Source organism: Columba livia, chromosome 1, assembly GCF_036013475.1.
Source record: "Columba livia isolate bColLiv1 breed racing homer chromosome 1, bColLiv1.pat.W.v2, whole genome shotgun sequence".
NCBI lineage: Eukaryota > Metazoa > Chordata > Aves > Columbiformes > Columbidae > Columba > Columba livia.
Genome location: NC_088602.1, coordinates 83,090,819 through 83,162,907, shown reverse-complemented (window position 1 = coordinate 83,162,907; position 72,089 = coordinate 83,090,819).

Sequence of the window (72,089 nt, the reverse complement as noted above, 5' to 3'; positions counted from 1 at the left end):
TCCACATTCACAATTGGACAATTCTGTCCATAAATTCAAGTTTTTAAATCTTGCCCTACTGCAGAACTCTCCAAGGATTTTCCACTAATAAGGCTGACTTGCCAGCAAACTGCTTGCATCTCAGCACAGCATGGCCTGAGTCAATTTTTAGTTTCTCATCTGGGTAAGAGTGAAAACCTGTCGTGCATCCAGGAAAGGAGCTTTCTGGGGTCTGAGAAGACTGGCTAGCAAAGAATCCTTACAGAAATCCTGTAAAACAAACTTGAAAGAAATCTTAAAGAAGTCACATTTCACTTTCAGCCCCAAGGCAGAATCAGTTCTTCCTGTGTTATTCCTGATGCATATTTATCTAGCTTGTTCTAAATATAATAAAGGAAATTCTGCTGCCTCCACAGGCAATCTCTTCCAATACTTAGCCATCTGTAGTGCTATATGGTTCACCTGAAAGTCCCTTGTTGCTATTAAACCCTCTACTGCTTCCCTTATCTTCACTGGGTATGAAGCAGAATTTATTCTCTACTACTTAATACTTTAATGCATAGAAGATAGAAAAGCTGTTATCACATCTTCCTTCAGTCTTTGTTAGACCAAAAAATATAATTTCCTTTCAACCTTGATCACGCTTGTTACTCTTCTTAAAATTTCCTTCACACACAATCCTGACTGCTCCATACTTCTCTTGAATCGCATTGCCCAAAAAATTGAACAGTGCTTGCTTTGAAGCTTTACCAGTACCTAATGCCACTGAGGAATTTCTTCATGCATTTTGCAGCCTATTACTGCACTTTATATTTTCTAGCACAGCGATGGAAAAAGGAGACTTGATCACCTTGGATTTACAAGTAGTAAACTTTCAGATTTATTTTCTGGAACATCATTCAGACAACATAACAGGGAAGATTTTATTTCTGATTAATTTGTCAGAGTCAGAGCACTTTCTGAAACATAGACTCTTTCAGATTGTTTTTAAATTTGTACATAGACTAAATTGTGTTTGGAAAACTGTGATCAACAGAAAGTACCTGTTTCATTTACGATGCTTCCAATATGTTGTTCAATCCATCTTGAGCAAAAAACATACATTTTAATAGATGCCACATAACAGTCCTAGAAATGTCTTTATTCAAGGGGTTTGCGGGTTAGGCTGAACTATCATATCTTTGAAAGACATGGATGGGTACTTCACAAATTGACATCTTGACTGTGCCCCTCCTATGTCCTCTTCTTGCGTGTTGTATTGGTCTCTTGAGTTGGTCATTCAAAAGATGAAAGGAGGAAAAAAGAAATGGGGTAAGGGGAGTAAAAGCTCTCCACAGTAATTCAGTTGCATAAGATACACACCGCTTTGTATTAGAAACAGATATTCCGCTTTTGTGGGCAGCATCTCAAAGTAAAAAGCTTACATTTTTCTCTCCTTCCCTTTTACCTTTCTTTCTCCTCCTCACCCCTTCTAATGGGATGACAGAAATAATGACTTGATGTTTGGCTTATGTGAGTCACGGCCTTCGTAGCGGAAGCGCCATAATTATCTCATTTCTACTATCACAGCATTGTAAATATTAAATGCAAGAAACAATGTTTCAATAGCTTTGAGGTTTTGACACTTGCTAAGAAAATCCAAGGGAGTTCATAGTTAATGTTTTCTCTCTTGAAGTTAATTTCCTTGGTATTTTTAGTACACTTTTGCCTTATAAACCACAGATTCTTATCATTAGTAGAATAAGCCTCTGGAAGTCCATCTCTGTACTGCTGATTTCAGTCTATTGTCAACCATAACACAGGTTACACCTAGTGGAAAGGATTTGATTAACTTTCACTGTGTGCCACGTATGTAATCAGACTTCTAAGAACTAGAATAAGCTTTCACATCTGCTTGTGTAATAAGGTGAGGTGCATATGTACCCTAGCTTCAGCAGCAATGGAAGGAAATATGAGATTATTGTTAAGCTCCTATAGTTCATTTATTGGAAAGGTGTATGTCCATAGCTCTTTTAATATAAGTGTACTAGAAAATAAAGTGAGGAGAAGTGGAGAAAGGAGAACTTTGCAGGTTTGTCTGAATTTATTCTATCAACGTTTTGAAAAAAAGTGATATTTGTAATCATCTTAGAACAACTTGGCTCTACTGCTATTTGGGGATTTACTACTGTTGTGAACTTAGTTACAGGGCTTTGTTTCTGGTTTGAAAAAAAGCACCTAATCTATGCCACTTTTTTTTGCCTGATTTCAGTGGCCTGTGTGACTGTTCTAGGGTAGATGTTTATTTTTAAATGTGATGAAATCCATTCAGAAATATTCACTGTGATGCCTACAGAGACATCTGTGGTAGCCCAAGAGGAGAGTATATTAGGAACCACTTTTTAAACTTAAGGCTTTCAGGGTATAATTCTCTGCTTGCTGTACTGTTTTTATACTGAAGCATGGGGGCTACTCCTTGGCACACTTTTATACAGAAAAGCTTGAAATTGGAGGCATCTTGGAGTCTAAACAACTAAATTAAATGAATTAAATGAAAAACTACAAAGAAACATCCTTAGGCAAGGAAAATGAGCTGTGGAGAAACTAGTCCTTTTCTGCTGTAAGTACTTGTATTTAGTCAAAGGTTAATTCTGAAGGATTGTGTCGTCTTTGTGTATTTATTAAGAATAAGAGTAAGAAAAATGTTTAGTTTATTATTAAAATGTTCTACACAGAATTTTCCAAAGTATGCTGCATACTTGACCTACTAAATTTTTGTAAACAAAATGCTTCTTCTGACTGAGGCAGAATTGCTAAAATTAACTGTAATATAAGTTTCCAAAATATGTTTATTGGTCTACCAAAATGTTTTCATCTGTGGTATTTTGATATTTGCAGTTAGTCTTAGTCATAAACTACATTTTCTATTCCAAAATAACCAAATGATTATTTGTATTTTTGCAGTTCAGCATAGTAGAAATAACTTTTTTAATGGATATTCCATCTTCCTTTTGTATTGCACGCATTTATTAACTTTTTGCTGTTACTTCTGGTCTCTGAAATGTAGCACACACCTACCCAGACATGTCCTGTAATACCAGTCTTTACAGCATACAATAGAAAAAGAATTTCATTGAAGAATCTAGATGACAGCAACAAACCCTTGTGTAACGTATTTTTGCAGGACATCTTTCAAAAAAATGGATCGATTAAAAAGGAGATGTATAATTGTCAGTGATTTTTACAGACAAAACCCCCAAAATATGTGCTCATGATTTTATATAATCTAAAGCATTTGCAGTTTTTGGAAGAAGAACATTTTTACTGCTTTCTTGGGGGTGGTTCTGTTTTCCGTACCAGAGATTCTATTTTTTGTTCTTTCCCTGTATTTTCTTGGTTGTAGCTTGTTAAAATTGTTTTCACTATGTGGCCTTAGTTGCCTAAGAAAATGACAAATGTCATCAGTATGTGGGCAGGGGTAGTGGAGGGAAACACCAGACCAAGTACATCAAACACTTCTTTAGCATTTAATGACAGACTTGTGGTTTAGGGAAAAAAAAAAAAAAAAAAGAAAAGTGACTCAGGCTTATTAACTTGCTTGAAGCAGAGGGCAAGAAAGAACAGCAAAGGAAGCTATAATAACTTATCTATTTGAGATATATGAAACTTCTGTTTAGAGCTAAACTAAGGGGGTGGTTTGAGAATAAACCTGTTAAGCTTGTTGTAGAATCATAAGGTGGTACATTTTGAAGATTAATTTTCAAAAATTTAGGCTCATTAAAGAATCTTTTTTTAGTTCTTTCAGGATAACTCTGCAGAATAACAGAGGAGTAAACAATTAAATATAAAATAGAGGACAAGTGTGTAAGCCATTTCAGATTATGGAGTTTGGGAATGCTTCATTTGAAGTGGGTTATCCATATATCTTGAAACATAGAAGTAAAATACTATTTCTGTTTAATTTGAATTTGCATGGCTGTACTACTTCTTGAAAAGAAATTGAAGTGCCATTTAGAAATACTGCCTGATATTTATAATTGAAAAAAAAATCTAACCAACTCTTCTAAAGTATATCAGAACTGCCTATGTGACTGTGAGAGGTAATGAATTCCACATTTTCCTTCCATTGTGTTCAGTGTGGCAGCAGCAGCTACTGTAGGGTAACTCTTTGTGGGTCTGAGATGATAACCCCATGGATGAGGCTGAAGTGTGGGAGTCTAACAGCCACCAGGGCTGTTTGCCCTTACTGGTGGTTGCACAAGAACTTCCTGAATTGAACATGTAAATGTGGATGTGTTACTTCTCTCATTGAATAGGTAATACAAATTGGAGCTGTCAGTGTGCTGAGGTTTTTGAGAGCAGGCATGCAAGAATCTGCCAGTAAAACCTCAATGGCCAACAGGCTCTGGCTAAATTTCCTGTCCTCACTGTTCCCTCCTCACCCCTTCACTACCAGCTGCTTCTTCAAATTAATTGGCTATAATTGCTATTGTAGGAACTTCAGATTTGTTGGCATTGAATATAAGTGGTTTTGGTAACAGCTGAGAATTTGCCCCAAGTTTGTGAGTTATATCATGAAGTTTGGAGGGGAATCTGCAGAAGAATCATGGGAAGTGCCACAAGAAGAAGGGGGTCTTGCTCCTCTTTACTCTCCACAGGCTATTAGTGCAAGAGAAGTTTTTGTCTAACCTGCATTTTCAGTTTAGCTGCTCTTAAAATAGAATCTTGTTTCTGTTTTTACTATATTTAGTCTGATTATTTTTTTCTTTGAGAAACCAATATGTATAAGTCCATTTGCAGCTTACTCCCACTTTCTTCCCTTGCATACAAACCACAAATACAGTATCACAGAATCACAGAATGTTTGGGATTGGAAGGGACCTTAAAAGATCATCTAGTCCAATCCCCCTGCCAGAGCAGGAACACCTAGGTGAGGCTACACAGGAATGTGTCCAGGTGGGTTTTGAATGTCTCCAGAGAAGAAGACTCCACAACCTCCCCGGGCAGCCTGTTCCAGTGTTCAGTTACCCTTACTGAGAAGAAGTTTCTTCTCAAATTTAAGTGGAACCTCTTGTGTTCCAGTTTGTACCCATTATCCCTTGTGTTGCCATTAGTTGTCACCAAGAAGAGCCTGTCTCCATCCTCGTGACACTCACCCTTTACATATTTATAAACATTAATGAGGTCATTGATGAGTATGTGGAAATCATCCTTCCTGAAGGCTTCTGTTGTTTTATTATCCCATGAAGATAATAATGCTTCTACTTCAGAAGGCCCTCTGTTGCCAGAACTGCTGTACTACTGACTTATAAAGTCTCATAAGAGCTGCTCCTGTACTTGCATTTTATAAAACTCAGATCTAGTTTGATATTCACTTTCTACTAACACTAGATACGACACTACGAAGTTCCACGATGGATGTAATAGGATTTTACAAGGAAGCAAGATCATTTGGATAAAGCACCCTTAGTTCTTCTTAGGCTCACACATTTGTAATTCCTAGTTGACTGTATTTAAGCTTAAAAAAATTATTCTTTGCTTTGTGGTATAAAATGCTCTGCTGTCTAAGAATTTCAGTGGAATAAAGATTCTACTTCTAAAACTTAATCCTATAGAATTTTATTTATGTGAGTGTTTAGTCAGTGGAAACAATCCCAGAAGAGATCGTATTAAAATTTTATTAACCTAAAGTTCTCTGAAACTGAACGACACGATAATTTCTTGCAATACCCTAACAGTTACTTTGCAGAGTTCCTAGCTTAATTTTGTTATTTTAGGATAAATATTAACAACCCACCTGATTAAAATAATTTGTATTTATTTTTTCCCTATTTTTATCTGCTCTGATGAATCTTGGTTCTTTACCCTCTTTCCAAGATTTAAAAAATGAAGTATCTTAGGGCTGGGATTTTTTTTTAGCTCTGTTGCCATAAAGAAAACACTCTTCTACAAGATGGTCACATTCTGTCCTGCATTCTCTTACATCTCATTCAACTTGCTGCAGGTAGTAAAGGGGAAATTAAGATATATTTAAGTCATTCACCAAGAGCCTAGACAGGCATGAACTCAATAACACATACTTAGAAAAATCAGAATTTTAGTATGTTGGAGGCTGAAAACAGCTTCCAAAATGAGGATAAATATGTATGACTAATGTCACGGTACATTGCTAGTTCTCACAATGATATCCTTTGAGTAGATCTACAAGTAAATTTGCTGTTTGGAACTAGTTTTATTTTTCCTTTTGCAAGTTGGATTTTTTTTTTTTTAATTAGAGTTTCTTTAAATAGTGAATCTGTGTAACTGACTGTAAAACCATGAGACACTTGACTGAGAATCTGTGGAGCCTTGTGTGCTACTCAGAAGAAATGCCAAATCTGTGTCCAGCTTTGGCAACCTGTTCACCTCAGGTCACTAGATGCTGCTTTTTCCTCTCCCTCTCTGTTGATGCCACCTTTCCATCTAGCCTGTTTAACCCAAATGGGACACCCCTGACGTCCTCCTACAATATTTTTCCTGTGACATGCTCTGTCTATTAAAGAGCCACCCAGTTTGGTGGACCTTTTATAATCAGTTGCATGTAGATTAAGTCTATCTGGCCAGTGGAGGAAAAATTTCTCCCTAAAACTCATTCTTCCTCTTCCTCCTTACCCTTGGGCTGGCTCAGTAGTGCTTAATTTTTTTAACATGCATGAATCCACTTCTTGCAAGATACAACTGTCATCTTTGTAGATCTGCACATAAATATTATTTATACTGCTTGCCTCAGGTAAGGAGAGAGGCTTTTTTCCTTATCTTTTGACAAATCAGTGGTGTGTTTCAGTGTAAAATATCTCACACTGGGTTTAGAGGTATTGGTCTTTGCAGTGAGCAGCCTCCATTTTGTGAACATTTTGTGACTCTAGAGGAAAAGCAAGATTTCTGTATCACAGATGCCTCTTCTTTCTTCTCCCTGATTAGTAGTTATATAAAAATGTCTGTTTTCTTTAATGGAAAAAAAAAGCTCTGTAATTCATACTGGGAGTAGAGGTGTTTCATTAAGGGCAACCTATCTTTTTGTATTTATAAAATTGGGGTAGTCAGACAAGCATGTATGACAGTACTATTGACAGTTGTCCTCTGATGGGAACAATAGGTGTTTTCATATAATAGAATCATAGAATAATTTCAGTTGGAAGAGACCCTCAGGATCATCGAGTCCAACCATAACATAAGTCTAGCACTAAACCATGTCCCTGGGAACCTAATTTAAACACCTCTCAAACCTCTCTAGGGATGGTGACTCCACCACTTCCCTGGACAGCCTGTTCCAATTCCTGACAACCCTTTCTGTGAAGAATTTTTTCCTAATATTCAATATTTTTTTTCCTAATATCCAACCTAAACCTCCCTCTGGTACAACTTAAGGCCATCTCCTCTTGTCCTATCACTTGTTACTTGGGAGAAGAGAGTGACTTATTTTGTTGGCATCAGGACCCCAAGCATGTTGCCTTCTTCTGGGGGGACCCCAAGGTCAGCTCCTTCCCTTATGAGCACTCTGATGAGGAGCTCAGGCAGCTGAGACCTCTCTCCCTGCCTGGGGTTGCCATTCAGCCCCTGACTGGCCCTGGGTTCTACTGAGCTGGACCTGACCCCATTCCAGACCGAGGGCTGCCTTCTGGGCTGGACTGAGGCCTGTAGTAGCACTCGAGGGTGGCTAGGCTGTGGCTGAGCTCAGTCACTGTCCCCAGTCTCACTGGGGCAGCAGGATGTGGCTGTTTGGGAAGGGAGGGCGCTGGGCTCCCTGTGCCTCTCTGGAGCGGACCAGCCCATGCCCTGCCCTGGGAGGTGGCTTTCTGATCCCTATTTGAAAAGAAGCTGAATAGCCAGACTCAAAAAGGCAAGAGCATACATTTGTACATGCTATCTTTCATCAAATCACTGCAACAGAATGGGAAATTAGAGCCCCAAATAGGAGTCCTAAAATATTAGGAATAGGCCTGATACTGAGCTCTCGATGGCTGTTTTGCAAGAGGAAGAAAGTGACCTGCGTCCTGCCTGTCTGTATTCCCAGTGATAACGGTTCTCCCTTGATGTGTGATAACCACTGAAGTGCAGGCTTTCACATACCTGCCCTGAATCAGACATACCATGGGCTCCCTGGCAGCACTGGGTATGGGGTGTATTTCTTCCTCTTCTCCCAGTGGATGTATTTTCTGTCTCAAAGATGGTGGCATGCTTCTGTCATGCAGCAGGTAGAGCGCTCAAGTGAGGAGCTGGCATACTCAGGCTCATGTCTCTTCAAGCTCACTTTCACAAAATGGAGCTACTGAAAGCAGAGAGAATGAGCCAGGACGTACAATGGGCCGTAGGCCAGTAAGTGAGGCACTTACCCACTCAGCCAGAGTTAATCAAACTGTCATTTTCTGCAGTAAAAGGACAATTTTAGGTGAATTGGATGCCTCTGTGTGTGCTTGCAGGAAAATGTGGGATGTCTGCAGTAAACTGCAGCTTGTGGTTAAATGTGCATAACTTTCGGTCCTGGTGTTTGACTCCATAGCTACTTTTTTGCTGTGTTTATTGGTTTGGGGAAACTTGTCACTGAGTCATATTTTCTACATTTTACTCAACACTGGCTTATTTATGTCCCTTAATCTCTTTGTTGCAGAAGACTTCTTGCAAGTGATAAACAAGTAGGGCAGGGGGTAACTCCAGTTACTTTGTGGTGATGTACAATAAGCTTATAACTGAAGTGTGTTTTTGTAAGCTGAATGTGATTAGCCTTCATATTTAATAGAAAAAAAAAAAAAACAAAACAAAACACCAAAACTCCTAGGTAGGAGATCAAGAAAATGAGCAGAGAAGCAAGAATTATCTGATCATAGAACATGGAACGACTCTTTATTCCTTTCAAGCAAAGGGAGATGACAAAGACGTAGGCAGAACCTACAGAACTAAAATAGGGATCTGATCACTCACCCTTTTAATATTAAAAAGTGTTAGGTACTTGTCTGAAGAGTTTAGATTGGACCTAAAACACTGAAAATTCTCCACTCATTGACTAACAAGCAGAGAGTCTTGACATTTAAATTAATTTTAAAATTACAGTTCAGGATTTACTTTGCGTATGCTTAAAACATTAGCAACCCAAATTTATCCAGAGCTGTTAAAGAAAATGGGAAACCGGGGGAAAGCATTTTTGTATTTTATTAACTGTACATCTGACTGTAAAGCAAAGCCAACATTTATGAACAAAATGAAATATAAACTAGCAGTCACTTTCTGACACTTAAAAAATCAGATTTAGTGTCATCACTGCTAATAACAAAATGTCCTGTAAGATCTTAGTATGCAGTTTCAGTTTTTACATTAGATACAGTATAAAATCATTCCCCTGTCCATTCTCCCTTTTAATCTTTTTTTTTTTTTTTTCTCCATCTTACCTACAGAAGCATTTGTATTAATAGTGCTATAGAAGTTTGGTGAGCAGGATTTCTTAGATCATTAATAACCCTCTGAATGTAAGCTTTCCTACTTTCTTTTTCTGATCTACCAAGTCTAAAAACTTTAAGGTTGGTCTAACTTCACAAGAAGCCTTTCTTTGTTTGCTTTGACCACCATTTAAGAATGAATATTTCATAAGGAAAAATAGTGCTTTTTTCCTACCTGATTAAGCCATACTCGAAATCTATATTTCTTGCTAGCAATAGTATCAAAGGGAGATGCTGTTGCTGACTAGTGGGCTTGTTCCTCTCCTGTTCTCAGAAGTTTGCTGGAACACAAAATGTAAGTCCTTCTTTTACTTATCAAAATCTAGCACTTGCTCCAACATGATATTTCTCTACAAGTAGACCTGTAAGTAAACCAAACAAAAACTAACAAACAAACAAACAAAAACAACAAAACCCAAACCTAAAACAACAAAAAAACCCCACACAAACATCAGAAGGTAATAAATATATTTTTCAATAAGTATGTTTAAATTCCAGAAACTGTAAATAGCCATGATATTCAAACATTCAAGTCATCTTGAATTTGATTTAAGAATTGGAAACAAACTGTACACCTTAGGTCTTAATGATTCCCTTTTAATGACTCTTCTAATCATAGGGATACATGGGCAAGAATCGCCTTGGAGGAGAAAAATAGGCTTTGAATGGGACTCGTTATTTTGTTAATAGATAAAGATATTGATGTACTCCACTACAGGTTATCTGCCTCACTCCTGTCCCCAGACAATAACCCATGCTGTCTTGCCCCTGGCATCAGTGTCTCTGAGACATTTTGAGATGGTTTGTTCTGACCCTGTGCTTTTCAGACAGCAAGAATCTGGCAGGTCTGAAAGAAAAGCCTCGGTGCTGATTTCATTACCAATCTTTCCTCCCATGTAAGCAGGCAAAGGACTCAAATCCTTTTGTTTCTGATGATGGCAGCATCTGCAGTAGTACTCCTGTTACTTTTATACTGTAAAGTCAGAATTTGGGTCCTAGGGTTGGTTATCTCTGACCTTTTCCTTGTTCCAAAGGTAGCATGTTTTCATATAGAGCTGTGATTGCCCTTATGGGGCTTTTTGTTGTTATTCACAGCCTTTTGCACACAGTAAGGGATGACTGTGGGAAGCATGGGTTTAGGGTACAAGTACTATAACATAATGAGGTCAAAATTATTTCTCTACAGTCACATTAAAAAAGCTGGAGATGTAAGAGAGGGACTGCAGCTGAACTGAACATACTATTTATCAAGTTGTTCTCTTATCTTGACTGAATTTGGGAGTCTGGAAAGAAATGACCATTAAAAATCTATGACAGAAACAGTGGGATAATAATCCTCTTTACAGATTGTCTTTTAATTTAAATCACGGTGTGCTCAATAATACTGTAGGTCTTAATAAAAGTAGATCAGAAACCTTGTTTTTCAGACACCATGCTGAGTATATTATTCTGTTCATTCTTTATTTGTTATTGAGAAACAGGATTTGGGCTCCTCTTTGAGCAGCTTGGAGTTACTCAAACAGACAAACTGGTTTATTGAAATAGGTTTAAAACCTTGAGTATTTCTGATAATACCAGTTCATTTCTCATATGTTATTGCTCTTAAGTATGTGCAACACTGATTTTTATTTTTAACTTTTTTATTTAATCTACCTGCATAGCTAAAATTTCACTAAACTGCCATAAATCCCTAGGAATACGTGTATATTTCTATATATTCTATTAACTCACTAAAAATATAGCCTTCCTTTGAGTACTGGAATCACAAGAACTGTTTCAACTATGCCAGAAAAATAAGTTATTTTACTAGTAAGTCTGTGGTGAAATAGATCTAGATAATGGTTTCTAAAGATTGTCACAATATGTGCTGTGTATCATAAACACTGTTTTTGCTGTATATGACATAACAATAAGTAAGATTTGGGTCCAAACTAGCAAGACTTGAGGTATTGCAACTGTTAGCAGCTACAGAATAAACTAGCAAAGTACCAAGCTGTTGTTTTTTTTTCAGTTGTAAAACTTTTATATTGTGGCTACACTCAAAAATGTTTCTGTGTACACATTCCTTCCCCCAACCCTTCATTAGGCTCACTTTATTAGCACAAGAAAATGATAAATATAGATGTAATTGTGGCTGAAAGAAGAGAGGTTCTGTTGTTATATTTGAAAGACAACAGTTAAAACCACTTTTCTTTGATAGACAACAAAAAGGGAAGGAAATTACCCAGTTTACTTACTGTGCTTGTGGTGCCACTCTTCCTGGGGGTGGCTGGAGGGGCTGCAGAAGAGATAGATGAGCAGAGGGGTTTTGTGGTAGAAGTTGATCCTGGGCAAGAGGAGAAAAGGTATCTGCTTCAGTGTTTGGTTGCAGATACTGTCTTATTTCATCAATATCAGGGTTTGTGATTAGAAGCATGTATGTATTGGAAGCAAATTAAATAATATTAAAATTCACCAAGTTGATACAGTTTTGCTTGTAATACATCTTAGTGCTCAAATCTTTTGATTTTTTTGTGCTTTCTCTTTGATTACTTAATGTATGTACTTAGCAGAATTAGAAAATTGATTAGCGACTGAAACTTTTTGTTTTGCAATTTAATACTTCCTCAACTCTTATAACTTCAGAAATAAAAATGCTATATTTACAGCAGATGGTGGAAGAGTAAATGTTAAATTGATCTACTGCAATTGATAGATTTTTATTTTATTTTGAAAATTGATGGGCTACTTTTATCTTGTATTTATTGTAACTGAAAATTTATGTGAGTACTGACGGAGGAACTTCATTCTCCATGAGCAGATAAAATATTCTCCTTCAAGAGATATGCTATTCTATCAGATTTTTCTCTGCTTTTATGATTTTTGTGTTAAGTTACAGAAAAAATAAAGTGCAGTTTAATGATTTATTTTTTTTTCCCAAAGTGTATAGACCACGCCTGCTTATTCCCAAACATTGGTATAAAATTCTTTGTGGACATCTCCAAACCATCAAAACTAATTTTTCAAAATATATTAATAAAGGAAAAAAAAATAGGAGGGAGGGGGAATTATGGTACTTTAAATCATGATCTTTTAGGTTAGCTCTTGCAGCTTAAAAACAGACTTCTTGTAGTTTTAAGTTTATGACCTGAGCCTGACCTTTTCCAACAGACCATTAAGCATAGTTCAGTGTAATGCCACCGTTAGTTTTTTTATTTCTTACCTCACTTTGGATGTGCTCAAGCCCCTCCTGCCTTCTCCCCCAATATCCAACAAGTATTCTTTAAACTTGGTAATAAAGGGTAAGAGGAGTATGCAATAGGTTGTCATTGGGTAATGCTGAGCTGCTTTCAGTTTGTGCTTTAGTGATGCGGGGTGAACCTTACCTGTGATGGACTAGAGAATCCAGGCTCAAGTCCTAGAATGTGGCCTCAAAAGTGACTTTAAGAACGGTATTTGGAGGAATGAAAGTCCCAAATATTTGTGATGTACCAATGCTATTTACTCTGAAAAGTCATTTTTTCCTGAAGTAATATTTATTACTTAGAGGTCATGGCCCAGTTATTAGACTCTATACAACAAAACCCTTCAAACAAACAAAAACTCTTCTCAAATTTATCAGTCTTTCCCTGTACTTCACTACCATAATAAATAGTAATAGACTACAGAAATAATTTTTCCTCACATATATTTCTAAGAAAAAGTAGAGCAAATGAGATGGTAATCTTGGGTTGTATTACCTAAGAGGTTATTCTCGTGAAATTTCTATCTCAATTACTTTGACAGGGACCTAGTTTACCTGCATATATGAATTTATTGTAGCTGCACAAAGTCCTCTTATCTAAAACTAAGTTTTTATCAGGGAGAGGGGGTCTCAGAAAACTTAGTCTTACTACTTGAGTGAATTGTAGTTTAAACATGAAAAAAAAATCCAAAATGGCTTTTTTGTTTCTTGTCTGCTTGCCTGCCTGGTTTTGTATTTTAAAATGAGTGAATGGGGACTGTACTACAAGTGGGAAATATTTGTGTGATGCATTTACAGTTAAATGTAAACAACTTCTCATTCTGGAATACTAAGGTCAAGTGAGATACATTTTAGTTTCTCAGCTTTCTCCTGCCCTTACATGAGTAGACTTTTTTTCTTAATGGCACAAATCTGAAAAAACACCCATTTTTCTTTTGCAAACTTATGGCTATTTTGGGTTAACTTTCTAGATCTTTAGTTTGTTTTGGAACTCAAGGCAAAGTAAGTTCAACTACATGCTGGGGATAATTGGGGATGTCTTTTGCTACATGGCAGTAGTGACTAGAGCATTCTGCATTTTTTGACTTATGGAATAATTCAAAACAACAAATAAGTAGACCTAAGAAACTATTATGATTAGATATAAAGCTCTCTGCTGACAATTTTTGACTGAAAAATGGCTTTTTGATGTAGTCTTTGAAGCTCTTAAGACAGCACAAAGCTTTTGCTAGAAAGTTACTTACAGGGAGAAAAAAAAAAAGTCACTTTTAAAACAGGTCTTAGAAACTAAGGTATCTGGCTTTAGAAAGGCAAGACAACAATTTAAAATGTTTTGCCTGGTAGTAGAAAGCTCAAAGGCTATCATAACATTAAAACAGTAGTGCTGATTTCTGAGAAGTAATTCCTTAATATGATGGGTGATCCTAAAGATTTACAGGGAAAAACAGCAGCATTATGTCCTCTAGAAATTCTCTACCTATTTCTGAGCAGAACTGTGAAACATTAGAGATTATGGAAAGGATTTTTTCTTCCCTTCCTTATCTAACAGTGCTCTTACAATTGATATATTTTAAAGAGTTTTGCCAAAATGCGTTTCATATACTATATTGTAATGAATTATTTTTATGAGCTCTGGAGCCAAGTAAACCATTAGAGAGAACTTAAATGTTTGCTTGGCTGAGAAAGATATAAGACAATCTTTATCATAGCCTGAGTACAACCCACAACACCAAAAAAGTGAATATGCATAATGTGGTCATCATGATGTGTTGTCATCAATTATCTGCATATATTTTATTTTTTTGATGGTAGGTGTTTTATAGATAACTTAGATATTGCAGATAAGTTACAGTATGGAAGACTAGTCTTGACATGAATTCACTTTGCAAGATCACAAAATCTTATAGAAAAGCTCTTTAGACTTTCTTGTCATCTACACTATCAGGAAAAAATTGCCAGCAAATACAGCTCCCTAAGAGTAAAATGACATAATTACACTCAGACAGAAGCTGTGGTCTCAAACACTACTACCCCATTTTTTTTTTTTTTTTTTTCATAGTAAGGTATCAACAAGGACTTTAAAATAAGGTGAGATGATATTTTTTGGAAGCGTGATGGGGTGTGGGGTTTTTTTGAGTATGTGGGCTAGACTAACTGTATTTTTCTTTCTCTGACCACAGCTGAAGCTCTAACCCTGGACACTAAAAAGACTCCAATATGTAATGCTATGTCTTTTTACAAGATGAACACTGCTGTTTTAAGCACATCTTTAGGATCAGTGAGGTCCTGAATTCATTTTTTTCTGAGGAATAAGGATGCTCCACATCATTTAGCAGTTGAATAAAATGATTCTCTCAGGAAAGGAACTCCTGAAAATATAAGTATCCTTCATACTACTAATACTAGCTAAGGGAATTAGTAAGACTTAATGGAGCAACAGCAGAAGGAAGGTTTTTGCCTCCACTTTCTATGAATTGGGAGATGTTTTTGAAGTGGGAGAAGTTTTATGTAAGAGTTAGCTTTAGTATCTTTGTTTAAGGCCTGTGACAGTACAGGGGGTAGTAGGGAATGAGGAAAGAATAACTAGAGAAATGAAAGTAAAAGTAGAAGGTAGTTTTTTGTGTCTTTCTTAGATATAAGGCCAAACCAACTAAGATGTGGTAGCAGTATGAGGGAATTGGTGTGATAGCTGGTGACAATTCCTGTATTCCTAATTTAATATTCCTATTTAAGATAAGGCTTATTATGCTGAATTGTGGCTTGATTTTTTTTTGCTCTCATGTTGAGAGTTTGATTCCAAACCAGATTGTCTGTTTTTTTTCATTTTCCTTTGAATTTGTAGCACTTTAGAGGCATAAGCTGCTCAGAGACTGTCCCCACAATACCTGCCTGTTTCGTTACCTCCATTTAAGAATTTAGATACAACTCTTTCAGCTCCAAGAGAAGTGATAGTATAACCGTCTGTCAAAACAGATATTTATTTAACAGAACTTCTAGAAGATTTGGGCAAGCAGTGCCACAATTAACACATTCAACAATTTCCCTCTTTGTTTCCTGCACTGGTCCCTGTGCCAGTTGAAGCTGTGGATCATATGGGCTTCTTCTGACTGATGTTAAAAGAATCCAAAGATCTTAGTTTGCCTTTGCTCGTAAATGTTATCACACAACTAGAGAGATGTGATAATCTTCTTATCTTCTTTATCTAATTGCTGATTTATTTTTTTTTATTATAGTATTAAGCACAAGCTGCAGAAACCTAACCTCTGAACTCAGCAATACAGACATGTACCACTGATATTCTACTGTTTATTTAATATAGCAATAGAGAAAAACAGCCTTTATACAGCTTTCCTGCTTTATAAATATTGTAATTTTTCTGAAAAGTATTTCAGTGTTAGTTTTAACTGCCCAGAAGAATGATCATGACTTTATGATACATGTCTGAGCAACACTAGAAATGGTGGTATACTGACAAAAAAGTCAATTGCAGGTGTCACAACTTTTGATGTAATTGCTCCCAGTGTCCTATCCCTACAAGAGATGAAAACAGAAGAATGCCCTTGCTGCTCTGACTTCATCCAGCAGCTCAGTGGTGTTACTGAGGCTGCTCACTGGGTACTCCAAACAAGTTAATTGTCTAAAACATTTTGTATTCATAATAATGAAACAAGAAAATTTAATTTTTCTTAAGATTAAGTATAGGAGAGAACCACTTTAGTCTGGTATATGATTGTAATGCTTTTTTTTGTTATTATCAATGGGACTGAGGGCTTCTGGTAATATAACTGACATGGTCTACAATGAAGTGCATGTTTCTTTGCTGAAATTTCGAGAAAGTTGTAGTGCACATGTACCACTATCTGCACATAACATGAAAATGCTTTGCCAGCTATTTCAGCATAGTTTTGAATTTGAGGAGGTACTTGTGCAAGGTAGATTTGAGACCTGTCCTCTTGCTGACCAAACTGCAAGTCTTCCACAGCTCTTTGGGTCAAAAGAATCTTTTATACTTGAAGTAGAAAGGAAATAATTTGCCCCAAAACCATTGGATTAACTGCTTCTTACCCCTTCCCGCTAACATCTATTGATTTGTTGCTATTTGGTTACTTTTGCAATTCTGATTAGGTAGACCTATTATCTCCCTCTCCATGAGATCTTCATGCTGAATTGTTCCTTTGTTCTGATTAAAAACCCTCCATGGTACAATTTCTGTATTTTTTACTTTTTTGAACTCTAGCAGATGAGGTAGAACTCTGTTTACTTCCAAGAGAGTGTGTAGAGGTGAAGTGTGTGTGGTGTTTTTTTTTATTTGGTTGTTTTTGTTGTTGGTTGTTGTTGGTTGTTGATGGGAAGGTGGAGTTGGCAGAGCAGACAAAGGATTTTGTGATTTGAGGAGGATAATCTGATTAGCTTTTATGAATAATTGTTATATCTTACAGGACAAAAGAAAGGTCCATATTTTATTGCTTACCTTTTCATCTGTTATATAAAGATGTAAAGCACTTTGTAACAGGAACTTAATAATTGTGTGTTGTCCAGTGCATTGCATAGCAATATCTTGGTCCGTAGATAAAGCTTTCATTGGTTACTGCATTATAAATAACATGGGTGATATTAAAATAACCTTTTGTTGGACAAGACTGGCTTGTGAGGTAGGATGGGTTCTGTATGCCATTTCAGCTTTTTCCCTGCTTCCCATTAACTGAGATACAAGGCTTTCCTCATCTACTTTAATAACTCTGAGATAGTAAGAAACAAAAAGGAAATTCCTCAAAATTCAAAACGTGTTTGCATTAAATCAAGTCCCTGTGATAGGCAGAGCTAGCCTCTGACTAAAATATTTCTTTATGCATTAGGCAAGAAGTCTTTTGAGAGTTCTGTGTTCTGGTCTGATGAAATGAACTGGTCTACGTGTATTCCCTCCCACCCCTTTTTCTTTAAACAACAAATCCTTTTTTACCTGAAGTACAATTAGATGCTCAAATAAACTCTTAAACTATGAAAGAAGGACTTGTATGTGTCCCTGTATTCTGTTTGGACTTCAGTAATCTGCTATTTAGCATCCTAGAGCATTTCTGATGCTAGTGGAAACTCCTAATTTTTCCACTCCAGTTAGCTGAATATTCTTATTTATGTAGTGTTCATCTTTGGGTTACAGCATTCTTATTATCTTGTGACTCATCCTTCTCACTCCCTCTTCCCTATTCAGGATAGTAGCTAATGTTCATTAATGAGAAAAAAAAAAAAAAAAAACAACTTTGATATAATATTCAGTTTTCTGAAGTAAGACCAAAGAACAAAATAAGGTTATTTGCTACAGTCAAAAATAAAAAGGGGAGCAACAAAGGACAGCCTGTGTATCGTATCCATACAAAACCTCTCTGCAATGTAGCAATATAGAATCTGGATTTAACAGTATTTGAATTTTTGCCAATAAGCAATAAAGAAAAAAAAAAATCTGTCTTATCTAGTAAATTTTAGTCCATGTTATCCTATTGTTATTTACTGGGCCCTTGCAGTTTTGAAATCTTTTTAGTTGGGAAATATACTTGGTTTTAAACTCAAAAAGCTGCTGGACAGAAAGACTGGAAAGAATATTACTTTATATACTTGTTTGCCTACACAATCAGTAAGACATCTGTAGAGTATTTTAGATGTATTGAAATCACTGTGACATTTGAGCTTCACAGAAAGATGTCTGTACAAAGTCCTTATTAGTCACTTTCAGACAATTTTTTTGCCTTTTTATTAAGTGGTTAATGAACTTTTTGATATTTTTGTTGATGTAGACATGAGGAAGAGGAGGGAAGGTTTTCTTCTATGTATATTAATATTGGATCAGTCAATGAATGCAGTTCAATGAAAAAGGACGCATTTTGACTATGATGACTGATAAAGTAACAAGTGGGGGATGGAGAGGTTACATTTATTTGGTTCTGCAACCCTTCCCATCAGAAATGTATTCCAATGTTAATGTAATTGAATTTTGCATTCCCTTAGACCTATATTATCCTATTCAAGTGAGAAATGTTATCAAACTTTTCAGACCTTTATGCTAGTACATAACCTTCAGCAAAATCTTTTTCGTGTCTACTGTGGCTCAACTAAATGTGATGGGATTTTATTATGCAGACCACTGTCTAGTTGGTGTAGTACTCACTCCCATGAAAGTACAGTATGAATGCCAGTACTTAACTGTATTTGCAAGGGTACATTTCTACGTTGTGTGAATTTGCACAGTTAGGTTATGAAATGTACATTAAAAACAAACAAAAAAAAAAGATAAAAAAGAGAGAGAAAGCTTAACAACAAAATTGTGTAAATACCACAATTTGTGCACTATATATAAGTATCACAGTATCACAGTATGTTTGGGATTGGAAGGGACCTCAAAAGATCATCTAGTCCAATCCCCCTGCTGGAGCAGGAACGCCTAGGTGAGGTTACACAGGAACATGTCCAGGCAGGTTTTGAATGTCTCCAGAGAAGGAGAATCCACAACCTCCCTGGGCAGCCTGTTCCAGTGCTCTGGCACCCTCACTGAGAAGTTTTTTCTCAAATTTAAGCGGAACCTCTTGTGTTCCAGCTTGATCCCATTACCCCTTGTCCTATCATTGCTGGCCACCGAGAAGAGCCTGGCTCCATCCTCATGGCACTCACCCTTTATATATTTATAAACATTAATGAGGTCCCCCCTTAGTCTCCTCTTCTGCAAACTAAAGAGTGTCTGAAGCATTATTAATTTAATTTAACTTACTGTCTGCTGAATGCCACAGCATTGCTGTTTGGATCAGATGCAAGAAATAGTTATGCACTGGTTTTTAGGTACATATTTGAATTCCTGTGATGAGAACAGTGGGATGCCCAAGTGGTGCCGTTTTAGAATCAGCTGGATTTAGAAGGTTTAGCATTTGTGTTGAGATCCAGTTGTGCTGTTGTCTGCTTTCACATGAGCACACACACTCAGATGAACTCTTCAATATGAGTTCTTACCTATAGCAGTGTGACTAAGCCTTAGGAAAAAAATGTAACAAGGGAGGAGGAAAAAAACTTCCTCAAGTGTTTGATCCTGGCTTCAGTTTGGCTAGAAATACATAGGAACCACATCTATGCACATAAAACTGATTCTGGGCATAAGAATATCATCCAGGTGTCTTCAATGGGGGATGTTCATATGGAAATACTATTGTTGACTTTAAGAACAACCCATTTTGGAGATAAATTCATGATATGATACAGCTGTACTTAGCTGAAAGTTGTTTTGTGGGGTTTTTTTTTGTTTTGTTTTGTTTTGGTTTTGGTTTTTTTTTTAATCCATCTTTGTAGTGCCATTTTTAGTGGGTCTCTGGCTTAAAAATATATGCTTGTAACATAATTTATAAGTTGAAATGGGAGGTGAAAAAAAAAAAGAAAGCAAAGCAGATGGATGATGGAAGCTGGAAAGGCCTGACTATAACCTTTTTGTCACCCTCTCTAGCAGAGAAATTAAAGGGATTAAAGCAATGAACTTGTCATTTCATATCTGATCTTTCACTACTACGACTTTAAGCTCTTAGCTGCTTTGTTTTGCACTGAAGAATGGCTAATCCTCCATGAACATTTTTTCTTCTATTCAATCAACAGACAACTGAAAAACAAACCGTGTTAGATGAGAAGAACTTGGTACATCGGGCAAGCATCCTTAAAACATTTTAGAGATTCTTTCTTCTTGGGCCTGTTCTTAGGAAGTCTCATTTAGCTAAACTCCAGAGCATTTGACAAATGCTACACATGCTTATCACACACACATTCTGTGAAGGTTGACTACTATCATGGGCACATACGTGGGAGTAGAGATGCAAAGACATATGCATCATATTTAGAGCTCTACATGTGCAAATCTAATTATAATCACAGATGCAAAGTACATTTTAAACTATTTTTTTCCACTTGCAATTTCATACCCCTCAGATACATCTGTTAGAAGGAAGCATCTGTGGGCAGTGAAATATTTTAGAACAGAGAGCAAGAGAATAAGTCATTGAGCAAAGCTTCTGACTCTGTAATTCTGCAGCAGTTTCCTCAATCTAGGTCTATCACATGGTGTCTTTGCAGACTGTTTCTCAAGAGATGACTAAACAGAACAGAATATGGGCAATTTATTTTGCATTTAAAATCTTAGACCAGTGTCAGAGGGACAAAATTTTACTATCTCAAAAATAAAAATTATTCAGGTATAACTTAGCACTACAAAAGTTGGAAAGAAAGAAGTGGAGGAAGGTGGTAGATTATTTTAAAAATAATAGTGAGCATAAAGTGCTTATTTTATTGACAGTAGCAACATCATGCTGTTATTTTTTTACTTTATCGTCATGATCACCTTATCTTGTGTTTTGTTGATTTTTTTTTGTTTGTTTGTTTGAGTTTATTTTTATTCCTTCCACACACCCCCCCTCCCTGCACCCTTCTCCCACCTTGGTTTTCTCTGTGCAGCCTACTTTCTGTTTTGTTCATACTCATTTGTCTTGTTTATTGCTGATTTTTTTTATTTTTATTTTATTTTCTTGCTTTTTGCCCATCCTGCCATTAGTATACTTGAATTGCCTCAATTTACAATTTGCTGTTCCTACTTTGTATACTTTGTACTTTTTCTGTACTTCTTGATACAATGCCTTGCTCTGGACTTCAGGATGACATTCACCTTTGTTATGACATTATGCCATGTCACTCAAAAATTTTGTCTGCTTTTACTTCTATCTATAAGACTGCTACTTTGACTCCTTAATCTATAGAATAGCTTTTTTTTTTTTTTTTCCTAACCCAACTGTTTAGGCTTCTACTTGATATTAAGTAAATATATTCTGAAATAAAGTTTGTTTTCATGTTTGCATTCCTGATATTCATTTGAATTCTCCCATTTTACTCAAGTTTCTTATATAGGGTTTGTTTTGTAAATAGATATATTTTTTAATCAATCTCTCTTGGAATTTTCTGAAGCTCTTCAGCTTCATGTTCATATGACTCTATCCCCTGTAGGACTAACCTCATCACTTTGTCACAGTTTAAATACAGCAATGACTTTTCAAAGTTGCTATGTTTGCATTTCTAGAGCACCTGAAGTCACAAAAATGTCTGTGTTCTTTCCCAAATGATTTTTTTTTTCCTCATTTTAAAAGGAGAGGACAGAGGGGAAATGACCTTGTAATATAACAAGTAGCTAGTCCTGAACTAGCACTTTATACTTTGCCTGGTTTTGCTGTATGCTTTGCAGTATTTTCTCCGAATCTCACAAAGAAAAAAGTAGCAGCTGTCTTCTGCTCTGCTTTGCTCACAGTGAATGGGCTCCCTTGATAGTCTTCAGTACATCAAGTTCTATTGAACCTGTTCAGGCCCACTGTTCTTCAGAGGAATGCACACAAAATCTGTAGTGTCTCTGCACTGCTTAGGTGATAGCATCTGGGTATAGGAAAATCTATCAGCCAAGCTGAGTGTATTCCTGTCCCTGTATGAAAGTTCCAGAATCATGCAAGCTTAATAAATTCAGATTTATTTTGCAGAGTAGTATAAAATAGAATTGGAATTTGATCAGATATTTTCTGAATGTAATAAAGTAGCATTTTGCTCAAAACTCATCCACTGAAGCTGTTAACATGATTAATTGAGTAATTGAACAGTTAAAGATGAAGGAAACACATTTGTTTTCTGCTGCCCATTATCATCACACCAGAAAAGATGTTGCTTTTCACCTTTCCCAATGAGAGGATTCTCTCATTTTGCCCTGTAGTTGGCACACTGAATTTGTTTTCATAAAGCAAGGGACAAAAGGTTGTAAGTCTCATTAGAGAGAGAAAAAAGCCTTCCATCAATATTTATTCATTTCTCTTTGTGCAGCGCTAGTAGTAACACTTTCAGATGTAGTATGAAAGGGAAGTGTGGCATCTCTTATTACCAGCTCTTTGCTGAAGGAGACAATAAGTGGATTTCAAAGAAGGTGTTCAGCATACCTTATTCAATATGAGGAATTGCAGAAGAAATTCAAATGTCTCTTCTGAAACACATCACAGACGTTATGCCCTCCCCAGAAGCTAAACTTCAATCTGAATAACCCAGAAGGAACAAAGAGTGTGTTCTTCTGTAAAATGCAAAACCACTATCCTTTGCTTACCAAGTTTCCTTTGATATATCATTGAATATCCAATGGCCAACTGTTAATAAGAGCTGGCTTGGCATGCTGGGCTTTTACCTGTGTCACTTGCAAATTACTGAAACTTTCAACCTAGGTGGTTAATAAGGTTAGACCCATAGCATAGCATAGATGGGGAATGCATGCCTTCCCTAAGGAAGGCTTGTAAACCTCTTTGGCTGTGATATTCCTTTAGATAAATTGAATAGTAGTGCACACAGTGACAAAGCCTTTGGACCTTCGGACTTCCATATTTTTTCCTTTTTTTTTTTTTTTTTTTTTGATGTAAGCCTTATGTCATGCAATGTTGAGCCTTTTAATTTCATTATTCAGACTAGCACAAGATTTTGGCCTGTATCTCTAGTAGTGTTCAATAGTACAGGCCGGTAATGTTGCATAAAGAAGATGACAACAAAATGAGAGAAACTTTCTTAACCACAACTTTACAGATGACTGTACCTGCAGAGGTGAACAAGCCTCATCAGTTTTATCATGAGACAAAAGGTAACGCTGATCTGCTTGTTTTTGACCTGGTGGAATAATGTAACTTTAGGATAAAGTAGCCATGTTTCTGAGGTTCCACTTGTAATCCTCAGTAACTAGTGTAGCATTTTGGCTAGCATCTGTTGCTACTTTGAACTTACTGCCTTTTATTACTTAAACAAGATGTATCTGTTGGAAAATGTAACAGGCACCTTGGGCTTCCTTTTCACAGAATGGTGTTGGCTTGTGGAAAGAGCAGAACACAGTTTTTCTGTGTGGTCCCAAGTTGAACTTTCTGGTCACAGCCTTATGCTACTGCAAAACTGCTTGTTTTTCACTGATAATGTACCTTACTAACTCGTATGATTCTCCTCTGAGTTCCTTGGTTAAGGTCTTCTGTAGTTTTGGGTGCACATACCTGGCTTTATGCTGGTATTCTCCATACCCTTTAACTGCAACTCTCTGAGAGCTGGTTAAATGCTTGCCCTCATTACATAATTATTAAAGGCAGAATAATTATGTCTGTCACAGAGGCACACCAGAACCAAGCCAGACAGATCATAAAATCAAAGCAAACTTTATTCTAATCAAAGTTACTTAGGAGAAAACCAACTAGAAATGGGGTTTATCCAAATGATTCAACACTGATAATATTTAGTAAACCACAGGTTCAGGATACCGGCTGGAGTCTTATTACTGCACATCAGCACACAGGAATGATGATTCAAAATGCCTGCTCACTCAAAATAAGGACTCTCAAGGGCAGCCCAGAAGGCACAATAACTGACCAGTAAGACACTTAATCCTCAACGAAGTTTCCTTAGGCGGCATCCCAACCTAAGAAGAGAATCCTCAACTGCAGTCCTGCTGCTCTGAAGAGAACCAACTCAAATGGAGTCTTTGGCAGGGCCCCATTTATACCCTAGGTTGAATCTGACCTTCTGTGGTCATATGTGGTCAGTGGTCTAGAAACTTCTCTTGACCAAGGTGTTTAGTTGGCTAAGGGCCTTGTCTGTTGACCGAGGGGTCTTGTCTCTCCTGTCCCTCAGCTGAGGGGTGTATGTGACCACAGTTACTCAGTCTGAGTGGGTACATGATGGTCAGCACCCGGTTGAGGTGTGTACATGACCAGAGTCACACTGTGGTGTCCATTGGTCCAAGATAGTCAAGAAGTTTCTGTTGTTGTAGAAGAAGGTGGGGGTGAGAAGTGCACCTGCCAGAGAGTCTAGAAAAGATAATGCTTTATTTTTCCCTGCTATGGCTACCATGTAAAGATCAGCTGTGATACTATATGCAGTCAAATTTGTGAATTTGACTCTTAAATGCTTTATTCCCAGTCTTCCATACACGATTTCATAGGGTGTCTGTCTGGGGACTCTGTCACAATAATACAAACTAATTTTGAGCTCAAGTTGAAACACATTCGCTGTATTGAGTCAGGATCTAAATGTACATATTTTTAATAGATACTTTAAAATTCACATTTGCATCTTGCATTTCTAATTTCATGATCTTGCACTGTGTTTGTGGCAGGATGCAAACCCCCTCTCACTCTCTCCCTCCTTCAGTACGGAAGGAGTAGGCACATCTCCCTCTCTCTCTGCTGTTTGAGGCTAACAGCTTCTTTTGTTTGGCCCCAGAGCACCCTGGCCAGGGCAGTTAGGAGAAGGGAGTGCTGAGGCGCCAGTGAGCCGCTGGGCGCCTGCGGCCAGTGTGGGGGATGTTTGGAGGCTTCAGGGGCAACCCACAAACAGTGTGGGAGTGCAGAGAAGCTTCTGGAATACCTACAGTCAGATCTGATCAGCCAATATAAAAATCGGGACTCTGGTCGAGACTCCGCCCGTTGTCGCGGGTCTCTTGGAGCACAAGCAAGATGCTGCTGCCGAGAGCCCCCCTCCCAGGGACGGAGACTCCACTTGCCTTGCCGCCACGGGTGTGAGTAAAACTTCTCCTCGCAGAATTGTGAATATATTTATACTTTCTGTGCGCATATGCACGTGTAACTTTCCGTGCTCAATATGAGCATGTGTAAAATTAATTCTCGCATAATCGCAGGTGTATTTTCCTCCCGTGCTTCCACATAAGCACGTGTAATATTCCGTGCACATTTGCACTTGTAAGTAAATTAACTCTCGCAGGATTGTGAGTGTATTATAAATTTACTTTTGCACAATCGCGAGTGTACTAACTTCCCGTACTCACTATGAGTATGTGTATCTCTTTTAAAATAATTCCGCACCGCGTTCAGGCAAGTGTGTGCTCTTCCTGGACTCAGAGACAGCTCTGGCATTGTTTTGGGTGAGGCCATATGCATGCACTCTGGACCGCCTGTTGTGTTAGTTGCTGCCCCTTAATAGCTTTCCTCAACTGATATCCGAACCTGTATTTAAATCACTTTTGGTGTTTTGGACCCTGTTGTCCCTTAAGCTAACCTTGGGATGCCTCTGTGACATTGTTAAACAGTCATAAGCATAAAGTTTGTTCCTCAGATAACTTTAAAATCATCCTTAGTGTTCTCTAAAATCATATGTCATTTCAAACTCCTGTTTTTAAAATATTAAATTATTAGATAAAACACAATATAAGTGTTTCCTGAATGAAGCTGGTAGTCTTTTGAAAAGGAACTGTTGTTCTGTGGGATTGATACCTATTAATTCTAATGCTAAAACTTTGAATCTTGAAACTGACACTGAATTTAATATTAGCCTAGATTTCTAAAGATCTCAATTTCTTTTACCTTCATGTGTATGTGGGAAAAAGGGAGGGAACTGCACGAAAATAAACAGGAATTGCAAGTCAGTTTAAAATGCTAATCTTGATCTCCTATTTTTAGAGTTATTGATTGCTTTTGCTTTCTTGCTACAGCAGACACAGCAATTTATTTTCTTTTTATGTACCTTCCACTACATATTATCTTCCTTCTGTGTGATGGTGGAAGTGACCATATTACATACCACAAGCAACTTTCAGGCTGCAAGATTACTGTTGCCTAAGAATCTGAAACTGTGCCATTGCCTGACTGGGTAATAAGTCCCAGGTTGCAAAACACATGTTTATCCCAGTTGGAAGCTGGCAACACAATTGTGAAAAAGACAGGGAATGTTATGAGAGAATTTATTAAGTACATATCTGTCTATTAACATATAACAAGAATTCTTACCTTTTAAAAATAAAAATTGGTTAGGGACAGGGAAAGGTATGAACAGCTGAAATTATATTTCACATTTGTTATGCATAAATTGAAAAGCTCAGCATTATTCAAAAGCTTTACTCAGTTAAATCTTAATGAACTTAAAATTCTTATTGGTGGCTAATTAAATTAGGGAATTTACTGGCAAACCAAATTGGAGCTGATCTGTATTTAGGGACCTCTTGAATAAGGTCCCTCGTCAATGTAGTATTTTACATATTGTTGCCTTAAATCCACCCCTGTGGTTCTTTCATATCAGTTTCATGCTTTCAGTTTTGTTTCCTTCTCATGAATACTGTATCCTTGGATCTCAAAGAATGAATGATGACATGTTAGTTGCAGAAACAAAAGTAAATCCTTTTGTTGCACTGTTCTTAATGTGTGACTGTCTGGGATTCTTGGCTGTTGAGTTAAAATATAATGGTTTTGAAGCTAGGCAAACCCCTGGAAGACATAAATAAGCAAGTCAAGGAAACTTGATAAGACAAAAATTATTAAATAGGAATTTGGCTACTGTATCTAACAATGCAATGGCAGGGTTTTTTTTTAAGTAATTTTCTCCCAAGTTCCGATTATGCATACATTGACAAAAGGATATACTTTTGCCAACAAGACATTAAACACTTATTTTTGCCTTTGGACCAATTTGTAAAGTAAAAATCTGGAGATCTGCTAAACAAGTTCATTCTCACTTTTGTGTGCTGGATTTAATAAGAGTACTTGAGAATTTTCTGCAAGGATTTAGAATCATAGAACAGTTTGGGTTGGAAGGGACCTTAAAGATCATCTAGTTCCATAATAACTTTCATAAGAGAGAAATTAACATAGAGTTACATTCCAGATTCAAAAATTATATAATTTAATGCTAAGCAGTTATAAGTTAAACTATAAGGGAATTTAGTTTAAATGGTAATGAGATCCATAGGTGGTCTTGATTGTTGTCATTGAGTGAGTGTTAGGAAAACAAAGACTCCAGAAGGATCACTTAATTCCTACACCAAATTGCTCTTTTACATACCTGCTGCTATAGTATCATAGATGTATGCCTGTATTTGAAAACCTGACAAATGGCTTTCTTCCAAGCCTTCCTGCCAATATAAATTAATGCTTACCATAAAACATACTTGGATGTTACAAAAGCGTTGTCCTGTGAGAGATCTTTGAAGAACAACTGAGTAGTTCTGGCTCTTATACATCAAATATAAGGGTATATATTAATTAATTATAAAGCACTCCATTATTATTTCTTGCCAGATCTCGTATTTCATATGTCTACATTGATAGCATCATATTTGTTAAGGAGGGAATATCTGTCTCACAGGAGATTCTATCTAGAGGAAGATTAATCACTCTGCTAGTCAATTAAAATAATGACACTTAATGCTTTATAGTATATTTTATTTATACAGTTAAATGGGTATTATTGCTCCTATTTTATCCCTTACAGTTTTCAAGCCTCACAAAAGAAAATAGCATGGTTTCTGGGTGGTTGTATGGGTTGGTTGGTTTGTTTGTTTTCTTTGCTTAGGAAGAGACTTGAGTTCATCAGTTGAAAAGTACGGGTTTTGCAGTACCTAACTGGATTTCACTCAATTTTTAAGAACCTAGATCTTAAATTTGAACTACTTGATACCAAACAGAGAAACCAAACACAAAATTGGTACAAAAACTTATTCTTCCCCAAGATTATCCATAAATGAAACTAAAATACTAAGCAGAGGACTGTCCACAAGTAGAAATTAGTTGTCCAAACCTGATACCTAGTAATTGCTGCTCTGCTTTTTATGACATAGTTTCCTTGGGAAAATATATTCTGTAAAAGTAGAAAGCAAGGCCTTATGGTGTTGTCAGCTGAGGGAATTAAAAAACATTCCTTTCTTAAGAGGAGGTGCAGAAACTACTACTGAAACAGTGAAGCAGAGAAGATTCTGTAAGTTGGTTGGGTGGAAAATAGAGAAGACTAACTTTACTCTGTAGTCAGCTATTCACAACAATGGAAAGCCCTAGGTTTACTTTAACTAAAATCCAGAAAATCATGACTTATTCTAAGTAGATGAGTCAGACTACATGTGACTGTGGACTTCCTGCACATGTGAGACTGTATTCTGTCCATAAAATCAGTAGGATGACATTGGTTCAAAATTTTTGACTTCCATTTGAACTCTGATGTAGTCTCAAAATTTTTTGTATTAGGATTTTCTAAATAACACTTTAAACTAGAGATGATGGGGAAGGTAGACAGCAGCAGCCCTGTGAGAGTATGATGGACAGGGTTGACAGCAAAGTGCTTGGAGTGATATGACAGAAAGGGATTGCAAATTGAAGAAAATGGGGCTTAAGTGGGGTCATATCTGGGATTTTTGATCAGGGAAGTGTCTACTAACCATCTTTATGGAGACATACCCCAAACCCTTTCTGAGAAATCAGGTTGCCTCTCTGAACTGCATGGACACTCTTGCATGCAACATGGGGAATAAACATGAATCTGCATGCCATTTCAGGGCCACAGTCTTGTTGTGACCATGCAGACATGGTGGGATAGTTTGCATGGGCTACAGAGCCTTTAGGAAAGGAAGGCCAGGAAGATAAGGAAGGGGAGTTTACCTCTATATGAGAAAACGGAACACATGGAACTCTGCCTGGGGATGGATGAGAAGCTATGTGAGAGCTTATGGGTGAGGATGAAAGAGAAGACAGGTAAGGGTGACATGGCAGTGAGTATCTGCAATAGAGCCACCTGACCAGAAAAGTGGATGAGGTCCTCAGACAGCTATTAGCAGCCTCATGTTCATGGGCCTGGTGCTCAGAAAGATGTTGATCAGATGGTGAATGTGTCAAGGTTTAAAGCAAGGCGACAATAAACCATGGCAGACACTCTCTGTTACCCCCCTCACCTCCTGCCACCCCTTTCTTTAGATCGGAAAGATGATAGGAAGATAAAGAGGAAAGAAGAGAGACTTAGACCTAAAGTTGGGAGGTTTTAAAGGGTTTTTTCTAGTGCTACTAATAAACAGAGAATACATACAAAATATACAAAATCAATCTTGAGTGCTCGATGTGGAGTTGGTGTCACTCCAGCAGCAGGAGCTGGGTGTGCCGAGCTGGTGGCTCCAGCAGGTGCAGCTCAGGCCCCTGGAAGTCATGGACCAGACTTCACAGCAAACCAGAAACTGGTTGCAGGGATGCAGGGCCTGAGGCCTTCCAGATTTCAGACAGACCGACAATGTCTTCTCTAGATGCTGGCCATGGTTGAAGAGAGCTTGACCCTTGTCATCACCCTCTTATAAAGGGGGTATGAGGATTATGGAATGGAATACTCAGTTGATCCTCAGTTGGTCAGTTCTAGTCATCTGTTCCATCCACCCCTCCTCAAACACTCCCCTCTCACAATGTAACATGGGAAATCTTATCAGTCTTTCTTGGCTACCGTAGTAATAAATCTAAGCATGAGCTGCTTCAGCATTTCGTTGGTCTCTTATCAGCACTGAATACAGCATCCTAGGAAAAATATGCAGGCTAAAACTCAGAAGAGTACAGCCACCTAGAAGAACTTAGCTGAAAGAAAAAAAATCACTAAAAGAGAACTGGTCTTGTTTTTAACAAAACTAGGACAGAATGGTTAGTTTTTTCTAGAAAAAAAATCACTAGATCCATATTAGAGTGTATTTTTAAGGCCCAGGCAATTGAGTTTCTGGATGCTCTAGATATTACAGTGAATCTACAAAGGAGAATGCACATGTTAATGGCTGAACAGGCAAAATACGCTATCCTGGAGAAAATAATAGCTACAAATAAAATTTTAATACAAAAGAGTATAGTTGAAATTAAAGTTTAATATAGTTGCAATTTTAAGTTCTTCAGCTTAATTTGTTCAATGCAAACCTACTGTTTGAAAATGTAGCTTTGAGCCCTCTGCAAGTGTTAATTGAATTTGGAACAGTTCTTGTGTTAAGCTTTCTTGTACTGCAAGAATTCTTCACCTGGCTAAGTCTTAGTATGTTTGGTAAAGTATATTTGGTAAAGATCTTTTAAATGTACATAGCATTGACTTAATTTTTAATAATGATAAACATTTTTGAAAGAACAGTAACTGTTTGTTTTATTTACCTGCTGGTCTTTGTGGAGATCTCAGTATATGACACAGGTGTCTCTATAGGAGACAGGAAAAAAAATCCATGCTGCAGGTTCTTTTAGTTCTCATGGCTTCACTGATGTTCTACTATACTGATAATGTAATTGGGATTGCTGTTTCTCAAGAACACTAGGAAATGTAAGATATTCCAAGTGGGATGTTTTTTCAGCCAGCCTTTGTATTTCTTTGTTATTAACTTCCAGTAGTAATAATATTGTGTAGTTAGATAGGCTGGTAACTGCTAACATAGTGATGAACATGGTAATAAAAAAGAACTTTAAGCTTTTCTTTCAAGTTAACATAAAATTATACAGTGAACCTCATCCTCTGGTGAATGGGGTGGTGTTGTCAGTGCTAGCAGGTCACAGGCTTTATGGTAAGCTAAGAACATGGGTCTCAGGTCTTGTCTTGGCCTGTCTGCAGGTTTTCTTTGTTTGTTTTTTAGTTTGTGTAGTTGGGGCAGCACATATCTGATGACCAGGTGACTGTTATCTACTTTTAACTTTTGCTTGGCTATATACAATTATGTGGTGTAACATCTCTTGTGGAATACAAATTGTGTTTCTAGAAAATACAACTAACAAGCAGTTAGAATTAGAATGAACTACCTTTGATGCTAGAATAAAAATGCAGCATGTGAAAGTATAAGTATGGGATGATAGTAAAAATGCCTGAGCTACAAGCAGTACTCTATTAGTTACTATTCATCATTAAAAGAATGCTACCTGGGGATCTGAATTAAAATTGATTTCAGGGAAAATAAAGACAACAAGGAGCATGTTATGAACACTTGTGAAATACACATATAGGAATTTCAGATGCAGCTCAGAAAAAGGAACAAGATGTCAAGCAGGTAAGAAAACATGTAAACCTAAAGTGAATCCTCAGATGACAAGGAAAGTGTAGGGCCACAGCAAGCTCATGGCAACCCTAATTTTTCCCTGAGATTACTATTATTTTGATGGTGGATATTTCTTCCTCACTCCTTGGGGTATTGTATTTGGACATTTTTACATTTGGTAACACACTCTACACCTTTCTCATCTGGGCAAGTTTGTATTCATGATAGAAATGTTATCAGTATCAGCAATTTTCAGAAAGCAGGACGTCATGTCTTCCCAAGGGTCAGAGCCATCCAGTTACACAACAGAACCAATACTTAAAGGATTGGTTAGACGTGTGAGACAAAACACTTAAAGGAAATTGGAGAGTTGAAATCTATCCATGTTCAGAAGGCCAATGTGTAATTTTTCTTCCATTTCGAGTTCAACTTGTGTCATTTCAAGCATTCTGTGTGGCATAATGCTTTATTCTCTGGAAAGAAGGGAAGGAAGTGTGAGAGAGTTTCTTATTACTATTATTTTTTGTAGCATTGTCCTTTAAAGCTTGAATTGTTATCACAATGTGTCAATCAAAACACAACAAAACTCAAAAAAACTAATTATATCTGAAGATGAGTGGGAAGGGATTATATTTGGTCAATGATATTTCAGAATTGACAAGAAGTTAAAACCTGATTTTTTCTCCTCATGTCCACAAAATCTTGGTTCCCTGTCAGAAATATGTGTTGGTACAAATCTTTGATTTGCACATCTGGTGTTCTTTGGCATGGTTTCTCTCTGCTATGCATATAGCTTGTCTGATGTACTAGTAATAAAAGCAAATGCCATGATATAGAGTATTTAACATGGGATGCACTTGTCCATTTGGAAAATTTTATTATGCTTTGTCAGTGTCACTGTCTGAATCAAGGTTGCAACAGCTCCACACTTTCTGTATTCTGGGACTAAGTTTTAGAACGCAAACCAGACAATTATGTATTAAGAAAAGAAAGAATGGTGCCTTTCAGTTTTTAGCATGTTTTCTAAAAGCTCATGTATGTAAAAAAAAATTATTACAGTGATACTAGTTAATCAATATAGAATAGTGTAGGAAAAGAAAACCAGTAATGGGGCAAATCTGATATAAATGCACTATCAAACAAGTTTTGTTAATACAAATTAATCACAGAAAGAGGATTCTTTTACCAGTGGCATACTAGTCACTGCAGAAGTAGCAAAAAATAAGGTCTGCAATAATGTTATTTTCTATGTACAGAAAGTTTTCTCCTTTTTCCTGTGTTTGATGGAGAGGTTTGAATAAGAATTGCTAATTCTTCAACAATTTCCTGAAAAATCATTATCTACTTTTAACCTGGCAATAAGGGTATTGATATCTTTTTAAAGCAGATAATTTCCCATTCAGTGTACCTTCCCAATGGGACTGGACATGGTGGACTACGTACTCAATTCTTCACATGTCTGATGGCCTGGCGATTTACTGGACACATCAGAATTGAGCAAAGGAGATGATGACAGTTGCTTTCCAGAACTTACCAATACTCAATCAAAAGATGGAATAGAACTGATTGCCGGGTGAGGCTATTTTCAGTCTTGCCTGACCTTTCTGGCTGACTTGTTCAGATCACTGCACTGGTGAATTGCCAGTGCGAGCATGGCTCTGTTGTTAGTTATATGATGGGAGGCAGCATGGGAAACTATTCAAATCATTAAATTACATGTGTCTGTTGAGAAATAGGTTGGCAAATAGAGACCACCTCATTACAACTGTGAACTGCTTTTAACAAATATGCAATTTAGTATGGGAATCTATCTTGGGCATGCTTTTATGTGCATGGAAGTTGAGTTTATCCAATGACCTTACTTTTACAAACAAATTTTACACAAAAACATTAAGTCAGTGTTGGTTTTTAGGTGTCAGTGACAAGACTGTGTGCTGTGTGTTGGCATGTAGCAAATGAGAGGTCATGGGTGATAATATTTTCATTATGAAGGGCTCCAGAAAGGACTGATCAATATATAAGCACTTGTTCTTGTCTGGTAATCGAGACCTACTAGTGAATACTGATGAAAAAAAGGCAGTGTGCATGTAGAAGCTCTTCTTGTAACTTCATCTCCCTGCTAGTTTGAATTCCGACTAAGCATTGCTGACTCTCTTGCTGCCTATGCAGACAGTGGCTTTGTATTTTTGCTGTTTCAGCTCTTGTGTCCTTCCCTTTTGTGCCTGAACTCAGTCAGGAACTCTCTTGGTTTATCTGTGCCAGTCTACTGCTGTGCTTGCTTGTCTTTCTGCAAAGTGGGATGAACTGTTCTTGTGTTCTGACAAGGCTGACCTTGAACATCAACCAGGTCTCCTGGGTCCCTTTGTCCTCCTAGGCAGTTTCCTATGGGATAGTACAAAGTGACTCCCTGCAGAAGCTAAAATCTGCTCTTTGATTTCCATGACTGTAATACTGTTGTTGATTTTGCTAATTCCTCTCAGTATCTTTAACTCCTCAGTCTCATGGTGACTCCAGTCAAGTCTGCCCTTGCCGTTGTGCAGCTGTTTCTCTGAGTGGCAGGTATGACAGCCATTTCGTTGATCACACATATTGCCTTCTATTTGTTCCAGAAATCTGAATCACTTCTTCCCAGTTGTATTGACTGTCTAACAGGGTGGTTATAGTTACCCATGAGAGACAGTTCCTGTGGTTGTGAGGCTTTCTCCAGCTGCCTAGAAAAGGCTTAATCTGCCTCCTCTTTGTGATTAGATCTGTAGCAGACATCTACTACAGCATCACCTCTGTAGGCTTGTCCTCTAATTCTTACCCATAAGCTCTCAAGCTCTTCATCAACCACCCTACAATAAAACTCCATGCATTCAATCCTCCCATTTACCCGGAGAACAACTTCTCCTCTGTTCCTGCCTACCTTTTGTTAAAGAGCTTGTATCCTTCCCTCGCAGCTCTCCAATTGTACTATGTCTTTGTGATCTCATTGAGGCCATAGAAGTTTGTGCATAGCTTCAGATTTCATTCTTCCTATTTGTTCTCCATGCTGTGTGCACTGGCTTAGAGGTATTTGATATGGGCCTGGAGTTGTTTTGTGTTTACAGGGTGACAGACTCCCTGTCCTGCTGTTCTCTGCACATCTGCTCACCACTTGCTCCCTTGTTCACATCTCTCAGCTTATGGTAACTCTATCCCAGCATATCTAGTTTGAAATCCTTCTCACTAGAGTTTTGGTAACAATTTTCATGTACCGCTTTGCCAAATGATCCCATTCTTACTTAGTAGCCCTTGTTCCAGAGGTCTTGTGGTCATAGAAGCCAAATCCCTGCCTACAACACCAACCGGTATTAATGCACTGGATGACTGTGCTTTTGCTCAAGCCTCCTCCCTCACCAACAGGGTTGAGAAGTACATCACCTGGGCCCATCTTTCACCGTTGCCTATGTCCTGCAGTGCAGATGGAGATGCTTTGTCTACTTGATTTAATTCTTAGGTGAGGAATGAAGACGGGAATGAATTTATATTTTCATAGTGTGTTTCTGTGGAACAAGCTTGATATTTGTACTCATAGACATGGTGCTGCTTTTTTTCTTTTTCTTTTTTTTTTTTCCCCTGCCTCAAAATTCATTCTCTTTTTGTGCACTGTATAGCAGGAGTTCATGTAAATGCATATCTCAGAGTGTTGTGAGTACTTGGGGTCGTCAGGAGAAGTAACATATAATCTTGGACTCTTTCATCACAGGAACTCTGGAGGATCCTTGTAACAGAAACTTACTTGTATCTAACATAAAACATACAGTAAATGAAACTTTCTTTCAGGTGAACGTGTGACCATTTGGGAAACTTGCCTCATTCTATCACTTAGCCAGTCACTCTACTGAAGAGGAAGGAATTAGAGGGGGAGTTGGTGTGATTAGCACATTAGCTTAAAATCTTGAACAGTAAAATCCTCATTTTCTTGGTCTTGTCTTTTCTTGTCTAACTTGACAAGTCTATATGAGATTGTTTTTACAAATTTTAAATAGTAGTAATCTTCCTTAGTTCTGAATATTTGCTTCAGCTGCAGAATGTACAAATAGGCTCTGCCTTAATGTGCTTGAATAGACTTTTTCAGCTTAATGTTCCCTTCAGGGATTCAGATCCACAACTTTCAATCTTTTCTTCTTCCTGCTTCTGTCTCTGAAAACATCAGCATCTCTTTAAGTATTTCCTCTTCCTCCTCGGGCAGTTTGTCATGAGGTATTTTTTCTTGAGGCTTTCTTTTTCTTTGCCTCCCTTTAATTTTTTTTTTTTTTTTGGTGTCTTTTTTTTTTTTTTTGTCTTTTTTTTCATTTTATTTTTTTTCTCAATTCCACATGAGCTCCCTTGGTACAGCCTTGACACTTCTGTGATGCTGCTGTTTGAAAAAAAAAAACAAAATGAAGTTTTTTCACTGTTTCTAACAATTGTCTTCTATTCTAGCAACTGGGAAATTGAGTTTGTATGGAAGGAACTTTCTAGAGGCTGAGACTCTGATATTCCAGATATCTTTTCCCTTCAGTAATTTAAAGCATAATAGTAGTCTCACTGGCATGCTAATTTTGGCCATATGTACAGTTCTTGCAGGATCACGACCTTAGAATTTTTCCTGAAAGAGCTTGTCAGGCTCTTACTAATTATTATAACATAATCAGAAAAAGCAGATACAGAAGACATTACATACATTGAAGGTTTTTCATAGGAAATTATTAGGTTCAGTCTTGTTGTGCTAGTTTCAGTATCATTTTATATGTCCTTTGGGTTTTAGGGACACATTCTTCTGGTCAGAAAAGATTTCTCTGCCTATATGTTAGTAATCTGGATAAAGAAGCTTTGTCCGCCAATCTATGTGCTCATTCGTTTCAGTAAAAACAGTAAAAAACCTACCTTCTTGACCTGACAGTTACTGGTATAAATGACTAGACAAGGTAAATAGTGACACCTGCTTTAGTTTATTCTTCCCGATCACCATTTCCTATCACTCTCTAGCATCTGTTCCACTTCCTAGTCTTACACTAGCACAGGAAAATATTGCAAACAGTTTAGATTTTTTTTCTTTTTTCTAGTTTTAGAATGGCAGTTCTTCAGGAATATTTCAGTGCCTCAGTGCTGTTCCTGTCAATCACTAAATGTGGTAAAATGCTGTTATAATACTGAAATTAGTAGTTTGTGTTTCTATTAAGTCTTATTTACTCTTGTTTGTCAGGCAGGTGGGGCTTCTCTGCCTGGAAATGAAGTTGACAAACGTTATCCAAAATGGTGTGTAATATTTTGGAATGATTTTAAGCATCGGATACCAAACTGACAGATTTCAGATAATTTGAGGAATGGAAAACTGTTGATGTACTTTACTGAAGAGATGACGTTTTGTTTTTATTCCTAAGACACTTGCTTGTTGAATTTTCTATCTGGTGTTATAAAATACTGAGTTCATTTTCATCAGATCAAGTGATTTTGACTGTTAAAAATAACGTTTTGGAAGGAGATGGATGTCATATCACTGCTTTAATATTAAAAGTATTATTTTTCTTTCAGTGTTGTTAGTAAGAACGTTATGCTTCTGTTTTTGGCTTATCAGTTTTTCATCATGTATGATTTGAACTACTGTTTGTCCTCTGTTGGTTTTCTGTTTGGTCAAGGATACTCTACCTGCTTAGTTTGCTAAACTCTTAGCCCTGTCCACTTTTTCTTGTATTTCAGCATCTGGTTTCTCACAGTAGTGTTTTTGCCCATGCAGAATACTTTAATCATAAAACACAAACTAAATAATGCCTTCAGAAGTAAAAATGCAGCATCTGTAAATTCATATTTGGGCTAAGACATATACATGGGAACGTAAAAACATGAGGGGAATAGCATCAGGAACAGGGTGTTAATGGTGTGCTTAGCCAAATGAGAGGAGGATGCTCTTCATGTAAAGGGTTGGAAGCAAAGGGTACAGATGAAGCTGTGCTGCAGGATACTTCGAATGCCAAAGTTATAAATGTACAAAATATAAGAAACAAATGGGAAAATGCTGTGATGAGAAAATCTATCAATGCCATAAACACACAGATGCCATCTTCAACTGAGGAAGTGTCTCTGTTGCAAGCTCAGGAAATACTTGAGGAAATGATTTTGTTTTGTTTACTTTCTCAGCTAATCTCTATGGTTTGCCAAAGAGGCAGCATGCTGGGCTAGATGGATTTTTGATCTGATTCCTATGGCTATTCTTGTATATGTTTATTTTATTTTTTTTTTTACATAGATAAAAATTATGCCCCTAGCACCCCTTTCCCAGAATTTTAGTAACCCTCAGTCTGAGATAAGCTAGTCTCCTCCACAGACTTCTCCTGTTGCCTGTTTAAGGAAAAACTTTAGCTGTAGTGAAGCTTGGTGTTAGTTCTGCAGTGGGAAGGCAATTGAAACCATTCCCGTCTTTTCAGCTGACAACAGGGAAAGCATAAAGGCTTCAGTTTCCTTATGCTAATGCACTCTGTGAATATACACTGTAGTACTTCCCCAAATTGCTTAGAATTTAATTTGAAGCAATGCATAACAATTGACTGTAACAAACAAATAGGAGGAACGATGAGAAATGGAAGAACAGAGAAACTGTAATAGAATCACTACATGGTTCCAAGTGACTTTCATCACTGGACTTGTGAGCAGAATGAAGCATTAAAAACAAAGCAGTATGAAATGCAACATTCCAGCATATTTGAACATGCTGTGGGAATACTGACTCTCTCATTCAGATGTCAACTTTATGAAGGATGGTTATTTTTGTGCTGAACATCATAAACTAAAATGTTTTAAAGTATCTGTCTGTTTTAGTCTTGTTATACTGCAAGGTCAATGTGCTGGTGCTAGGGTCTAAAATATTTACAAAACACCCATTTGGCTCTGAATGGTCCTTTGTACTACAACAATGCTCAACTTTATTGTGTGGTGCTGCTATCTGTTCTGCAGTCCTCAAAGAATAAAAAAATCCCAAACAAACAGAAACTACTTGAATAAACTAATTCTCTCATGCATTGCCAGACTGAATTACTCAGAGAGCATTAAAAAACCCAAACCACTAGATTCATAGAGCAGAGTTGCCCTCCTATGTATCATTTTTCTGTGTGTTTATACGTACATAAAGATCCTCAGAATGGCAGGGGTGGGAACATGTGTTTGGGCTGTTCTGTCTTTCCAATATGGAAATGAAAACTTTCTTTCCTTATAGCCTCAATGTGAAAATAATTACTTCAAAATTTTCAAACTGCACTTAATTATTTCAAACTGCACTTCAAACTGCACTTAATTATTGACTCTTGATCACCACTTCACTCAGAGGAATTACATCAGACCATCCTTTTAGGTTCTTTTTACTTGTTTGAATGCTGTGTAACTTGAGAGTTTTTTCACTGTCTATTTGGGTTGAAGTTATGTAGAGGAACTTCAGGAAATGGAATCTCAAATTGTGTTCCTCCTCCTTCATTATTGAGGAAAAAAAAGAAAAAAAGCAACAAAAAAGTAAGTGAAAGCAAGTCTTAATACCCAGTCTTAGGCAGACAAAGTATTTTATATGCAGATCCGTATGTTTACAGTTATGTATATAGATGAATACACAAGAAATCTAGAGTAGATTTCATAGAAGATCTTAAGAACAAGGGGAAACAGCTGAGGCTTTATTGCTGCAGTTCAGCTTTGCTGAGCATTGCAAATACGGGATGTTGAAAGAAGAACTAATAAGGGGATAGCTGTTGGCATAAGAGTCTCACGTTTATCAGCAGTTTCAATTAGAACTAGGTACTGTACTAACAAAAGCTATAGCAAATGTGAGGATCAAAGAAGTGACTTGATTTACAATTACCTCTGTGCCACTGATGTGTTTATCAAACAATTCATATACAGTAACGAGTAAAAATACTAATGCAAAAGGCGCAGGCAGATCAAATCTACCTCCCAAGTGAAATGTACAAATATTAAATGAGATAGGAAAGAATTAATAAGGGGGAAGAATGGAAAACTTGTGGAAGATGAAACCAAATGCTGTAGTTTAGAGTCAGAGTTAAGATTCATAATGCAAGAGACGATGGAAAGAGTGTTATTGTCAAGTGACATTGGGTCTTCACTTCTAGAAGCTAATCACAAGTAAGTCTCTGTTCTTAAGCAGCAATCTAAGTGGAAAAAGAAAAAATGATGGTACTAACAAGAGATATTGGAACAGCAGGAAATGCAATTCCAACACTTAATTCTATGAAGATCAGAGAAAGTTCTTCAAGGGATAACTTATAGTGTTTGTGGCCATTTTGTTCAGAATATGAAAGATTGTTAGGCCATTCCTATTGAAAATGACATTAGAGTGTAAGGCATGCAGCAGAGAAATCTGAATGTCAGTGAAATAAAGCACAAGAAAAATTTTCCTGGTGAGGCATGAAGGTTGCCATCTCTAAGTCCTGCTTCTTCTTGCTTCTTGCTTTATCTTTGGAACAGAGCATGTAAAACAAACAAACAAACAAAACAAAACCTAACAGAATAGAAGCTAGTGGGTTATTTAAAAAGACATTATATGAACATTATGCTATTGATATTTTCTGGGGAAAAAATACTCACTTCTGTGGATCTTTCTGTGCCATCTGTGTGAGTTTTACTCGCAGAAGACAAGGAGGTTTGTCAGCTAGGAGAGGCTGATCTGCAACTTCATGTTACAGTAGGCTTTTTGGCAACTCCCCTCTACTATAGAATGTGTGTTTATTACCTTGTTTGGATGACACTTTTAACTGGCTTCCCTTCAGCATGCTTTTAGTGCCAAAGCACTTCCAAAAGAGACTTCCAGGTTGTGACAGGCTTGCCTGGCTTTCTTGGTCATGCATATGGTATGATGGTTTCCAACACAGATCAAAACGAATGAAGTAACTACATGGTGTTTGGACATGTTTACAGCAAGTTGGACTGGCTGCTTGAGAGGAAATTTAAATTTGGAGTGAAACAGCTAAACTTTCTAGGATACATAATTATCAAGGGCATTCAGCTGAACTTGAACAAGACCTAAGGCATCCCTTCTGGTTCAGAAAAAAATAAATGATATGGAGTAATCCTTATCAGATTTAATAATCTAAAACTTCTTGAGACTAAAGGTATCCAAATAGCTAAACTTCAGTATGTAGTACCAGTCTAGATATTCTAGAGTAACTGGCTTGGTCCCAAGCTGCTTGCCTCAAAAAGGAACAGGTGTGCTGTAGCTCCTCTCTCATCTGCAACAGCCCTATGTGGGTGTCCTCGATATAGAACATACCTAAAGTAGTATTAGTCACAAACAGTAATAGAACTTAATAGTGAACAGAGAACCAGTAATACAACAGAACCTAATGATAAACCCCCAAATTCCTAGCAAATCTATGCCTTTTTATGTTACATTTAAAAAGTAGTTTGGCTTTTTTTTTTTTTTACATAGCTTTTTGCATGCTCTTTATGTAAGCTGCTAGAAATCAGGTGGACAGATCCTTAGATCTGTTGCATCCATGTCAAGAAGTTTTAAATGGAGGGGCTCTTTATTCACAGTGCAGTGTTGATAGCTTCCCTTTGGAGAACTGGGAAGAAAGCTTTTAATTTTATCATATGGACACAGCCTTAGTGAAGTTCAAGTTTCAAAGATTTCAGATGATTTTCAAGCTAGGATTCAAATACTTTGTCTTTGGTGTGATTTCTTTTTTAAACAAACACATGTTCTAAATAGAGATCTCCTTTAAGTAGTCAGCAAAACGAAAAAAAAAAAAATCTGTATGAGGTATGCTATTTTTTTTTTAATTATTTTTTTGTCCTGGCAACATTTCAGCACTTTTTAAACAGGTTATTTATTTATTTATTTTTGTACTTCTCAGAACTGAATGGATAAAAGAGAATAGGATTCATGTTTGCTACAGTGTTTAATACCATTTGCTGTTTCCTTTGTAAGATTGTAAGACTTGCTGAAAGAATAAGGATTTCAAAGGAACACGATAAAAGTGAGATTTATAACAATACCCTACTCACTTAATTTTGAAATATTTTCTAACAATATTTTTTTCAAAATCCTTTTATTTTGCTGTTTGGTAATCTGAAAGTCACAAACTTCATTGCATTTGCCACCCTGGAGGCAAAGCTTTCTATTAATTATAGACATGATTTTCTGCTTTTCATCATGGTTCTGGTTGAATAAAACGGTGTGCTATACCGTAAGTACCAAGCTGTCAGAACAGAGAAGTTTACAAGTACAAGAACAGAGTTCCAGAGTCAGCTTCTGCTGGAGTGAACCTGGGAAAGAGACCATGGACTGACCTCTGTCCTACCCCCATCAAATTCCTACTATTTATTCTTAAGAAAGAAATTCAGTGTCAGTTGCTTTTCTCTTCATTGAGATCTAAAAAACCCAACGCTTTGAGATGTGCATGCGATATAGGCCTAGACAATTGTAGAAGAGTTCTAAGTATATATTACAATATCATATAAGGAATAACGTCACAGCAATATTTGAACAAATGCACACCAGTCAACAGCAGGAGCATGTTGTAAGTGGCATAGTCAGAGGCATAGCACCATCTTTATGTAAATTCTCTGAGTAAAGTCATCAACATAATCCTGTAAAAAAAAAAAAAAAATCCATTGTTTTCTTTTTCTTGGCCTGGAACATTTATCTGTTTTGTTCTGCTGTCTGATTTGTTTATTTTCCTGTGAAATATTCTTTACAGAGAGTACTTAAACACAAACTTTTTTCTTCTTTTTTTGTAGCTCTTTGAACTCTATAAGTGATCTGTAGTATTTTGATCTTTCAAAATTCTGCTGTTTACCAGATTTAATTTTTTCCCTGTTTAATTATTAGAATGTTATGCTAATTTCAGAATAACAGATGATGTAATAATTTTTGACATGGTTGAAAGTTGAAAAGATATTGGCCTCAAATTATCTGCAGAAACTCAGTCTTGATATCTCATTCTTGCAATACAGGTTATAATTGAATTGGCAAATAATGTAATGCCTTTTCTTAATTTTGTTTTAATTTTTATTTTTATTTTGAAGAGCCAGCTGCAAAGAGAAGTGGAGGGAGTACTTTGAAAAATAAGAGCAGGATCTCTTATGGCAGCTTTCTTGCATGGTACTATTTGTTGCTGCAGAAATGAGGTAAGAAGGCAGCTGTTTATGCAAATAAAATGTCTCACAAATCCACATGAGAAGGTGTGCACAGCACTTATAAGACAGAAATGTTCCCTCATGCCCATACTGCGTCTGTTTCCTGAATAATCCCACACCAGTCTAAATTCCTGTCTGCCAGCTTGTGTGAATGAATATGGAACTTGCCAAAAAGCCAAAGCATAATGGAAAAAAAGCATAAACATTGCTCTTAGTTTGGAATGAATGCATGACTAATCCAAATTAGATATACAGCACTACCCATTTCAAAGGGCAAGCTCTCTGGCTGGCTTTGCTTGTTTGTTTGCTCTAAAGGAAAAAACAGGAATACAATAAAAACTTGGTTGCATGCAATAGAAAGGGGAAGAGAAAAGAATAGAATTGGATTATTAAAATTGGGGGAATATACTACGAAAGTGCAGTAATGTATGCTGCTTTTATGTCCGATTGAAACATTTAATTTTCTTAGAAAACGGTATTTCCTCTGACAGACAAATAAGTGCAGCATCAGGAATTTGGTGGGATTTGTTTTTTCAAGAACTGATCACATTTTCTAACCATTTCATTTTTGAGGGATACAATGTAGCTGGCTTTTGTCTACTTCATTTCAAGTACATTTAAATACAATTTTTTTTTTTAAAAAAAACAACACTCAAAACAACAACAACAACAAAAACAAATAGAGTTTCTTCTAACTGGCTTTCATAAAAATAGAAAGAAAACCAGAAATAGACATTTCTGTGATAGACAGGGCCAAAATGATTGGAGACCTAATAATGGTAGAGTATATGAAAATTTTTAAGTAGGTGTTGCCATGGTTGCACTGGTTGTTATGCCTATGAAGTTCCCTGGTTTACGTAAGTCAATGAAAGACTAATTTGTTGGATTTTGGTAGATCTTCTGGATCTTTATAATTTATTTTTTTAATACTACATCTCAAAATGCTGACTTCCAGACATGAACGACATAAAAGTGAAGAGGAACTGTCATTTCTCTGACTTTGGTTCAGTGAATCATAATTTCCATTTGCACATGGAAATCACAGGGCTGAATATGAGGTCTTGGTTGCTGAATATCTCTCAATAGCATTAAAGGTTACTTTGGGTTGTTTGGCAGTGTCTGTTGTTCTACATCTTAGAAAACAGCCAAGGAATCTGATGATATTTTAGCACTTCTTATCAACTTGACAGTAAGATAAACAGTATGGCAAATGAGACTGCAATCTAATAAAAAAAAAAAAAAAGCTTTTAATAAAAAGTTAATCGCTGCTTGGTATTATTGAATACACAGAGTTGGCTGGTAGGAACTTTTGCAAACTGTTGTAGCTGAATTTCTTATAGGTAGGAATCTAGGAAAGGATTTGTCTAATCTTACATAGCACTGCCACTTTCTATAAATGGTCTTTAATTCTTCTGTAATTGTGGCTTTAAAAAAAAAAAAGAAAAGGTAACAAAAATCCAGCTTGACAGACAAGTAGACATATAGAGAAAAAAATAGGGTAGAGCTCTGAGTACAAGGTTTTCTTTGGACACTGAAATACATGTTATTTCATTGCTTAGGAAAGCAAACTAATCCCTCCTAGAAATTCTATTACGTGGAACCATATTGCTAGCGATACAAGTGAATAGCAATTTTGTAGCTGTGGAAACCCATCATATATATTTCTGTCACCTAGAGTATGTTCCAACTGACTGATGATAGTAGTAGTCCTTTGCGTGGACTAGCCGCTATAATAAGGGTGAAAGATAAACCTGTGAAACCTATTGACAAAGTATTTGCAACAGAAGATAAAACTCAAGAATTTGAGTTTCATTCCACTTGCTCTGTGAATGTGCTCCAGTGACCTAAGCCCTGCATCTTTCTTCCATAGAAATGATGACTGTTTCTAAAAGTCATAGCCATGATTCTTCATTTCTCACCACAGCAGAATGAGGGGAAAAATCATATGTAAAGAATCACAGAGACAGCTTTCTTGTTTTAAGTTCCAGTGATGGTGTTATAGAAACTGACAGCATCAGCTTCCTGTAACTTGAGGGCTAGTCCTACTGAGATCCTACAGATCTGGGACAGAACAGATACAAATCTGACAGGATTTATAGTGACTTTTTTTCTGCTAAGCTCAGAAAAAGAAATCTCCTTAACATGTGAGAACTGATTTTTTTTTTCAAATCTTCGTCAACTGTGGCAAACAACTGTGTGCTGCACTTTGAAGGTTAACCTATGTTAATATTACAGAAAATTATGGAGAAGCTTTCACAGGTTTATTACAAGTAGAAAACTGATTCAAAATACAGGATTTTAGTGTTGCTCTGAGTTTCGGAAGACATTACAGACTTTATCTTTAAAGATAAGGGCCAAATAAATGAATCAAAAACAAGGGATAAAAACAAACAAAAAAATAAACTGCAGCCTTACTTTCTGATGCAAACTTATTGGTCAAAGGATACAATGATGAAATAAAATCTGGCAATCCTTTCTTAGAGCTGGCGGGCTTCTACCCACATTTTGCTGTTAAAGATATCACTTTCAGCAGTCTCTCTGGTCACCTGCTCCTAGAGGTTCTGTTAAAGATCAATTTACACAGACTTTCATTGTACAGAATACACAAGAGAGTGATTAGAAGGATGTGTGTGGTAGGACTTGCTAGCTGGATGAGAGGAACATTTATTAGATTACAGTTGTGGCTAATTTCTACTTCAGAAGAATACCCAATGGAAAGAATGTTCCTTATATCTATAAGGTTGCAAGAAGTCTGCACCAGTTATCAGCTGAGAATGGCCAAGGACTGGTATTGCCAAGATTTTGGGTTTCTTCATTTCCACTACTTTGGAATCAAGACCTGCTATTCCTTTACCCAGTTATAATATTTGGGACAATGATTGTTGGCTCATGCTCCTCTTTAAGGAAAACAAAGCTTACCAGCATTGTAAGGAAAATAACAAAGTGCTTGTGAACTAGTGAAAAGGGCCCCTAATGAGACTTCATGGATATCTAGCATTAGCAAAATACTCATTCAGAAACCAACATACTCTTGGACATAGGTTTACCTTGGTATATGAATTCCAACAAGAAATCCTGAACTAGAGTTTATGAACATGACACAGTCTGCCTTATTAGATGGTGACTTGGACAGCTTGAACAGTGGTCTTTGCATAACCAGCAGCCTCACCTGGCTGACTATGATAAGGAAAGAGGTAGAGCAAGTTGCAAGTGTCTTTCTTATGCTTCTGGCAGCCTGACCGCTAGATCACATTGATCTAGGCATCAGGAGCAGGAAAGGAAAAAGGATTACTCTCTTCCCCCATGGTTCTGATTCTGCTGAATGAAGGTATATTGCCTCATAGGAGATTATGGTGCTTTATACCCAGCAGAGCCCTTCCTTCATAACATTTAGAGGAGTTTCCACAATGCTGCTCATGTCCCTGAATGTGCCAGAACTGCCCCAATGGGGTGGCATTGAAATCAAAGGCCATTAAGGAAGATACAAGGTCCAGGTGTCTGCTTTTTCACATGTAATTGAGAGGCTGGCTTCCTTCAGTTACTGAAAACACCAGGATAATCAATCTGTAGACTTGATTAGATGGTTAGTTTATTTCTTCTTCAGTTTCAAATAGCTTTGTGACAATATTACCTAACAGAAAAGTTTTGTTTTTTTTTTTTTTTTTTTTTTTTGTTGTTGTTTTTTTTTGTTGTTGTTTTTTTTTTTTTTAATTATTTTTTCTTTAATTCCAACTGGTAGCAGTGCATATCTTTCAGTTCCACTACTAGAACTTTTAAGGACTTGTGTACGCCATTCTCAGATTGATGTATTAGTAGTGAGATTCAAGCAAGTCTTCATATTAAAGATTCTCTACACTGAAAGAGCTGCTGCCACCAATGGAAGCCCTATGGAATTTTGCCTTTAGTTTTTGAATAAAGCCTCCTGCCTTCTCTTGGAGAAGGAAAAAGACACAAAAATGTATGGTGATCCCTGATATTTTAAGGTCTGCCCTGTATTTGTGACTGAGTGAAACCCTAGGGGTGGAATATGACTCTGAATAAACCTCTATGATGGAAGAAGGCTTCAGGGGAGAGGGGCAGGGGGCAATGTGCCCAAAAAGCTCAAGGAGTAAGGCAAACCAGCTGACTATCTCAACAGAATGGGGATTAGAGGGTGGCCTTTGTTTTAGATAAACAGCTATCAACAGCTGAATAGATAATTTAATGATTCAAATGTCTCCCTGAGTCAGCCAGACCAGCATGGGGGCTGTAATTACACAGCTCAGTCCAACACAGAATATGAAAACTGAACAAATAATAACTTGGAATAGAGAAGCAGGTCTGAGCTGGATTTACCCACATATGCCTTTCCAGCACCTGGGGATATTAAACGTTGCACTTTTCAGGCATGCAATATGTGAAAGAAGCTGGTGAAGATAGTATTGGACTTTGGCATTACTGGAGGTGCATAATTGCTGAAGTGTCTGAGTAGACCAGAACCTTGATTTGACAGAGGGATTATTAGCTGATTCCTCCATCTGTAGAATTACAGATCATACAGTTGGGCTCCTTACACTGTACACAGTGTCATCTGGGACTGTAAAGTACCTCAGCATCTTCTCAGAGCTATGGAGAGAGTTTTCATGGCTTGCCAAGTAACTGTAAATACCTGGATTGCCATCTGGGTACGTGATTCTGTGGAGTGGCAGTTCTACAGTATGTTGTGGTAGAGGAGGGCAGCATTCTAGCCACTCTCTGAGATCTTCCTTAAATTTAGGCATTGCAAAGTGTGTATAGGAATATATAGAGGTTATTTATCTGGGCTACAAAAAAAGGTAAACTTGATTGGAGGGACCAAATTTGTGCTTCTGCCTGGCAAAGTATGTGCCCTCTCTCCTAGGAGTCACTATAAGGGGTTTCTTGGCCTGGGTGGCCTTCTATGTATATTCATCACCATGATATTCCTGTTGACTAAACCTACTGAAAAGAAGAAAATAAAGAGCCAGGAGACTCAGGACGGCAATTTTTTCCTTTGAAAGAAGGATCTTTTCAAATAAATTATTACTTTAAACTTATCAAATGGGTCACTTCAGGCAGGGATGCCAATGATGCCGAGTTAAGCATGTTGTTCTCTGAGGTGTGTAGGAGATGGGGACAGTAAGCTTGTTTTATATGATATGCCTGAGGAATAGAATATATTCAACCATTAATGAAGAGAATTAAGCACTTAAATGCCTAGGTATCGGTTACTAGATGATTCCCTGTTGATGAAGCATCTGTTTGTAGTCACCTGGATGTCACAGACAAATGTATTCAGTAGTGAAACTATCTCAAAATGAGGATATTTAAGCATATGTTAGACTGTATTCTTGTATTTTGTTAACTAGTCACAGCTAATTCCTAATGCACCAGACATGATCTATTGGTTTCTCTTCTGATGCTTCTGTTGTTTTCTTGATTAGCTTGCAACATTGTTCAGGAGTTGTAGTTGTTGTATTGCAACTACTTTTTCCCAGACTTCTATAAGGACATTCATATAATAGACTGAACTAGACAGTTGTTGGCTTGACCATTTAGAACATATAACTTTCTACAACAGTTGTAGAAGATACTTAATTCACTTCTCTCCTTCTTATTGTATGTGTTTCATAACAATGGAAGGGTTTTCCTTGGAATATTAGATATTGATATATCTTCTACCTCAGAAGAACTATTTTAATGGGAATAAGCTTTTTGACACAAAATCATTACTCAAACCATTTTAGATCCTTTTGATACCTGATGAAACTGAAATCAATATGCCAGGGCACAGATACTGAAATTAAGTGCAAACTTGATTTGAGTACCATATTGGCTTCCACAATAAAACTCTAGAGCTGTTTAGCTAAAAATTACTTTTAGTTAAAAGTTTTCCATTGATATTTTCATAATGTGTTTTGTGTGTATTTTCATTACATTTATATATTACTTTCATTCCCTACAGAAAATTCCCATTTTGCAAATATGTGGCAAGATAAGACTGAAATGCTGCCTGAAAAAAAAAGACCACAAGCAAGGTCTCTTTCTTAACTCTACTAAGGGCAACGATTAAAAGAGCATAAAATGAGCACATCATAAGAACCAAATGTGTCATATGAGCTAGTGCAATGGCTTGTATGTCTAGTTCACTTGCATATCATGATTGCTAGGCAGGCATTATAGGAAGAAATCAGTTCTAAGCTTTTATATGAGGCCTTCTTGAAGTTGACCTAATAGTTTTATTGGTCACATCTTTGTACAACATAATTGCAAAGAGGGATTTGTCAGTTCTTTTAGAATAGTTACAAACTTATTTGTTCTGTGTCTTTAGCAGTAGTACTCTTGCATTATTAAAAAGCAATATAATTATTTTAAGCATAATCATAAAACATAATGAACAAATTATCACCACATTCCAAGATTTCATCCTGCTCAGTGAAATCATATAATATTTTTTTTTCTTATCATCATTTAAAGCAACTGTTAATGAGCACAATGTGAAAGAACTCCAATAAAGCAGTTTTGTTCAGAAGTCAGGAACATGAAGTTGAGGCAGACAAAGCATTGTGTGTGCAGAGAGCTATCAGAACAAAGCTAATGGCTCAAGATACCTAGCAAGATGATACTCAGAAGGGATAGTAACTTAGTGTATGCATAGACGAAGAAGAATGCTGAAGTTGTGCTCGTCTTGTATCTGTAACTGCTCTCTACAGATCACAGAGTAGTACCCTCATGGTAATGGTAAAATGAATAGGCTAAACAGGTAACAAGGTGCTGCTTACTAGAACTGAGGGTAGCAAATGAATCCAGTCATTTTAATCTTAAGTGAAAATAGTTAATTCTTTCATTTGGTAAAAGATTAGAAATGAAATATTCATCAGCTTCTGCAAAATCCTTGTTTCATAGTTTAGGAATAATTTCCCTCCTTTCCTGTGTTAGATGTGAGCACAAAGTTGTTCAATTGAACAGTGAGAGATGAGAATTGTGTAGCATTTGACAACCGGATATATGATTACTTACAAATATTCCACCAAAGTTTTAACTGCCAAATTTTATAAAATGATATTTTGAAACCAAAGAGTAGGTATGGAGCTTCATTCTGCCCCTTCTATCCTCTCTGTTGTCCCTCTAACCCCATTTTCCAATTAAAACAAAAATCAGATAATGTATCCCATAAAAAATAATTATTCCCAATAGCAGCTCACTGTGAAGACCTAAAGTCATAGTAGCATTGATATGTGAGCAAATTGTACATCACAGAAACTGTCCTGCGCTGCCGGGCAGTTTATCATGGAAAGACATACGCCCTCTGCTACAAATCACTCCATCTCTATCCCTGCCAAATTAAAGTTCCTGTTTGAATTACTGTTCATATGAAGTAGAGGGTTACTTAGAGGTTGTAATCAGGATTACAAGGTAGTTTACAAACTTGTAAAACTCTGATGGGTGAGGAACTGCCAAGTTGCCTAAATTTTTGGTATGTCCCAAGTGTCTCTGTTTTTGAGGTTAAGTCCTCCTATGTAACCAACACAGGAAGATGGTCTTGCTTTATCCCAAACGTCCTACAGTTTTTTTGAATGGCTGAACTATTATGCATTTTTCTTCTGCAGCCTACTTGTAAAACAGGGAATATATTTCTCTTTATCATGTATAAGAAAAGTTGAATAAGTATTTTGCCTGAGAATGCTTTCAGTCATTATATTGCCTAGCACAGGAATTGATGATACTGTCTGGAGCTGCTGAACAGTACTATCATAATAAAATAGCACATGCTTTCTGAAAAGGTTATTCTTTAAGTCAACTACGTGCTTCTTTGTGTCTTATAAACAAGAAATACTTTAACAGTATGCATGTTCTTTCTCTGGGAGGATGAAAACCTTTTTTTTTTGTGTGTGTGTGTGTGTTTTGTTTTTTGTTTTTGTTTTTTTTTATTATGTAAAGGAGAACTCAGTCTCAAACAAAAGTATTTCAGTTCGCAGTCCTTCATCATTTGATGTTTTGACTTTCTTATTTTATAAATTGATTTGGAATGGAAACTTTTTGCTAAAGTTCGCATAGACTAAGCATATTATTCACTGTATAAATTAATTGTGAATAAACTAATTGGAGCTTTAAGAAACAGACTTCAGCTACACATTGTGTCTAGATTAAAAGTCATCCAGGCAGCACAAGCATAGTAGGCTTTTGATTTTGGTTTGGTTTGTTTTTCCAGAAAAAAAAACCCAAAACCCAAAAACCAAAACAAAAAACAAAACAAAGCAAAACAAAAAACCAGTCCTGAACTTTAAGCTAGTATCATAGTGACATCATTACTATATACTGGAAGTTATTATTTTCTTTTTTTTTTCCCCCTCAGATTTATTTTATTAATACTGCATCTGTGATTTAAGCAAATTGCAAAGTAGATTACTTTTAGTTTCTACTAAGTTGTTTTTGGCATCAGTTTATTAAATCAGCAATAGCTTAGGTGAAAATTATATTTTTAGAGCATGACACCTGTTCTCTTTTTTTTTTTTTCCCTTATAATGGGACAAAAATAAATTCTGAACCTCCTAAAAAAAAAAAAAAAAAAAAAAGATAAATTAGACCAATGTTTTTATCAACGTTTTTCATGGCCAGAGACAAAATGAGATAACTAACTTTTTTTTTTTTTTTTGGCTCTTACTCATAAAATAGATTTTATGTTTCAGGGAAAATAAATATTTTTGTGTAGATGCAGAAAATTATATTTCAACAATTATAGAGCTTTTAAAATTTCAAGAAGGTAGGGTCTTTGTCTGCTGAACTGCTGCTTTTCTTTTTCAGACATAACAAAAAATATCCAAGGAGGAAGATTTGGGTTCTGTACATAGTATTACTAGTTCTAGGAGCCAAAAATCTTCAAAATAATGGAGAGAAATCTTTTATTTTAAAATAATGAAGAAAAATCACTAAACAATGACTTAGTCTCACATTCTTTCCAATCATGATTGTATTTTGTGTGTTTGGACATGTTAAAATTAAGTGTTCTTATTTGAATTTTATTTAAACTAGCTGATGCATAAATGTTAGCTTTTCATAAGGTTTGGGCTTATGCAAGTATTTAATAAATGCTTGTTCCAGGACACAGTTTAGTGTCGTGGCTGTTATTTTTATTGTAAATAACTTCAGTCAATTATCCATAGATTAACTCAAGTAATTTAGGAACAAGCATTTAAGCTTGTGAATAACCTTGTTCTTCAACTACGTACATGTTTAATATTTCAGAGCATGGTTAGAACATTTGTTGTAAGCAATCCAGGCCAGGCTTTGAAATCAACTTGAGGTAAGTACTCTGTAAGGGAACTGATTTCAGCGGATATCCTTTCTTGCAGCATGCTTTGTGCATTTTTCCCAGTGTTTACTTTGCACCCAATTAGTAATGGCAACATTTGTATGCTCAAGCTACCCTTTCTCTTCTCCATTGCAACTGAGAATGGACTAGGCAGACCTCTAAATTCTGGGAGATAATAAAGTTACATCTGCAGTACAGTTACACTTGCAAGGACACCTTAGACCTTCTTGTGCTTACCCATCTAACTTGCCTGGATACTGATAAAAGTGTAACTGTGGCACTGTGGAGTGCAGAGTGCCTGCCTCAACCTGCCTGGGAAGCTGCCCAGGTGGCAGTGGGATTAGGCTCTGCTGAGCTCCCTGCTGAAGGGCTCCTCTCATCATGCCAGCCATCTCTCTTCATGTGAGGGAAATGTCAGCTGGTGCTGGCAGAAGCAGGAACTTTCACCTCTAATGTTTATTTTCTAGGTGTTGATTGCATTTCTCTCACTCTTTCTTAGAGAGTTGAAAAGCTGCTTTTCACTTCTGCTCACTAGTAGAATAAGACATGATGTTTCTTGGCGTAAGACTGATGCTGCTGATTCACTTCTTCAGTTTTATTTCTTTTAAATTATAGAGTTCATTTGTTCACTCTGGTTGAGCTATCATGGCTTCCACCTGCCTCCCTTCTCCAGAGCACATTGCTGATCAGCTGTGCATTGCAGCTGAATATATTGTCCTCCTGAAAAATCCTTGGAAACTGTACAACTCTGTGGTTACGTGCACAGACGTACATGTCTGTCATTTAAGTCCCATAGGCAAAAGAAAGAGACAGAGAACTCTAAAATGTTGTGGCTTTATCTTAGTTGATAAAATATAACTGAATTATAATAATTTACGCCTTGAAAAAAAATTCCTGAATTTAACCAGAATATTTTGGGAACTGAAGTTTTTTATGAGAGTGGGTGATGCTCAGGAAGCTTAATCACAACAGACAAACCACTTCATGTAGAAGTCAGTTTATTTAATCACAGTTCATGCTGATCAATATTTAGCTAGGTAACAGAACCCCAGTTGACTGGAAATGTATTGTTAGGTTGTCCATGTTCTCTGTGCATGGTAATTTTTACAAATAAGAGTAGACTTACTAAATAAACCCTGCCAACAGAAGCATATTAGAATAGCATCAGTAGCACTTTAGAAATTATGGCAGCATGTGTAATACAGTTGTTAGAGTATGAGTACAGGACAGAATATGTTATGCTAATGATCTTTCTTTGGATGCTACTGTAAAAATGCATAGGAAAGATGAGCATAAATAAGTTATTGAACAAGAAGTTTGATTAACAAGGAAACAGGCAGCTCAAATCTCCTGAAGGTTCAAAAAAGGAGAGAAGAAATCCTGGTGATGTTGAAATTAGCAGGGAGAATTCTTATGAAAGTTTAGTTTGTACTATGCATTTTAAGAGAAGATTTCTAAATTTAGCAAAACAAGAATGTGTAGTAAAAATTAATCAAATATGAACAAACCTGAGTTTGGTAATAACATGAAGGCAGTCATCAAGTTGAATGGAAAATTATTTTTTCCTTAAGAAAGGTAAACACGTGCTATATTTATTAAGCTTGATTTATGGTTTAGTATCCTATATGTTTGTATGGATTTGATGTGTTTTGAGCTCAAGATGGCATATTTGCATTATGAGTTGATGGGATTTCTTAAGTTTTTGAAAATTTGCTTGTTTAATTACAAGGATCCTCCAATTTTCTTTGTCATTGTCATACTGTATACAAGCCATTCACTTCCTCTGGGTAGATTTGGCTGCAGTTAACACTATTAGAATTATAATTTATTCTATTATAAAACAATAGAGAGACAAAATGTTGAGAAAGCATCTACATTTTCTATTCAAGCCTATTACCCTTAAAGGTGGAAGTTTAGATTTTCACTATTCTAGATTTAGATCTGCTGCATACATATTGAAGCTATCATTAATTTGAATGCCTTTTTATCTTGATAGCTTGAAGTAATTTTTGATCCAGTTACTGAAGTGTATTTCCAAAGAAGGGTACTCTGTGTGAGTAATAACTTCTCATTTTCTCCTGGACATGCTGTATACAAAACACATGATTTATAAATAGCTTACAAATGAACTACATTTATTAATGTCTAAGTAATCACAGAAAGAAATGCTATATTGCATCAAATTCAAAATATCAATGATTCTACTGAGCTGCAGATTCTCTTTTTCTAGCCAGAAAGAACAAATCATTCATTTGAATATAAGTCTTCTGCCAGTTGTTAGTGCTGGCAATATCAGTTATTTTTTGAAGATAAAACTCTGACCTGGGCCTCTTCTAAGGCTGTGCTCACTCTTAGAAACCATTATTCTTTCTTCTTTCATTTTTTTTTTTTTTATTTTATGTTTTATTTTTTTTTAATAAAGCTAAACAAATCCTTTTTTTGTCACTTTAGTGTGTCTTTTCTCCCTCCAGAAATACTCTTTTACCCTTTCTACTAAATAATCAAAATTATTATAATAATCTATTTATCATAGGCACAGCATAAAGTGTTTAGAATTATCGTGCAAGTAGCATATATGCCAGTACATTTTGGGAGACGGTGTACATGGAACTACAGATGTGGAACTGCACAGAACTACGGACATGGAACTACACAATTTCCAGACAAAACTCAAGGGTTAAATGACACTCGATAGTAATGGAATAGCAAATGGGGCAGTGCACGTCTTGTTTTGTCTTAATGCAGACAAGTGCCTTCATGTATTGCTGTGACACAGAAATTACTGATACAATGACCTTAGTTTTCTCCTGTACTGCTGCTAGGCTGGTGGAGCAGGGGTTTTAAAGCCTGTGAGATGCAGTGCTTGCAGCATTGTGTCTTGTGATGATGCTCATGCAGCCAATTTTCTGCTGTTATGCTGCTCGGTCGGGTGTTTGTGGCTTTTGGTCCGTTGCATCATAAGTGTCAAGTTGGGTGCTGATGGGTAGTGTTTTCGTGACCTGTGATCCATGAGGACAGGTGAAGCTGGGTTTCTAGAGATCTTTTGGGACTAAAGTCAGAGCTAATTGAACATTTTTTTATAAGATGTTATTTTTGACAGAAAATGTTCAGTTCTTTGAAATTAAAAGATTGGTGAGAAAACATTCTATTGATTTTTATTTTTCAAATAACATTTTTACTTTATCAAGAATGAACTTCTAAATTTTCATTTCAAATGTTTGTTGTATTAAAATAATATAAAAACAGAAATGGAAATGAAACATTTTACCTGATTAAATCAATAACATTTTATTGATAAAACCCATATTTTTATTTCTGAGAATATTGATTTAATATTATGCTGAATTCAGTGTTTGACTAGGATTGAGAATCTCTCTATTTTTAGTAGCAGTGAGCATGAAAAAGAAGCAGCCAGTTCCTAGCCATCTCTCATTAATATATAAACCGACTCCAATGAGTTTGAACAGGCTGACTCAAAACCCTTCCTCCTTTATATATATATATATATATATACTTTGCTAAGACTTCCATCCCTAAACCTCCTGTATTCTGTGTGTACCTGTTCCTTTCCCTAGAAAATTAGGACTGTGCTCATCAAGAAAGGGTGAAGAGCTTGTTTATAAGGGGGCAAGGCTGTGTTACCGTACAGCATGTCTGTGAATTTACAACACACTGGTTGTTCCACAGTAATTATCCATGTGGACACTTGTTACTCAATATAGTTTTGACTGACTGTTGCTTTCGCTTACATACTGTTATGCTGTAAATTCAAAGCATATGCTGTCCTTCAATGTCCTTCCCAGGCAGTTAAGCCCTCAAAATAATTTACCATCAGAGACAAGTCACCAAGAAAGTAAGAAGTCATTGCCCTGTAGTCCCTAAGAGGTCAAAAAAATAAACATTTCTGGATATAAGCCATCGAATTTTACTCCTTGAAGCTGTATTATAGACATTACTCAAGGAATATAGATTTCTAGGAAATCACCACTTTGCTGACTGTATTTAGCTCCAGGAATCTTTAGTGAGATTATTTGCTCAATGGCTAAAAGTCCTTTTCCCATATCAAATCTAAGATCAGTACAAGCATTTTTTTATGCAAATAACCCTGCAGTTGCACAGACACTTGGGGACAAATCTTTGGAGAGATCTGTATGTATACCTGTGTGTCTGTGTGTACATACATCGTGGAACATTTTCCTTGTTAAACGAAACAGTATTATTAAGCAGTTCCTATTTATTGATGCAATATTTGGTCACCAAAGCTAGGACTGCAGTCAAGCCAGCTCTAGAGGCTCATATTCTTTAAGGAAATGTATATGGACAACTGTCAGTAGAAACTGTCATTGAGAAGAGAGCTTTGGGGCTGGCCAATTACACTTAGCCCCAATGCCAAAACAGATGGGCATAGTGCAAGTCTTCATTTGTTTTTTAGGAAATAGCTATAACTCTTAGGATGTAGCTTTTAATCATTGGATGTGGGAGATTGTTTTTTACAACATTAATTTTTGTGTGGATATATTTGAAAATAGCTAACTGAGGTACAAACAACAATCAGACTTTAAATTCTACACACTTGAAAACTTGAGGATTTTTTTTTTCTATTATTCTATCAAATTGTTTCCATATAGGACCAGGAATGCTTCTGTTTTAAGCATTATTGTTTCCCTTTGAGGATGCTTGGGTAAACAGAACAGTTTTACTTTCTGAATTTCTTGTTGCAAGGAAACGCTAAGAAACATGCTCATGATAATCAGTGAGAGTATTTGTTGGCTTTGCCTATCGTACACCTCTCTCTGACTTGGATCTCAAACAACCACTTAAGAGGCCTCCTATGCAAGCATATGAACATAAAATAAATAAGATGAACATTTCAAACAAATAGCTTACCTTTATTTTTTATTCAACCATCCATTATAAACATGCGTTATGCTGCAACTCCTGTTGAGATGAGCCCTGCAGGAGACATGAGCAGAACAGGCCTGACTGTCGTCCTGATTAGATCACCAGCTGAGAGGCAGTGATTTAAACAAAATTGGCTGGGCAATGGCTGCTGATGTGCCCTTGTTGTTTTTTTTGGTTGTTTTTTCTTTTTTTTTGTTCTTTTTTTTTAGATCAATGAAAAATGGAAAACTAAGTATTTTGGGTTCTGTTCCTGCCGTAGAAACTTCCTATTTATGACCTGTATCAAGTAACTTTTCCTTATCTGAAAAAAATGAGATAAAATGCTTTTCTCACAGCTCTAAGTTTCTTTCTGCATTCTGGCAAGCCAAGGAATGTTCCATTGACAGACAATTGAATGACAGAATCTGCAATTAATGATTTCTTGGGGAAGTGGAGCAGTAATTTTAGTTTACAGATGTGTTAAAGTGTGTGGGATTTTTAGCTTTTTATTAGTTAATTACTGGAACCTCTTATAATGGACACTACCAAAATGACAAAATGCCGCTTGAATGTTATCCCTGCAGGACACAAGTACTGTTTACATGCTTAAAGGCTGATTTCTATGGTTATTTACTTATGCAGAAAGGAACACTGATAATGCATGTTTTAACTTGTAGGAATTTAGTAAGCAGATGAGCAAACTTAACTCTGCCTCAATGCAGCTTTACATCCCTGTCACTGAAACAGGAGCAGAATCTGAGGGATGATCCAGTTTAATGGTTAGGTGAGAGGTGAGTAATGGTTATGACTCAAGTCCCCAATGGAAAGCAGTGTTATTAGTGCCAGTGGAAACAAACTTCCTGTCTGTGAAACAACTGGCTGTTGTGGCATCCTGAAAAGAAAAAAAAAAGCAAACAAAACTTTCTCCTGGCATGTTGTAAAATTAAAGCTGGAAGGCTTATTCAGAGCTGTGTTTTGTGCACACACCTCCTCCGCTGTCCATAATTCATGCCAGAGTATGGAGGAATTTTCTGGAAAAGAGGCCAACTAGCTTGAGTGGGACCACTTAATAAAATCTGTAGATACTATGTGTGGCAATGGTTTGAAGGAAATTCACACAGAAAAGGATAGTACACTATCTCTATGCAGAAAGTGGGTGTCTCCTCACAGTGGATGTGTACTAAATGTAACTACTCCTTGCTAAATTACTCAGTTGATTTTTGGAGATATTGCTTAGGATCTTGTCCTATTCAGAGATCTATACATATTATTCTTTTGCTTTTGCAAATAATTCTGTAGACAAAACATTATAGGTCTGAATCTTCTGCCAGTAGTTTGTTTTTCATCCCAGGCAGTGGAAGTGGAAGCAAAATCTGATAGTGTGAGAGTGGTTTGCATTCTGCTCCCTCTTAAACGGATATTTTATTTTCATTTTAATTAGTTTGGTGTTAGTTATTTCGGTTTTTTGGTTTTCTCCACTTTCTAGCAAGTCAAAGTGCCATTTGGAGCACACCTTTTCTTAAATTTTTAATTTACTAAAGTGAATAACCTTTCTGGTGTCTTTCAGATGATTTGGGGTGCTTACTCTGCTCTTGTTTATAAACATTTGAATTTTTTTTTGCTCTTACTGCTGATAGAAAAAACTGTACTCACCCTCAGGAGGAAAAGCTGGGAAAAAAGCATGGACCTATCATGGACGTATATGTAGTTACATATCACAATTAATACGAAAACATCCTGTCATTTTCACATGTAAACATGCACTGCTTAACTCTGAAGCCAGAGGTTACTTGACCTGTTTTCATACAATCATTGAATGATAGGAATTGGAAGGGACCTCGAAAGATCATCCAGTCCAGTCCCCCTGCTGGAGCAGGGGGATTTAAACTAACACATTTTATCAGTTTAATGTATTTATTTTGAAAACATTTAGCAATGGATGTTATTCATTCTCTTAAAGATTGTTATTCATTCTCTTAAAGATCTAGCAGTGGTTAGATGGTAGGGTTAATCTTTAACAAGATGGCTGTAAAATTTTTGTCAGTATGCTCATGAAATCCTGTTATTTAAGGATTTTTTTTTTTTCCAATTAATTGGATGTTTATTTAAAAATTTTTCTCTCTAACAGCATCCAGGGTCTGATAACTGGCTTTTGTATTAGCTTCGTCTCAGTTATTCAAAATACAGAATCTCTCTCTCAATGTTATGAATGTTAATTTATATTAACATAGCATTTTTTACATTTAAAACTATATTGAAAAGCAAGAATAGGATTGTTGTTATCTACTTTCTTGAGGTGTACAATATACTTTTTCTGAAACGTGATGCAGCCAGAAATACTTTACAGAAAGGTACATTTGTTCTCAACATTTAGAAAACAAGATTTGGCCAAGATTCAGCTTGAAGGGCTATGTTCTCTACATATAGGCCATATTTGATCTCCTGGATTTGTGCTCAAAATCTGAGAAACTTCTTAATTATATCAGAAAGAACTGATTTAAAACAAAATAAAACAAAACAAAATTTTTATTGAACTACTAGGCACTTACTCTTTCTGAACCTTCTTTTTTTTTGTTAATTTGAGTTAACAGAAAACATATACGAAATGCAAAAATCTCTTAGGAAGTCTAAGTAAATATTTTCTAGCTTAAGGGAATGATGAGTATTTTTGCATCAAAGCTGAAAGAGCCCATGCTTCTAGCCTTGAAGATGAAACATTAGGTGCTACCTCTTTCGTTCCTTCAATAAGAATTTTCTGTACTATTGCTAACAAAGACTGGATACAACTGTTTTATCTTAAAGGTTTACAATATATTTAATAGGCCTTAGCTTTGTACTTATCCTTCACATACATGACTTCTGCATTGGTATACTTACAGCTCAGGAATTTAAAAATTTAAGGGGTCCTAAGAACCATTATGTCGAGTGTGTTTCATCCTCACTAAGATATTTCACAATTCGAGAATAAACTAGTTGGTAAAGTTAACTAGGGTCTCAGATATCATGCAACATTTTTTTGTTACAAGACTTAAAAGAATCCTGCCACAAAGGTAAGGAAAAAACTAAAATCTATTTTTGGTAGATGCTGGCTTAAATTTTCTGACTCCTGTGTAGTAATGTGTTGTGGCACCTTCCTTGCTTAAATAACTGTCTGTCAATGTCTGAAATAGAGTATGTATTTTGGGGCTGAGATGACGTTAACATGGGCAGAGTAAGGGGAACAGGTTGGAGAGATATTTTTGCAAGCCTGCTAGGTACTATAATTCTATTACTGAAAAAAAAAAAAGAGAGAGAAAAAAAAAAAAGGAAAAAAAAAAAACACAAAACCAAAACCTTTTTCCAAACAGCAGATGCACAAAATAAACTAGCCAAGAGCAGGAATATTTTTTACAGTCATACATAATTTTTAACCAGTGCTTCACCTCTCTAAGTCTTCAAGAATAAACCTTTCCAAGTAAATATGTATTTATACAGACACTCACACATGCACACACATAAAATACATAAGTTATTTTTAAATTTACTGCAAAATTTTGTTTTGTGAGTTCCGTGGTTTAACGAACGTATTCAGAAGTCCGGTCTCCTTCCAACATAGAGTATTTCATTAAAACAAAATCCTCTAAAAGCAAACAAATCCTGTCACTTTGCAAACAATCTCTGGGCAATGCAGGTTATTTTAATGGATGCATCGTTTTAAACTTAGCCTTCACCATCTGTTCTAACCTCTTCACAAATGGAAAAAGAACATATTTCACAACTGTATTATAAAATGTAAGATAAAAGTGATTTAAATGAGTTTATGTTCCTTAATCAATAAAGTTTGCATCTGTTATGTTTTTACTTATAAATTGTTGGAGGACTGGAGAATTGCTGCACCCAGAATAGTTTTTGTAGTTGTCTTAAGGCAAATAAAAATTCTGAGTCATATTTGCTGAATAAGTTTAAGTTTGTTGGCAAAAGTTGTTGTAAATGGAGAAAAAAAAAGTTGGTAAAACAAAACAACCCTGCCACAGAACTGTCTAGAGAATTCAAGTTCTATGAATACAACAGGAGAGATTAGGAAGATAACTGTGTCCTGTGAGTACCATATTCTGCTTGCCAGCATTTCAGCAGTTCTTGGCATCTGTTAGAGACCATCTAACAGTACTTGATGGGGGAAAATTGTAATTCTTGCTTTACATCAGCTCTTCACCCTGATTTGTTTGTTTGCTTGGTGTATTGTTTATTGTTTTCTCCCAGAAGTAGTTTTTGTTTGTTTGTTTGTTTTGTTGTTGTTGTTGTTGTTGTTGTTGTTGTTGTTTTGTTGTGTTTTTTGTGTGTGTGTTTTTTTTTTTGGTTGATTGTTGTTTTTTTTATTTTTATTTTTTAAATTGTTAGCTGGCCTCTGGAGGGAATTAGGTCTGCAATATATGTAATGCAGACACTTGCATACCAAGAACTAAAATCTGATCATCATCAGCTCTTTTTCCCCAGAGCCATTATCCAGCTGCTACATTTAGGGCAGGGCAGATGCAGATCTTCACCTGTTGGTGAGAAGGATCACTGTGGTAGCTTCAGTCCCCTGGATTACATGGAACTTGTCAAAGGCACTGTCTTCATCCTTTTACCAGAGATTATGCTACAAGGCCTTAAGAGATCATGAATAGAGATGTAAATTAGGCATTCCTTATTCAGGGAAACTCTAAGGACTGTGCCCAGAGTCACATCAACATGTTCAGTAATGAAGTTTGACAGTTCATGCCTAAGCTTTCAGGGTAAATGTGTGCTTGGAATGTAAATATGAAAAGGTAAAGAAATTCACTTTTGAAGGAAAAAAAAAATGCATTGGTTAGGGAACCAGACTCTGTAAACATCCACACAGCCACTCTGTGTGTGTGAGCTCAGTGAATCAAAAAGTATTTCTCAAATGAGCTGAGTTTCTCACTTGTGAAAGCACTGCAGAATTGAGTCCTAAAAATATAAGACTTGTTTTGACAAAGCTTCAAAAACATGAAAAGATGAAGTTGAAGTCCAGCACAGTTTGATTGTTTAGTCTGAAAAGAAAAAAGAGGTGTGAAAATAGGAAGTACAAACTGTATAATTCCAACTACTTACCCATATTTTAACATATGCTTGAATTTTTAACAGAAACATCAATACTATACCTATACATTTAAAGAGTATTCTACTTGCTTCCAAAGCAACTAGACCAATATGGTGTGGGTTTGTTTATTTGTTTGGTTTTAATATACATTTTCTTTTTAAAAAATCATATTTCACATTTAGCTTGCAAACAAGACATTCTATCTTCTCACATACTGTGCTTTAGTCAATGTACTGGACATGTTAAAAACCCCCACACTTTAAAAAAATGTATATATTTGCATGAGATGAGTACCTTAAGAATTGCTTCATTCTCCCAGTTAAGTCTTTTAAATAACTACCTAAGTGTGCATTTGCTCAGTAGTCTGGCTGTTCTGTACATACATATTCTGGACCTGTGTGCAAAGTGTTGCATATAAAGAGAAATAAAATGTGCTCTTGCAGAAGTGGATTCGTCTTCAGCTTGAACTTGCAGGAAGTTATGCATGGAAAGGAAAAGAAAACAACCTGGAGATCAGGTTGGCAGTATTATGCTGATTACTTCTCTATAGGAGGGAGCCTCAAAAGATACTTTTCCAAAAGATAGAAGTGATATTGCTTCTGTCAGTCTGAATTTGGCGCATAGTTTGCTTTAAATTTGATTCTATCTAATTAAATGCCATAATAGAGTCACCATGCACAGGCCATTTCCAAGATCCCAATTACAATTAATATAGACAAGATAATTTTCAGTGGAAGGAAGTTAAAAGTACCAAAAAAAACAAAAAACACCCTCCCCCCCCACGCTCCCCAACAAACAACCAAAAAAACCAACCAAACAGACAAAAAACCCCACAGTGGGGTATGTGTGTGTGTGGGTTGTTTGTTTGTTTTGGTTTGGTTTGTGCTTATTTATTTATTTATTTATTTATAGGGAAGGAAGGAAAGGCCCCACTGATAAAGAGAGTCAGGGAAGTCATTGATTCATGCTGGAGAATTTTCAAGTGCTTCATTGCTAACACTTAGAAATCTTATTTATGCATGACTCTTGACTATTAAACACTGTTATTAAACACTGATATAGATGCTTAAGTGTGTTTTTAGACAGTTTTATGAAATGCACTCAGTAAAATCACAGGAATATTTAGGAGGGTTTGATAAGGTCATGTATGAGACAAGGGTAGTACATGCATTTGCTTCATGGAAGTGGTATATCTGTATTTGCCTCAATTTAGTTATCTGATTTTTTTTTTTGGTATTATTATTTTTAGTTTTTATTTATTTATTTTTTAAATTCTGAATATCAATAGAATCTTCTGTGACATACATTAACTAAAGCTTGTCTTAAATCTGATTCCACAGTCAAAGTGGTGGGAATAGCACAAATGGATTTACGGGATACCAATAAAAACCTTTTATGTCCTCAGAGACAAGACCTTTATATACTCTCAGAGGTGCATAAATCACTGACAAATCTGCCTGGCAAGCTTGCTTAGGAATTTGATTTATTAACAAAGTCATTGTAACAGTTTGTAGACTTATTCATTCTAACTTGTTAGAGATGTTCTCTGCCCATGTTAAAACGCCACTAAATATGTGTGTGTGCCACTAGGTGGTAACTAAAGATATTATCAGCTTATATATTCCCCCTTTTCCCTCACGCTTTATGTAGCATGCTCGAAATGGTAGTGGTGTGCTATAGCATCTTCTCTGAGCCTTTTGTTTTGAATATAATTCTCAAAGAACATGTCAAGGACTATGACAGTCTCAGAAACATATCTTTATTTCCAAATGAGAACTCATTCTGTACTGGTTAAATCATTGATGTTTCATTCTTCCTCTGAAATTTCTCTCCATGGTTTCTGAATATGTGAAACAAGTAGGTTAGTATTACTGTTTGCATATGGGCACATATGATCATCTGTATCACATAGCCTTCTTCCATCTTAATAATTCAGGCAATTTATTGAAAATTGCCTCTCTGCAGCCAGGCTGGCACAGAAAAACTTTGCTCCCCCTTTTTCTAAAAAGATGCATTCTGCCTTTTTCAAAGTGGCATTAGTAGTCCTGTCGACCAACAGAGCACTTCTCTCTATATGAGATTTTATTAACCAAGAGGGAGGGAAAAGTAGTCTGAGTTACAGTAGATTGAAATTCCAGCAGCTGGATGTTACTGAATGCAGAAAAAGGTGATGAAAAGAACTCTGAGCTCCAGAAGTGGTTTTGCTGAACAGGGGCAGGACCTCAGCATGTCTATGAGCTGTGCTTTCTTGTAGGATACATTTAGGCATTGTAACACAATGAATGTACATCTCCAATGCATTAACTTTCCTATTATCTATGTATGCAGCTACCATAACTAGGAAGGTAGGTGGAGGGGGCACATGTCTGTAGCTCATATTTACACCTACAGGCTTGAAGCTTGTGTATGTAAACTAAGCATGAAAATATTGCTCTTAAAATATGAGAACCTCTAAACACAGTCTGGTACGGTCTTTACTCAGAGTACTGTTTTAAAAATATGAGGTAATGTGCTGGGCAGTTTTCTAATGCTATTAAAATGCATAGATCTTATTAAAATGCATAGTTTGCCTTTTAAATTATATTCAAGACATTAGTCCTCTGGTTAGATACAGTTATTAGCATTTCTCTTACTAGAGATTTGTTAGCCTGCTATGCTGAGGCCTTACCTAGACAAATGTATATTGATGACACAGTAAGTTCAGTAAAATTCATTATAAAGACAAACTGAAACAAACAAACAAACAAACAAAAATCAGAAGGTTAAAAAATACTGCATGTTTTATGGATTGGGCAAAGAGATTTGCACAATCACTTAGATTGCTTGAAATTGTGGTCCTTGTGTTACTGTTTTCAATGATGGAACATAAGTTTGCCTTTGTGATCTTATTGGAATACCGACATTAATGGACTTTCTGTTTCACAGCCTGCTGTTTTCTCTTTCTCATTTAAGTGTAGGAGTTGCTAGTGCAGAACTCTGATACAAACTCATAGCTTTTTGCAGTTTCGTAAGAACTGAGTGGCAATCTGTGAGAAAGACAGTAATTTAACACCAGATTTGCATCTGATAAATGTTCTCTAAATTAATTGCACATATTAATTAATAGATGGCAAAATATATATTTTTCTTCAGTGAATGAGCAAAATGTCTCATACTATCCCACACTCAGGCTAATAAGGTGGAAAGTGAGGTTAACAGAAGGCTCTTTCCTCTGCTGTGAACTTGGGAAATCCTCTCCCTACTTTGCCACCCACTCTCAAAAAGTGCTGTGGCTGTGGCTGGCAGACAGAAGAGCAAATATTGCCAAGCCAGCTATTCGCAGCTGTATGCGTGTCTCAGCTGTGCTGATCCATCTGCAGCAGTTGCCATCTGCCAATTGCTTTAGTGGGGAGCATCTGGAAGGTGAGCCATTTTAAACAGAATCTGCTGCACAATAAAGAAACAATTTCCTCCTTTCCCCATCTTTCTTTTTAATCTTACTTCCTTCTTCTCTTTCTTTTCCCGAGACTTGTGTATGCAGTTGGAATGGTGCCACTTAGCAAGTGCCCTCTACCACTCCTATAACTGCTTTATTCGCTACCCTCGTGCCAATAATGTACTGAGAAACATAGTATTCCCTCCAGTCTTGTATGGAAAAAGGAGACTAATCGGAGTATCTGTGATGAGGACAGTGCAATGAAATGTTCCAGTCCTCTCCCATTTTAATCCATGAGTAGATTCCTTGTAGGAATACTATGTTATGTGAGTTTTACAGAACAGGATAGGTCCGTTTGTTTCCATTTCCTTATATTTCTGAAGAATTAATAGATAATGAATCATCTTTATAGATTTGGCTTCTAGAGATTTAGTTTTAATGATCTGGTTCTTGTGTTTTCAGTTACAAAATAAACATCTTATGCTGTAGGCATCTCTTACAGCTGTGCACATGATAATGCAGGAGGACTTACTGTGAAGAAACGAAAAAAAAATGAAAAAGGTGTCCTTCATACATAAAAGATAAACTGAAAGAGTAGAACTTGAGTATCTGAGAGCTCTGCAAAAAATGATACTGCAGTTGCATTTCCTTGCGTATGTTGGTATTGTTTGTATTCATGTTTTATGAAGAAGGGTTGAAGTTTTTTACCTTTTTTTTTTTTTTTTCCCACCTTTTAATTGATGAATTGAGAAGAAATTGAAATTGTGAGTCCTGTTTTGTAGTGGATTTTACCATGTGCAAGACTGTGTGGCCTTCTGTTTAGTACCAAGTATGTTTGATAACAAAATTATCTGTGCTTACTGAGATTCTGCTGTGTTTCTTGGTGTGTCTGTTTGTTGTGGCTTTTGTTATGTGTATGTTTGTTTGTTGTTGTGTTTTTGTTTTTCAAAATATCACCTTTAAGTCTACCACCCTACAGAAACAAATAAATAAAAGTCCTACTCCCCCTACAAACGGTAATCTGGGAATCAAAGTTAGGATTTAACAGTGACCCAGCTAAGAGAGATGTTCATATTTGTGTAAGCAACAGGAAACAAATACACTAAGATAGCTGTTTACTTCTTTACATCCAGATCTTCCCAGTGCTATGTTTGAGGCAATGCTGGAGTGTCGCTTTCACAAAGCATCTGCATTGGCAGCTATAAGCAGAAGAAAAGATTTTTGTCAGAATAAAAGGAAAATATTGGGAACTTCTATCAACTTTATTTTCCAGCTCTGTGGGTTTACCTCAGTTGGATTCCACACAACTATTTGCTTTCTAAAGAAACTGATGTAAAATTCTTCCTGCTTTTTATTTACTATTGCTTCTGAACAGGAGGTTGCCATTCCTACTTTTTTTTTTTTTTTTTTTTTTCAGTGCTTAATTCACGTGCTTTGCAAGTGAACTTTTCTTTCTATGCCCTTTGTGTTGATACAGTAGGCATTTATTTCTGGCAACTGGTTTTGTGGGACTCTGGTTCTTGGCTGTGCATCTTGGATTCTTACCAATTGTTCCTGTTCTGGGTCTCATAGCTTTAGCTCATTAATCTAATGTTCTATAACTACCTGCTGGTAATCCTAGTTGTTGGGCCCTGTATTCATTAAGCTTGCTCCAGACTCCCATGTATAATACGGAATGTGAAATAATCTGTAACGATGAGATACACATGAAGCACCACCTTGCTCCCAAAGCAGCCCTCATGGCTTTAGTAGGATCACTCTTGCTCGAAGTACTAATCAGTAAGTGTAAACCTGTCCTATACAAATCCTGAGATTTGTTAGTGTGCACAGAAAAAAACTCTTCAAACTTTCTTTTTTATTCAGCAGTGAGCTGCTGTCTATACGTGTGCCAGTATCTGATGGACTGCCAACATGAAGCTTGGCCCATGCTTAAGTGGAAAAGAGCAGGTCAAGTTGCAGACAGTCTTCTTTTCTCTACCTAAGACCAAGGCATTTTTGTTGTCCTAGTGATCTGAATGCAAATTGGCTCATGGTTAACTGCTCTGAAAGTAACACCTTAAAAAGGGCAAGAATTCCAAGTATTTTTCTGTCCTTTAAAAGCTAAAATAGCAATCATCCTTCTGCAACACACAGGTGCTCCAGGATGCAATTAAGGGTATCATTTTTACTGCTTAAAGCCCTAAGGGTGTCTAAATCCTGTCTGTCTGAGCTCATAAGCTCAACTCATCATTGTCATTTCAAAATGAAATCGAGCTAAGGAGCTCTAAACTGGTCTTTCATTTTAACCATAGCCCTCAGTGTTTATGGGAGTCTTTCATGGGTGTCTGCAATGCTGGCTTTGTGACAAGGAGAACAGAAACCCTAACCATTCTCATCTGGGGACAGTCAGAGTGCTTGGCTGGGTAATTCTCCTTTTTACAAAGCATGCAAACATCCCAACAGCTACACAAAGCTCAGAAGCAGCAACAAGCAGCAAGTTTTCTGTACACTTCTTTTATAGTTCACCTCAAATTTGTCATTTTGTCATGTTTTTTATAAACTGCCACTTTCTGATGAAAGACAGTAAGTATTTTTAGTCACTGGAATAGTCCCCTGTTAAATTTTGAGACTGGTGATTATATTTAACTTAACATTGGTACCTGTTTGTATAACATCATTTGTGTGGTGGCCCACTACTCAGTAATAAGGAAAAGCTACTGACTGGTGATTCTGCAAAGGTTGAAGGTTGTAACAACTCACTGCATCATCTTTGTTACAGAGATCATTTGCTGTTGTAACTGATAGCAGTGATTAAGGAGACAAGTAGCCTTGAATTGAGAAAGGTAGCAGAGTATCTAGGTGTGACAGGACCTCTGGTCATTCTCAGTGATGATTTCTGAGCAGTGTCAGTCTGTATTATTACTGTATAGAGAGAGCCCAAGCTGGTCAGAGTACTCCAGCTGAGCCTTTATTTCTGCTAAGGTGAGTTGCAAGATTACTTCTGAAGTCTTGCCACGAGAAGGATTTTTTTTTTACATATATATGTTAAGGGGCCCAAGAAGTATGGGTTCAAGTTACAGTGAAGATTGAACTTGGATGCTGTGGCAGAAGAAATCTGTCATGGAAAGGAGACTGGAACTCTGCAGAAGGTTTCCTGACAAATTGTAACATCTATGCCATGGGATGATTTTAAGAAAGGTTTACATAAAAACAGGTCAGGTAGGACAAAGGTGTAGCTGAAACTGCCTTACTATAGGGGAAGGGGCCAAAATGATCTCTATAGGTCCCTTCTAGTCTTGTGTCTCATTTCAAGAAAATACTTAGTAAATTATATCACCCAGAATCTCTCTTACCTCTCCTCTGGGTTTGTGCCATTTTACCTCTCCTTTAAAGGTGGGCTATTTCTTAAGATTTAGGCTGTATAATGGATCATCTCAAATACATCTTTGCACAGTGCTATTAACAAACACCTTGCAGGAAGAAGGATGAATTGTGTAGTCAGTGCCATTTGTTTATAGAAAGAAAGCCTCTACTCATCAGTGGAATTCCAATGCTCCTGTCTTAAAAGACATTGTGAATAATGAACACCGTGAGTTTTGTCCAGTTTTATCCAGACTGGTTACAAAATGCTTGAGGCAAGTTTGTGCTGCAAGCTCAAATCATTAAGGAGAGTGAATAAGCAATATCTCAGTACATGGAATCACATTCTGAGCAGTGTATTGGAAAATACAGTGTTGTTAACTGCAGTTCATAGTAAGTTGCATCTTTTCATATGCCATTCTTGACATGAATCTTTGGAACGATTATAGAGGATAATATGATATGCATGTTGACATGAATAGGTATAACACTTCATCTCAGTGACACCTCATGCCTACAAAATTCAGAAAGATTACTGTACTAGAAGCAGCTGAAAGCAGTCTTTAAAGCAGCAAATATAATGCTTTAGTTTGCAGAATTCCTCGAGTCTTGTAAGCATGAGTGAAATATTGATGTTTTTGAGGAGAAGTGAGCTGTGGATATTTAAACATCTTAATCTCTTTCTATGAGTTACTGTGCAAGACAGCTTCTTCCTGAAGCTAGAAATTAAAATGAATTAAAAATTCAGCAAATGCCGAACCAATTATTTCTTATGATATTCTTATGACTTCTTATGATGTTTAACATTTCCTAATGTGTTTTTTATGCACAATACATTTCCTAGCTCTGTTAAGCATTTATTTACCAAGAAGGTGGTCAAACACTGGGACAAGTTCCCTAGAGAGGTGATCAATGCCCCAGACCTATCAGTGTTTAAGAGGCATTTGGACAATGCCCTTGATAATGTGCTTCAACTTTTGGTCAGCCCTGAAGTGGTCAAATAGTTGGACTAGGTGATCATTGTAGGTCTCTTGTATTCTATTTTAATCTTTCAGAGACTGAAGGAATGAGCATATATTTTCACATGAAAGCATTCCTAGGTGAAATTCAACTAAAAAAACCAAACTTACATTGCTTTAACAAGACAAGTTACTTTGTTGCTCCAAATAGGACCAAAATTTGAGCTCAGATTCATGCAACTTTGTGGGAAGTTCTACTTGGAAATTACAAAGTAATTTCACCAGGTAAAAAGTAAGCTGATAAAGCACATCTTATTAAACCAAGCCAAAAAAAAAGTTTATTTCTTAATTCCTTGCTAATTTTCATGGAACAGATCTGACATAAATGTCTTAAAGGAGCCTGAGGAGGCCATTTCCCACCTCCTCAGCTACCTTTTCAATGTTGTCATTATTATTTCTGAATAAACTATGTAGATTTTTTCTTTTCTGCTGCTGTTTTGGCACTTTCATATATGTGTTGAGAACAGAACGGATTCATTTAAAAGGCATTAAAAAAAAAAGGACCTCTCCCATTTTCTCTGCTTTTCTTCAGGTAAGATCTGCTCAGGAGCAAACAGAGTTACTCAGAAGCAGAGGGATTCCATGAGTTTTTAAACTGAGGTACTTAGTGGTTCATGACTCTATTTTGGTTTTGCTCAGGCTAAAATAAATAAATAAATAAATAAATAAATAAATAAATAAATAAATAAATAAATAATAGGAAGGCTCTTAGCTGACCAGGCTAAACAATGATATGTAAAGTGAAAATCCTGTGCTCTACAATACAGGAAAGGTGGTGTATTGCACTGACTGCCTGCTTGTCTGACAGCTGAAATGCACTGTGGCTGAAATAAAACCTCTGTGACATTTCTACTAGGCATGTTGTTCGATTAAAACAAGATCTTACTTTTCATCCTTGTCTAAAAGACAAGCAAATAAACAAACCCTGCATCAACAACTTTATGTGCCCTTCCATGTGAGCCTGCAGAATTATGATATGGGGTGGTATGGGATGGGGAGGAGAAGCAGAAGTAACATCATTTGCACAGAAGGCATCTATGTGGAGAACCATTGGGGGGGACATAGAGATCATAATAAAGAATGACAGAGCTAAATGCTCTTAATTGTTTTTACTCATAGCATTAGGATTGTTTGCTCTCTAGTCTATATGAAGCAAAATAAAAGCGCTTAGAGTCATACAGCCTAAGCTGCAATAATTTTTTATATAATGGAAAAATAGGTTTGCCATTAACTGATTTTGGAGAATAAGACAGAATAAAAGAAAAACAAAACATAAAACAAAAGAAACAAAACAACAACAAAAACCACCATGCAAACAAACCCCAGCCTCCACTGCTAAAATCTAAAATGGGAATTTGGATTTTATCTTAATTTGGGTCATTATTTTATATTCATTGTTTTCATTTGGATATCTGCCACAAGATGTGTTTTAGAAACAGGGCCCAAAATGGTACATATGCATAGGTGTATTGAAAGGTTTATATAAGCAATCATTGAAACATTGTTCTTGATAATCAGATTATCTTTTATTCCATATGGTTCTCTAATACTAAAATTTAAACTCTGGACTGCAGTTCTTTTTAAAATTGAAGCTGTACAACTTAGAAATATTTTTGGACAATAAGTTCTGTATTAAAGCTCTTCTAAATTTCCAGAGTATGATGCACTAAAGGTAAGCTAGTAAGATTAAAGAAAACATTGTACTAGAAATATTTGTAGTTATTAAAGGTATAGTGGTGTTGTCAATACAGTTTTGTTTTGTTTTGTTTTTCAAGTTGATAAAAAATAATAGGCTGTGAGAAGTTTTTAATTCCCATTTTATGACTTTTAAACTGCATTAGCTGGGTTTTTAGGATAAAGAGTTACTTTTTCTGTGTGTCATTCTTATTGCGGTATTTTTGTTTACTCAGAGACAGTTAAAATTAATTAATTCCTACCAGGTGCTGTCTTTCTTAATATACGGTACTTTAGGAAACTGCAAGCATTTTTGTATTTGCATTTATGCAGTGAGACAGCTTTTGGCATGCCACCAAATTCAGTAACAATTCGAGCTGCTCCAGATTTGGACATTGGTTGGAACACAACACAATGACTCCAGGTAAAGCTACTGTGTGTAATTCTACAATATGTACTGACAAAGTTGCCCTTGAGTCTAGTAGGGACAGATTAGTTTTGTTCTAAAATTTTCAATATATGGCTGTGTATACTACTGACCATTCAAATCTTATGCTTTTTAAAATAGTTCCTGCTGTTCACATGGTGCTAGAAGTTATTGCACAATTGCTGTGATCCACATGCATTGTGGTATGTTATGAGAATATAATATGGATGAAAAAAAATGAGGGAACTATTAGCAGCTGAACATTATTGCCATTATTATTTTGAAAAGCAAGATGATTTCATGCATTGTGTTTGAGGAAGAGCTATGCATTTTCCTCAGA